The sequence below is a fragment of the Crocuta crocuta genome, unplaced genomic scaffold (genome assembly GCF_008692635.1).
Source record: "Crocuta crocuta isolate KB4526 unplaced genomic scaffold, BGI_CrCroc_1.0 scaffold67, whole genome shotgun sequence".
Taxonomy (NCBI): Eukaryota; Metazoa; Chordata; class Mammalia; order Carnivora; family Hyaenidae; genus Crocuta; species Crocuta crocuta.
The window spans coordinates 2,625,024-2,679,241 of NW_027531896.1; the positions used below are offsets into that span (position 1 = coordinate 2,625,024).

The 54,218-nt window shown below is 43.4% G+C and overlaps 3 protein-coding genes across 11 annotated transcripts; all 3 read left to right on the forward strand.

Moving 5' to 3' along the window:
- The first annotated feature begins 310 nt into the window (after window positions 1-310).
- LOC144239453 (uncharacterized) lies at window positions 311-17,256 on the forward strand. Of its 5 annotated transcripts, none has more exons than XM_077773510.1 (5): window positions 337-377; window positions 10,159-10,230; window positions 11,626-11,752; window positions 14,475-14,588; window positions 15,118-17,256. In XM_077773510.1, exons 2-5 carry the CDS (start codon window positions 10,198-10,200, stop codon window positions 16,122-16,124), a joined length of 1,281 nt encoding a protein of 426 aa, XP_077629636.1. In that variant the 5' UTR covers window positions 337-377; window positions 10,159-10,197; the 3' UTR covers window positions 16,125-17,256. The 5 variants fall into 5 exon arrangements, with proteins under 5 accessions (XP_077629638.1, XP_077629636.1, XP_077629634.1 ...); XM_077773508.1 differs by lacking the exon at window positions 337-377 and adding an exon at window positions 385-542; XM_077773512.1 differs by lacking the exon at window positions 10,159-10,230 and having other exon boundaries at window positions 311-377.
- A 2,878-nt stretch (window positions 17,257-20,134) lies between these two features.
- LOC144239455 (uncharacterized) lies at window positions 20,135-34,540 on the forward strand. Of its 4 annotated transcripts, none has more exons than XR_013337434.1 (7): window positions 20,135-20,184; window positions 22,923-23,340; window positions 24,826-24,910; window positions 25,694-25,820; window positions 28,271-28,384; window positions 29,675-30,936; window positions 34,460-34,514. XR_013337434.1 is itself a non-coding variant. In XM_077773515.1 (7 exons), exons 3-6 carry the CDS (start codon window positions 24,878-24,880, stop codon window positions 30,733-30,735), a joined length of 1,335 nt encoding a protein of 444 aa, XP_077629641.1. In that variant the 5' UTR covers window positions 20,135-20,184; window positions 22,923-23,340; window positions 24,826-24,877; the 3' UTR covers window positions 30,736-30,760; window positions 34,460-34,540. The 4 variants fall into 4 exon arrangements, 3 of the variants coding, with proteins under 3 accessions (XP_077629641.1, XP_077629639.1, XP_077629640.1); XM_077773515.1 differs by having other exon boundaries at window positions 29,675-30,760; window positions 34,460-34,540; XM_077773513.1 differs by lacking the exon at window positions 34,460-34,514 and having other exon boundaries at window positions 29,675-31,048.
- Window positions 34,541-38,452: 3,912 nt separating this feature from the next.
- Window positions 38,453-47,473, forward strand: ZNF892 (zinc finger protein 892). 2 transcript variants are annotated; one of them, XM_077773507.1, is made up of 5 exons: window positions 38,453-38,782; window positions 39,489-39,660; window positions 42,838-42,943; window positions 43,603-43,689; window positions 46,135-47,473. In XM_077773507.1, exons 2-5 carry the CDS (start codon window positions 39,628-39,630, stop codon window positions 47,403-47,405), a joined length of 1,497 nt encoding a protein of 498 aa, XP_077629633.1. In that variant the 5' UTR covers window positions 38,453-38,782; window positions 39,489-39,627; the 3' UTR covers window positions 47,406-47,473. The 2 variants fall into 2 exon arrangements, with proteins under 2 accessions (XP_077629633.1, XP_077629632.1); XM_077773506.1 differs by having other exon boundaries at window positions 39,572-39,660.
- The last annotated feature ends 6,745 nt before the right edge of the window (window positions 47,474-54,218 follow it).

Genomic DNA, 54,218 nt, shown 5'->3' on the forward strand with positions numbered 1-54,218 from the left:
CACACACACTTTCTTCAGACGGCCCTTCCATCGGAGGAATGTAGAGGCGTGACATCACACATAGGCAGTACTTCCAGGGTGACCATCAGCCTCCCTTATATCCACAACCGTTCCCTCTCCCGGCTACAGCTCCCGGATCGCTGTGACCTAGTTAGCCCCTTCAGCGCTGTCACCGTCTTTCCCAGAAGCACGCGCTTGCGCAGAATTTCATACGTCATATTGAAGCGCGCCGACCGCTGAGACTTCTGGGGAATGGAGTTTGTGAGAAGGCCGAACAGTGATTGGGAGCGCGGACGTCAGCGGTTTTGCGCAGGCGCATTGTTCTCCCGACCTGAAGAGGCGCCGTCTTCCTGGGTCCCGAGCACTCAGTGCCGGAGGTGAGGGCTGCGGGTGTTTGTCTTCGAGATGCCGAGTGAGCGCAGCGGCGGAGAGACGGGAACACTAAGAACTTGGGGGAGGTGCTGTGGGAATGGAGCGGGGTGACGCGGGCGGAGCCAACCTGCGGAATGTATATGTGTGTGTGGACGTCCCGGCTTGGAGAGGTGCGGACGGAAAGTTGCCCCTTGACCGCTGTGTTTGCATGCTTTCCGTGGGGGTGTGGGCACTGTTACTAGTGGTCTTTCAGCATAGGTCACTGTATGCCAGATCCCGACTTTCAGGTTGGAAGTTTGGAGCCTTCTTCCGCCCTTTTCGCTCTTTTTCCCATAATGGGTGTTTAATAAAATACGGGTGGAATGGACACTAAATCTATAGGGTCGTCCACTCCGCCCCCTCCCTCTTTCCCAGAAAGAGTCTCAGATTGTCTCGTTTAGCCCCCTGCCTTGGGCCTTCGTATGAGGCCACCATTTAAAGATAGATACGTCATTAGACTATATCATTGAACATTTTACTTGATTTTAACCATGGCAGTTGAAATTTTAAGCGGTTGAAGTCCATTATTGAAAACTATGGTTATTATTTAGTTTATTGACAAGTTCAGTTCTCGAAGTAAGTACATCTCGAAGATATCTATGATTTAAAAAAGTATATTAGTGAATCCAGGCTGAGATTCAGTCCTTAAAGCTCTTGGCTTGGCATATATGGTTATCCATTAAACCGATAATTAAAGCTACCTTAATGCCTAATGTGTCTGTTTCAGCTGACAACATCATGTACAAACTTTTCCTAGTTCAAAGGAATGAACGGTAAAATAAATGCTTTCCTATCATTCTTTAGTTGCTAGGGGCCTTGAAGAGAAGGGCTTTCATGCAGGAGGTAGGATTTGAGGTGAAAAAAACAGGGAATAAGTAGCAAAGCATTAGGCAGATTTGAGAAGGCACTGACTTTAGCTGGAGTGAAATGTCAAGGAATAACGGGAGACAAGGGTGGAGAAGAGTACACTGGTGTGAGGACATAGAGAATCAGAACAAAACACAGTACGCAGGGTGGATTCTATGGTTCTGGTCTGGGGACTGACAGGAATAAAGCTATTTGGGGACACTAATTCTAGAGGTCACATCTAGGACTAGAGAGAGGAAACGGACTAGTGGCAGGGAGCCGGCTAGGAATGCAAAGTAGTCCTGATACAAGTTGTTAGGGACCTGAATTGTGGTGTCAGTGGTGGGAAAGGATAAAAATAACAATGCAGAAGAAGGGTCAAAGGATCTGGTGACTAATTTGATTTGAAATCAAGGGAAGAGAGAAAGGTAAAAGTTTGAATTGGGGGCATCTAGGAAAATAATAAAACAATAGAGAGGGGTTGGTTGGGGAGTTGCATAGGGGAAGATGGTTTTGAGGTGCCGGTGGAATGCCCAATTCAACACTTGAGTCATTTGGAAATGCAAGTTAAGTTTGGAAGAGAGATTGGGACTAGATTGGGAACCATCTCTGTAGAGGTGGAAAATGGAGCACCAAGTGGGTGGACTTTCTGAGGGATAGCGAGAAGAACTTCGTACAAAGACTGAACACTGGGCGGTGTCTGTGTTTCCAGGGCAGGACTGGGAAAAAGTCACACAGAGATGCAGTTTTATTTGTAGGAAGAAAGTCAGGCTAGTGTAGGATCATAGCAATCACAGCAACCACTCGAAGAAGTGGCGACTTGTCAGAACAGTCAAAAGCTGCAGAGAATTAAAAAGGAGAAAAGGACTACAGGATTAGAGATCAGAAATGCACTAGTAATTTTTGAGCATGCAGTTTCAGGATGTGAGTAGTGGTAAGAGCAGAATAATGGATTCAAGAAGAGTAGGTAGAATTGATGGGTATGTGTTACCAAGAAGATTGATCATGAAAGGAAAACCCAAATGAGAACTCTTTGGCTAGAGAGAGGCCATGGGCTTTGGTGAAGATAGTTTCAGATAGATGAGGGGTGTACTGTTTGAAGATGTGGGAAAAGAAGCTGTTGGTGAGGTGAGAGATGGTGGAGAAACAAAGACTGGCTAATGCGGGAGCAGATTCTAAGAGGCAACAGTAGTGGAAAAGAAAGTAGGATACAGAGGACACGTAGGTAAAGTCCTGGAGACAGACATTTCTGTTTTGTTGTCCTCATACCTAATGCCACCTAGCACATAGCAGGTGCTTGGACATACTTGTTGAATAGTAGGATGAATGAGTGAATGAATGGGATGGTGTTGGGCAGTAGAAAGGAAAGCAACTTGCATTTATTGAACAGACAGAAAAATAAATGCTTTACATTAACTGTCTCATTCACTCTTTATAACTACTCTGTGAAGTAGGTATTAAAGAACTGGGGGTCAGCTTTTAGCTTAAGTAATATGGCCAAGCCTTCACAGTTCGTAATTAAAGGCCTGTGGATTGCTTTTTACCACACAGACCTGCCTCCTCTGGAACTCTCTTTTGTGAGTATTCTGCTGAAATTGAATGGTAGCCATGGAGGTTTGGAATAGCTACAGAGCAAGGATGGGAACACTAAAAACATTCCAGGCAGGGGCTTATTTGAAGATCGAGAATAAGAATTTGAAGAGTTTTGTCTCCAAAACTATTCTGAGAACTGGGAATAGGACAAGAGAGAACAGAAGTAATTCCCTGTCAATTTGGTGGATTTAAAGAGCCTTGAATTTCACCGAGAACCTACTGAAGCGACTGCCCAGGAGGGAAGTCAGGCTGGCAGGGAGCCCACAGATAATGAGCACCTTGGGAATATTGACTGGTTACTTAATGGCTGGGGAGCTTTGATACTCACCATCATTTGTAATTTTTCAGTGCTCACTTTATGAAAGCCATAATATAATAAACGAAACTTTGAAAATTATCTTTATGCATTTAAACACTGAGCTGGTTTTCAGCTACAATTTCAGATGTGGTTCAGCTGATCTGTTTAATCAAATGTGGATCAAATGCTTTGGAAACATACTCAAATACTTTGATTCCAAAGTTGTTACTACACTTAAACCTTAAACTCAAAAACATTGTAATTGTAATTTCATGTAATTAGTATTTAAATGATTTCTACCTTCCTAGGATTATAACATAGCTTTTAGCTAATGCTAACACTTAGCACATTATTCTAAATGCTTTATATATATTATTATATTTAAGCATCACAATAACTGTATTAGACAGATCCCTTCATCATTCTAATTTTACAGATGGGTAAACTGAGACAGAGGTTGAGAAAGTTGCCTAAGGTCATACAGGTAGCAGGACACAGCTGGAATTTTATCTCAGGCAGTCTGCCAGAGTCTGTACACCTAATGAGTATACTGTCCTGTATCTCTAAATACTAATTTTGACCTCTTACTAGGGCCCTAGGGCCCAAGGGTAATATTTTAAGACCGTCCTGGAAATGGAGGAATCTTAACAAAGAAAAGAATACGGTTTAAACAGTTCACCTTGCAGGCTACTGATGATGCCTGTTCCCATTCGTGTGTGTATCTCTCTGCCTCCTCCTAACAAGAGTCAAACCCCAATCGCTCCCCAGGTCCAATTCTTTTTTTATAGTTCTACTAAACTTGTTTTTCTAGTAAGGTTTTTTCTTTTAAGTTTTTACCTTTTGCATAAGTTTTAAGCATTTTTCCAAACTGGTGTTCACCCCAAGGTAATACTCTTCAAGTTTTGCTTAGCCAGCGTTCAATAACCCCTTGTAAAATATATTGATCTGGTCTTTCAGTGTTTTTGAAAACTTACCTTATTAGTATCTCATAATTAATAAGGCAAGATGGAGGGTTCACTGCCTGGGGAAGGAAGGATTAAGTCTGCATGGTTACTTTGCCTCTTTAGAATCTGAAGTGGATTCATTATTAGGGGCACGTGCCCTTCTGTCTTCTGTCCTCAGTACTGATTAGTCTGTTTAGGGTTTGTAGGTCCTCTTTCTGGGATTACTTGGTTTACCCCTATTCCTAGGTTTCTTTTTTCATGCTTATATGAATGAACACAAGTATATATCCTAAGGATATATCTGTACTTGGTGAATAGTCATACAATTAATAGAAAAAAAAAAACCCCACAAAGTACTTATTTATATAACTAAAGGCTTAATCATTGCCCTGTTTATATTATGACCAGTTTTTAATACTTTATATTCATTTTTCTATTTTGAGTATTTAACTCATGGTCTTTGAAAATCCACACAATTCAAAATCCACACAATTTCATTTAGCGATAATAATTTTTACAACTTGGCCGGGGAATCCAGAGTCATCTGATTTTTCCTATCCAAAGATGTGGGAACAGCTCAAATTCTAAATATTCCCAACTGCACTCATTAGCTTTTCTGCCAAACCTTCTTTTCCATTGCACATCTCCACCAATGGTACCATTATGCACACCATTGTGCAAACGAGTGACCTGGAAGTCATCCTTACCTCTCCCATCACCTTCAGCCTCCTCTTCCAGTCAGTCTGTTGTCTGTTCTTCATGTCTTGACAGTAGTTCCCCTTCTCTCATTTCCGCTGCCACTACTTTTGTTCAGTTTCTCTCCATTTTTACTTAATTGTGAGATTGTTCCTTGGTCCTTCCTAACTCCCCTCCCCCCTTGCCCTCCTCTAGTCCCATTCTGCTGCAGCTTCCAGAGTGGCATGGCTGCTCCAGGTTCACCGCACATTCAAGGATTTGCTGGAAGGATGTGGAACGCAGCCTATAGTTGCACTCATAGCTAAGATGATGACTGATCTTGCAAGGATCCACAACTCAGTCATGAGGGGAAAAGACAGGTAGAATCTGGAGGAATTCATGGGTGGGCCAGGAGGGGTCACACAGAACACATCCTCTCCAGCAATGAAAATGCAGCAATATGTGTGTGATGTTCCAGCCCAAAAAGCTCATTAGAGACTCAGAGCCCAGGTTATTTTTTATTGAGGGCAGGTCAGGTAGGCACCCTCTGCCTAACACATACCAAAATTCCAGACCATCTAGAAGGAAAGCAAGTGTCCAGCATAAAACACATTCTTTGCACATCATTTAGGCATAATGGACCACCCTTCTCTTTAGGGAACCCTCCCAAAATCGAAGTTCCCAGACCCCAGCCAAGGGCCAACCTCACAAGTAGACCTTTCTAAGAGTAGCAGTCTCGGGTAACTTTTCTGTACACTACCTTTCCTTCCTGCTCTTTTTCCTGTACACAAAAGTAATTACGCACTGTTGTAAAAACAAATCAGAATATAAAGAATTGTAGGAAATAGAATAAAGTCACTTGTAATGCCACCAGTCAAATTCCATTTACATTTTAGTATATATTGTTTCAGTCTTTTTCCTATAGGCCTGGACATACACAAATAAGTAATTTTTAGTGTGCATTCTTTCTTTTTAAGTAAACTGATTTTTGAGTGAGAGTACAAGTAGGGGAGGGCAGAGAGAGACGGGGGAGAGAGAGAATCCAAAGCAGGCTCTGCTCTGTCAGTGCAGATCCCAATGTAGGGCTCAGTTCCACAAACTGAGATCATGACCTGAGCTGAAATCAAGAATCGGACATATAACTGACTGAGCCACCCAGGCACCCCTAAGTGTACATTCTTAATATTTGTGAATTTTTTTTTAATTTAAAAACAAATGTAATGTTTACTTTTGAGACAGAGTGTGAGCAGGGGAGGGGCAGATAGAAAGGGAGACACAGAACCTGAAACAGGCACCAGGCTCTGAGCTGGAATCACAGAACCCAACATGGTGCTTGAACTCACAAATGGCGAGATCATGACCTGAGCCGAGGTCGAATACTTAACCGACTGAGTCACCCAGGCGACCCTAAAGTTTTTTTTTTAACAAACAAAACATCACAAAGTTGAAGTCTCTTGGTTATCGGTACCAATCCCGTATCCCTCCCTCTCCAGATATAACTCACAAAAAAAATCATATAGATTTTTTTTTTAATATTTAAGGATTATTTCCTTTTCAAATGTTTATTCATGAGAGAGAGCGAGAGAGCGAGAGCATGCACAAGCACAGGAAGGGCAGAGAGAGAAAGGGAGACACAGAATCCAAAGCAGGCTCCAGGCTCTGTGCCGACCGCACAGGGGCCTGACANTCACAAAGTTGAAGTCTCTTGGTTATCGGTACCAATCCCATATCCCTCCCTCTCCAGATATAACTCACAAAAAAATCATATAGATTTTTTTTTTAATGTTTAAGGATTATTTCCTTTTCAAATGTTTATTCATGAGAGAGAGCGAGAGAGCGAGAGCACGCACAAGCACAGGAAGGGCAGAGAGAGAAAGGGAGACACAGAATCCAAAGCAGGCTCCAGGCTCTGTGCCGACCGCACAGGGGCCTGACATTGGGCTCCCAACTCCTGAGCTGTGAGATCATGACCTGAGTTGAGTTGGGCACTCAACTGACAACTCAACTGGCCACCCGTGCACCCTCCATATAGATTTTTGTAGATATTATTTACCTGTTTTTAAGTTTTGTATAAATATTACACAGTAATTCTAAAGCTTTCTTATTTTTCGCTCAGTAATTCTATTTTTGTGATTTGTCTCTATCATTAACTTACAGCTCTATTTCATCTTAATGTATAATATTCCTATACACATAAACTCACACACATAAAATCACACTTTATCCTACTGATGAACATTTAAGTCATTTGCAGTTTATCACTAGTGATCTTTTCCTTGGTGATTTCTTTCTTTTTCTTTTTCTTTTTTTTAAATAGCTCCATGCCCAATGTGGGGCTTGAACTCACAACCCTGAGATCAAGAGTTGCATGCTCTACTGACTGAGCCAGCCAGGCACCCCTTCCTTGGTGATTTGTAATGCCACCTCAGTTGTATATCAAACTTCTCTACGTGTTTGGATATGCTAGCAGGTTGTATTCTAGTCTATTGGTCTGTTATCTATGTGGTTATTTTGGCATGAAAATAAAAATCACATTATAGCATAGAGGTTAAAAACTGACAGACATGGGTTCAAATTCTACTTCAGCCTTTTACAAAGCCTTAACTTTCCTAATCTGTAATATAGTACCTACCTTATTGATTTATGAGTAGGGAATTAAATTATCCTTAGAAAGACTGCTTAGCAGGGGCACCTGGGTGGCTCAGTCGGTTAAGTGTCTGACTTTTTTTTTAATGTTTATTTTATTTTTGAGAGAGACAGAGTGTGAGTGAGGGAGGGGTAGAGGGAAAGGGAGGTACGGAATCTGAAGCAGGCTCCAGGCTCCATCAGCACAGAGCCCAATGTGGGGCTCGAACTCATGAACCATGAGATCATGACCTGAGCCAAAGTCGGTCACTCAACCAGTTGAGCCACACAGGCACCCCAAGCATCTGGCCCTTGATTTCAGCTCAGGTCATGATCTCATGGTTCCTGGGTTTGAGCCTTGCATCGGGCTCAGCACTGACAGCATAGAGCCTGTTTGGGATTCACTCTCCCTTTCTCTCTTGTGCCCTCTCTCTCTGCGCCTCCGTCACATAAGCCTGGTATGGCTTAGCACTGGCATTAGCACAGTGCCTGGTAAATAGCAAATGCTAAATAATAAATGCTAGTTATTATGATGATGTTAAATGAAATTACAGTGTATGAATGAGCTGGATCACAAATTATTTAATCATATCTTCTGTGATAGAAACATAAGAGATTTCAAATTTTTCCTGTATTTTAAGGATTAAATGAGATAAAACACGAAAATGGTTAAATGTTACCACATGTAGCACTCGATAAAGGTTAGTATTAATGATGACTAAGAAAAAGCTTTGCATATATTCTCACTTATTTCCTTAGGACAAACTCGTAGGAGAGGTTTGCTGAGCCAGAGAGCATGTATATTCCAAGGCCTATGATACAAATTGCAATGATCTTTCTATTTTTGAAAAATTTTTAATGTTTTTATTTATTTCTGAGAGAGAGAGAGAGAGGCTGTTTGAGCAGGGGAGGGTCAGAGAGAGGGAGACACAGAATCCAAAGCAGGCTCCAGGCTCTGAGCTAGCTGTCAGCACAGAGCCCAGTGCAGGGCTTGAACCCGCGAACCATGAGATTATGACCTGAGCTGAAGTCGGACGCTCAACCGACTGAGCCACCCTGGCTCCCCTGCAATGATCTTTCTAACACAAATCTGATGATGACACTTCGGCGTTTAAATCCTTCAGTGATCTCCATGCCTGTGGTTCGTCTTCTGTGTATGGGACCATGCAAAGCTGTCCTTGATCAGGCTGGCCTCTGCCTAACTTCTCCAGCCTCATCTTTCCTCACAGCACCACTCACCCAGCCTAGACTTCTGCTGTTCTAAACTACTTAGAATTGCTAATCTTTTCCATGTAAGGACCCATCTCCTTGTTTTTAAAAAACTTGTTATTTTTCTTACCTAGAATGTTCCACCTCCTCCCCCAGATCAGAACTTAAATGTTAGATCCTGCTTCTGCCAAGCAACCTACAGCCTCCTACCTGGGTTAGGCAAGCCCCTGATGGGCACTCATCAGGGTATCTCTTTATAGTACATATCCATCCGGTAGCAACATATTATTTGGGATACTTGTTTGTCCTATGTTCTAGACTATAAGCTTTTGGAGGACAGGGACAGTGTCCTATAGTTTTTGTGTTTGGTATAAAAAGTTGGTACTAAATAAGTGTTGGTTAGTTGATGAATAAATAAATAGCAAGGATCAGAACATACATCCCCTTGACTGCAGGAGAATAGTCTGCAAGCCATCTCTTTTCCTCCTTCCTGGGACCACACTTCCCATTCCGCTCACAAATCCCAGGAATGTCTGATTCAACTATGTTTAATTAGACTCCTCCTGACTGTGGGGAACTGAGACCTACTCAGCAAACTCCAGTAAAGGGAGTTGACTGATAAGGATTCACACAAAGCCCAAGAGGTTTAGAGTCTTATGTAAATCCAAGAATAAATAAGGCTGTTCTCAATGCAAACTGGAGCTCAGTGGTGGTCCTGCATGAACTGAAGGACTTCAAGGCCAGTAAAAACTCTTAGGTCTTTGTACCACTGCTGGTGTGAGTAGGCTGTTCTTCCCCCGGCCGTGTCTGGTCTTACTGTACCATGCCTCCTATGTACTCACTGGTTCTGCTTCCTGGTAACTTGGGCTCCCCTGATCCTCATGGCTACTTCCGTCCCTCATGACATCCTTTTAGCTCCTCGCCCACCTGTCATCCTGACATTTCTTAGTTCACGTTCCTGAAGAAAGATGTCACCTTTTCAAGCTAGATCGCATCTCAGTCTCCTAGCCAGCCTGCACATTGTCCACCTGAGGCCTAAATCATTGTGGCTCCCGGAGTGAGACGCAGCATCGTGCAGAAGAAAACATGGCTGTCCAAGCGCTGCTCCTGGAGCCCAGGGATGTGAATGGGGTATTTTTCCCTTAAAGAGACTATGGGCGTTCACTTGACACATCTTATCCATATAATCATTTATAACATTTCTTAGACTTTTTATCTGGTAACAGGGCAGTAGTGAATGTGAACTTGTAAATACAGTACAAGCTTAATATGTTCTTGGTTCCCAGGAACAGAACTGCTCCTGCGGGATCATAGTAAAACATGTACTGCATTGTGTCCTGAATAGGAATATCCGCAGTCTTTCACTCCACTTCTGGGGTGGCGTGGAGTTGCTCCTGGCCTTGCTTTGCTTTGCCTTCCCTTTTTGGTAGGGTATTAGGAATGAGAATGGGGATGTGACTCACTGGGATTTGGAGATTTCCTGCTTTATGGGTCAGAAAACTGCAAGACTGGCCTCTCTCATACCGTCTTTCTCATCCCACGCCTGTTCCTCATTAGGACTCTGCCCTTTTCTACCAAGAGAGCATACAGGAGGGAATGGCCGCTGGGTCTCCAACTGACAGATGCCAGGTGAGGTGGACTCTGTGTTTCTGGAATACCCCATTAGTCTCCAGAATGTAACCCCTTTTCTGTGCCTACCTGAAGCATCTGCAATCAAACCGAACCAGGTGAATGAAGGACTCCACAGGGGATGCGCCTTTCCCATTGGGTTTGCGGTATCCTTCAGTGACCTTTTCTTGCCTTGAACGTGTGCCCATTAGCCTGTCACCAGGCATACTGTGACCTTTCCCCTGAGTGATTTTGACCAGAAAGTGTTGGTACAGGTCTGCTTGGATGGTTTGGGGGACCATTCTCGTCTTGACTTCCCTTTAGTGCAGCTGTGTATGTACTGAGAGCAGACCCCAAGTATTCTAGGAAGTGTTGGGTTAGGCCAGGGAATACGACACGTGTTGTAGAGCATCTCAGTGAGGTGGTAAGAACCTTAAAGAGAGATGAGTGTGGGTAGAGATGTGTGGCTTGCCTCATTCCTGACCAAGCACCCACCATCTTGAACTGTATGCTGTGACTTAGAATGTCTGAAAGCACACTGGAGACACATTGGAGTTTTAGGCCTGGAGGTAAGATTATAGAATCACAAAGCATTAGTGTGAAATGAGGGGATCCTAAGGCCAGTCTAATCAACATCATGATTTTACAGATTTGTAAAAAAATAGACAGTTGGTGGAATTTGAATAAGATTGTAGATTATAGTCTAATATCAATGCTATTTTCTTGACTTTCATAATTATACTGTGATTATGCAAGAGAATATCTTGTTTTCTTAAAATATGAGTAAAGAGGCCTCATGTTTGCAAGTTACATTCAGGAAAGGGGCACCTGGGTGGCTCAGGTGGTTAAGTGTCTGACTCTTGATTTCAGCTCAGATCATGATCTCACAGTCATGAGATCAAGCCCCATGTCAGGCCCTGCATCAGGCTCTGCATAGGGCATGGATCCTGCTTAAGATTTCTCTCTCTCTTTCTCTCTGTCTCTCTCTCTCTCCTCCTTCCCTGCATGCATGCACATGCTTTCTCTCAAAAAAAAAAAAAAAGTTCAGGAGGAAGATAGAATGTGTATGTACTGAGAAAGAAAGATAAAGCAAATGTGGAAAATGTTAACATTTGGGGAGGCTGGGTGAAGGGTACATAGGAAGTCTTTGTTCTTTTCTTACAAGTTTTCTGTAAGTTTGGAAAAAGAGTCCATGATATTCACAGGGTCAGCTGTGTATATAAGGGTTATAACCAAGAACTTTGTGCCTCAGGGAATTAGGCCACTTTCCCCAAGTGCTTCCAAGCCCTACTTTATCAGAACCATGTCCCTTACCCTCCCTCCACAACCTTAGGGCTGTCATCTTTATAGACTGTTTTGTCTGGTCCATGTAAAGAGAAGGGTTATGAATAAGGGAGAATGTGATTGTGTTTCCAGGAATCAGTGACATTCGAGGATGTGGCTGTGATTTTCACAGATGAAGAGTGGAGGCATCTAGCCCCTATTCAGAGGGACCTCTACAAGGAGGTGATGCTGGAAAACTATAAGAGCATTGTCTCATTGGGTAAGAAGAGCTTCCCACAAGAAGTCAGACTCTGTGCTGTGTTAATGGCGGGGCGGCGGGGGGGGAGGGTGGGGGGCTAAAAGATGATACCTCTTCTCCCACCTGAGTTCTGAAGCACTGAGAGACAACATGGAGGAGTAGAAGGCTATGGCTTAGATGTACAGCAACAGTGGACTTCTCAATCCTGAGCCCCAGCATTGGACAGACTTGCTCCCTGAGCCGTAGGCAAGTTGGACAACCCCAGCCTCCCTTGCTCAGCAGCCTGCCCATGCAAAACAAAGGGCCCACTCTCCAGACGGGGGGCAGACAGAAGAAGCTAAGTCACATATGCCCCATTCTTCCCCCAGCTTATCAGGCAGGTAACGTACTCCGCTCTGTCCAGAGGATTAAGGGGGGCCACAGGGGCCATTTTATTGAGGGAAAATTTATCCTTGGAGAAGCAGAGGAGGGGAGGAAGAAGTGTTTCCCTTTCTAAAAAGGGCAGTATGGGCATAGAGATGCAAGGCTGTGCCTCAGAGTAGGTCACGAGAAATGCATTTGATTTTGACTGTTTATCTTAAGGACAGTCTTAGAAGCCCACAAAACGCACTTTGCAATTATAGAGACTTGTGTGACAAAGGGACAATTAAGAATGACTGCTGATAGAGGCACCTGGCTGGCTCAGTCTGTCCAGCATGCAGCTCTTGATCTCAGGGTTGTTGAGTTCAAGCCCCATGTTGGGTGAAGAGCTTACTTTAAAAAAAAAAAAAAAAGAGGTTGATGTGTTATATTCGTGAGAAATAAAGTTGGGCTCCTGTAGGTAACGAGAATCTCTCAGAAGCTTCCAGAGGCTTAGAGGGTGTACAGATTCAGAAACAGGTGTCAAGTGGGGCGCCTGGGTGGCTTAGTCGGTTAAGCGTCCAACTTTCGCTCAGGTCATGATCTCAAGGTTCATGGGTTCGAGCCCCGCGTCGGGCTCTGTGCTGACTGCCAGCTCAGAGCCTGGAGCCTGTTTCCAATTCTGTGTCTCCCTCTCTCTCTGACCCTCCCCTGCTCATGCTGTCTCTCTCTCTCTCTCCCCTAGAAATAAAACATTTAAAAAAAAAAAAAAAAAGAAACAGGTGTCAAGTAAGTAGTAGGTGGCAGTCAACGGAGTCACATTGCAGATTTTATGCAAGGCACGTCAAGGATTTAAATTGGCCAAATAGGAAAACCAGATAAATGTTCAAGGGACACTACTGAGCCTTTGTCACAGGCTTTGGTGGGATGAAATATTGGAGAAAATGGAATTCTTGGCGAAGGTCAGAAATAGGATGCCACAGGGAGGCCATGCATGTGGCTGATTTGTCAGTGGAGAATCAGCATACAACCAGATAGGTGATCCTTGGGCCCAGTAAGAAAGTGTTTCTCTTTTCCAACTTGGGGATCCCAATGCAACAGAAGTTTAGACTTCGAGACTATTTTTAGGATGGGTTGTATTTCTTTAAATAACCAAAAATGGATAGATTCACTTATAGAAATTTGTCCCAGGAAATAATGGGATTAGCAGCCCCTGGTGTACAAAGATGTTCATCATATCAGTGTTTGTTAGTAGCAAAACATTAAAAACAGTCTGAATGTCTGTCAGCAGGAGATTAAAGAAATTAGATTATTCCATCCAGTGTACCCTCGTGTAGCCATTAGAGTGGTAAGGTGTTAATTGAAGGAAAATAATATTTAAGTTTATTATTACGTGAAAAAAATCAAGTTTATAAATAAGGATTGTTTTATAACCCAGTTTTTAACAGAATGTATCTATAGGTATCTTTCAGTTTCAAAATGAATACAAACTACAAACGATGAATTGTCTTTTTACTTCAGCTTACGCCTAATTTTCCTACAATGAGCATGACCCACTTGTTTAACTAAGAGCTTAGTACTAAAGGGTAAACAAACAGAATTACACGTTTTTACTCAAGCTGATCTGTTTTCATTCTCATCTTCCCTGAGCCAAGGACTCTTTGCCCCTCATCCTACCAGTGCTAAAACTGGGACATCCCATTCACTTCAGTGGGGAGAATTAAACACGTAATTCAAATGCACTTTATCACCTTTTTGACCAAGTGTCCCTTTTATTTTATTTATTTTTTATTTTTTTAATGTTTATTCATTTTTGAGAGAGACGCAGAGCACAAGCAGGAGGGGCAGAGAGAAAGGGAAACACAGAATCCGAAGCAGGCTCCAGGCTCTGAGCTGTCAGCACAGAGCCTGGTGTGGGACTCGAACTCACAAATGGTGAGATTATGACCTGAGCTGAAGTCAGACACTTAACCAACTGAGCCACCCAGGTGCCCCTGTTCCTTTTTATTTAAAATAATTTTTTTGATGTTTTTATTTATTTTTGAGACAGAAAGCATGAGCTGGGGGGTGCAGAGAGAAATGGAGACAGGAAATGAAGCAGGCACCGCGCTGATAGCACAGAGCCCAATTCAGGGCTCGAACTCACAAGCAATGAGATCATGACCTTAGCTGAAGTCAGACGCTAATTGATTGAGCCACCCAGGCGCCTCATCTGCTCATTCCCTTTTAGAACCTCTTTTCTGAGCTTCCTGCATTCTTTTGCAGTACTTTGCACCCTGCAATCCTAGGATGCGCCCTCTGCCTTTCGCATTTTCTCTCAGAAACGCTTAGAGGCTGGGATTACTCTTTCGGATAGTGGCATATTTTCATCATGTGTCTGGCCTGTTTCTTTTTCCATGAGTAGGACTTCCGGTTCCTCGAACTGATGTCATTTTTCAGTTGAAGAGAGGGGATGAGCCTTGGATAGTTGATCTTCATGGATCTGAGGAGAGAGAATGTCCAGAGAAGGTCTCTCTAGGTAATTGTGTATGGACAGGGCTGGGCAGAGTTTGGGCTTGTTTTGTGGTTGTTTTTTGGGTGTTGGGGAGGGAGGGTTGGGTATCACATTTTTCTCACATTCAAATCCTCTGCTTTAGTGTTTATTCTTTATCACCCACCAGCTTTGGTTTTTTTCTGTGCACCTTAAAGTGTTACTCATCTTTATTCACCAAATGTCGTTCTCTCAGATCTGTCACATTGCCCACTCACACTTCGATATTCCTATTCCCCACTGCCCCCTCCACTCAGCGTACTCTCCTCGTTATCCTGGCCGTGCTCCCAGTGGAAAGTCTTCTCTTTTCTGAGATGTCCACTGTCACTTCTATTCCCTGCCTTCTTCTCCCTTCTCAAGTCTCAGTCTTTCCCCAGCGTGGACAACTATCTGTGCGAGCGAATGAGGCAGTCACCATACACTACTTTTCAGATTTATGGTGGTGTCTCTTCTTTCTGATGTAGTATTTCTGATGATGCAGGAGACAAACTGCAGCTGTGTTTTCTGTCCATTCCAGACCGGGAGACCAAGCCTGCGACTCAAGGTGCATTGGAAGAGGAAGAATCAAAAGGAACAGTGAGGGAAAGGCTTGGAAGAAAAGTTCCTCTGTGTCCTAAATTTGAAGCCCATGCCCTGGAGGGTGAGTTAGCAACAGAGAAGAAAAGCCCCACAGTACAGACCTGCAAGAAGTCCCTTTCCCAGAAGGAAAATTTGCAGCAAGGGTCTACCCCTCTCAAGAAAATTCTCACTAAAGAGAGAGACCAGGAATGCAGCAACTGTGGGAAGACCTTTTTTGACCACTCATCCCTTATCCGCCACCAGAGGACTCACACTGGAGAGAAGCCCTATGACTGTCCCGAGTGCGGGAAAGCCTTCAGTCACAGAAGCAGCCTCAGCAGACATCTGATGTCTCACACGGGGGAGAGCCCCTACGAATGCAACGCATGTGGGAAGGCCTTTTTCGACAGGTCGTCGCTAACTGTCCATCAGCGAATTCATACTGGAGAGAAGCCCTTTAAATGCAGCGAGTGTGGAAAGGCCTTCTTTGACCGCTCGTCCCTTACTCGACACCAGAGAATTCATACTGGAGAAAGTCCTTATGAATGTACTCAGTGTGGGAAAGCCTTCAGCCAGAAAAGTATTCTGACTCGACATCAGCTCATCCACACCGGCCGGAAGCCTTATGAATGTAACGAGTGTGGGAAAGCCTTCTATGGCGTCTCATCACTGAACAGACATCAGAAGGCGCACACCGGAGAGCCTCGCTATCAGTGCAGCGAGTGTGGGAAAGCTTTCTTTGACCGCTCATCCCTCACTCAGCATCAGAAGATTCACACTGGAGACAAGCCCTACGAATGCACCGAATGTGGGAAAGCCTTTAGCCAGAGATGCCGGCTTACGCGACATCAGAGAGTGCACACAGGAGAGAAACCCTTCGAATGCAGTGTGTGTGGGAAGGTGTTCAGTTCTAAATCGTCAGTCATTCAACATCAACGGCGTTATGCCAGACAAGGAATCGACTGAGGGGTGAAAGCTTCAGTCAGAGGACCCTCCTAGAAACTCAAGACTGGTCTTTCCCACAGTAGGTAAATCCACCATCGGAGCACTCTACACGTTCTGGCTGCTACGCTCCTTTCCCATCTCTGCTACCACAGTGTGAATAAACATTCACTACCCGCTGTGTTATGGAATTGAGGTGGGATGCCGGAAATGAGGATGTGACTAAAGAGTCGACGTTTTGCCGAAGTTTATCAGACAATAGGATACATGTTAGGAGATGACCCTCAGGCACGCCTCTTGTCTGGGGCGCCAGGTATCACTGCACTTTAATAACTGGAGGCCAGAACGGGAGGGATGGCAAAATTATATCAGAGCAGCACTGTTGTTTCCAGAGCAGTTCTTTTTATAGCTGGGTCCCTTTCCCCTGGGAGCTCTTTTGGGCATCGATCTTGTTCTTTGTCTCCTAGCTTTTAGGTCCCTTCTGCTGCTGCCACTGCCACTGTCCCACTACTGCTACTACTACTACTACTACTACTACTACTACTACTAGCTAAAACTTATTGAGCGCTTATTATGGGGTAAGCACTCAGTGGAGAGTTTGGCAAAGAGTAGATTATTTGGTCCTCTCACCGACCCTATGAAGTAGAAGTAGGTACTGTTACTATCCTCGTTTTACAGATGAACAAACTGAAATTTAGAGGTGTTAAATAATTTTCCGAAGGTGACACAGCTAGTAAAAGGTGAAGCCAAGTCTTGGATACAAGCCTACCTTCAAAGTCTGTTCTCTTAACCATTTTGCGATACAGTTTTTTTCATTATTTATGTACATGTAATATCTCCTCAACTAGATTGTAAACACTTGGAGGCATGACTTACGTGTCTTTGTATCTCACACAGTGCCTTGCACATAATAGGTGCTCAATAAATATTTATCTGAATTAGTGACTTTTCTGCTTACCCAGTTCTCTCTATGTAAAACATATCCTTGGATTCATATCCTTTCTCCGAATTTTCAGTCTAGCCTACACCTTTCTCATCTCAGGCTCCCATTACTGCAGTCGTCATTTCCCAATTTGAATTCTTCTCTCTTCACTACGGAACAGGAGAATGCTCTGCTATAGTGCCATAATCAGTAACCCCCCAAGTAAAGATTGATTTCTTGCATAAAATCTGATGTGAGTCAGTCTCTTACTCCATCCTCGTCATTTAGAACATGTTGCCTCTACAGTTATCATGAGAGAAAGCTGGAAAATATTTTAGAACATTTAAAAAAATTTTTAATGTTTGTTTATTTTTGAGAGAGAGAGAGAGAGAGACAGAGTGCAAGCAGGGGAGGGGCAGACAGAGGAGAAGACAGAATCTGAGGCAGACTCCTGGCTGTGAGCTGTCAGGACAGTGTCTGATGCAGGGCTCGAACCCATGAACCATAAGATCATGACCTGAGCCAAAGTTGGACACTTAACTGACTGAGCCACCCAGGCGCCCCAGGGATTATTTCAGTCATTGGAGATGTTTGAGGGATGCTTGCTTCTGGGCATGTGATAAGCACTCTGCACCTGCAGAAGGAAGTCTTTTGCTTCTGGTAGGTCAAGCATCTGGGTGAGGTCCAAGCCTGGGAAGCCTGTTATTACTATCCCTCAGACACATTTTTAAAAACAGATCTCAAAACAGCTGCTTTGATCTTTGTGTACCTGCCTCCTTTGCTCTGAGTTGGATCTTTTGTTATCTCAGGTTGGGAAGAGATGTTACTTAACGAACCTCTAAGGACCCAATCAGAATATGGAGGAGGAAACATCTAAGGCTGCCAGTTGTGAAAGATAAAAAGATACCTTGTGTGATCATTTCACCTCTTTCTGAGCAGGATGTTAGAATCCATTTATTAGGATTCTGGAGGGAGGGAGGATATTCTATTAGAACGGGCAAAGCATGAATGGGTGCTGGCAATGGATGTGCCCAGCGGAACTGCTGGAGCTCGGCCACCACTCCAAACCTGTCAGTATAAAACAGTGAGGAACATTACAGCCATGATGATAAAGTTGGAGGATCTGGGAGTGATTTGTCCCACTGTTTCCTTTCTTATTCCTTCATTTGTCTGGTCAAAGAGCTAGATCCTAGAAGTTAACTATCTCTGATATTATAAAAAAGCTAAGGAGGTGGAGGCAACTGTAGCTAGTTCTGTGCTTCACCGTAGTTCTATATTGGAAGGTGGCTGTCAGTTGCCTCTTGACTGATATGTAGCCATTGATCTAGTTAACGCATTCTTTTCTATACCCATTAAATTGATCCTCTAATAGCAGTGTAAACTTAACTTCACTTTACACACTAGCAATTTGCTTTTATTGTCTTGCCACTGATTTTTTTTTTTGCATCAAACCATAATCTGATAGAGCAGGGTTTAAATAATTAAAATACTGATGTTAGTCATTACACTAATGACAGTATCTATTAAAAAGAGGAGAAAAGGCCAATAAACAGTATGTAATCAAGTTGGTCACTGCTGCGGGCAACTAAGGTTCAGTCCCACTGGGACCTGGGGAGTCGTGTTGAATGAACCTCAAAATTATCTGCCCTTGAAGTGGGGAGCATTTATATACTGGCTCCCATCCATCATTGGTTAAGTGTTGCCGCATGGACATCAAGGCTTGCTGTAGTCATCCCCTGTGGCAGAGTCAGAGACTAACTCCAGGGAGGAAAGTGAAAAAAATGGATTACGACTGAGGCAAGGGGTTATCTGATTATGTTGGTGCAAATGTGGCTGCTGCAGCATGGCTGGGGTAAAATTGGGGCCAAGAGACTAGGAGGTAGTGCACCCAAGGTGTTTGGTATAAGGGTAGAGAGTGAGCTCATTTAAATATATTGAACTTGAGATGTTTGTGAAATATCCAGACATGTGGCAATGTTCTGCAGGCAAACTGAAGCTGAAAAGAGTGATCTCAGATATATGTATGATACCTGAAACCATATGAGTGGTGGGAAATAGAGACTAGGATCTAGTATAGGTCCTTGAAGAACACTGAGATACAGGCATAAAAAGAGGAAGAGTCCATAAAAGGATAGTGAATAGAAGAGACCAGGGAGGTAAGAGGGGCACTAGGTGAGAGCAGGGTCACAGGAAAGTCTTTGAAGAAAGGGAGTAGTCAAAAAGTATTCAAAGTTGCCAGGTGGTCAAGAAAACCAAAGCATTACCCATTTCCCCCCCTCCCCCCCACCCCCAACANGGTGGCGCCACAGCCATATTGCAATGAATTTGGTTAAGGAATGAGTAGGGCGGGGGCGCCTGGGTGGCTCAGTCGGTTCATGATCTCACGGTTCGTGGTTTCGAGCTCCGGGTCGTCTCTGTGCTGACAGCTCAGAGCCTGGAGGCTGTTTCAGAGTCTGTGTCTCCCTCTCTCTTTGACCCTCCCCTGCTCACGCTGTCTCTCTTTCTCTCTCTCTCAGAAATAAATAAAAGATTTAAAAAAAAAATGTGAACAGGTAAAAGGATGCCTTCAGGTACAGCAGACAGAAAATGCTTCAACTTCTTCAACTTACTTAAGCCTAAAGGGGCTTTATTAACTAATATAATTGCAAAGCCCAGATGTATCTCTCTTTATTGTTCTAATTGGAGAGGACAGTAGAATGAACATGAAGAAAGGAGAATTTGTATGTCTGATTACAGGCAAATACGGGAATTCTCTCTCACGCTTTCTCCCCTCCAGCGACACTCGGAAAGTGAGGGAGATGAAGTAGCAGGTGCCTGAGTTGAGTAGAGGTTGCAAATATTCTCCTGGAGGATAGAAAGTTGTTTCTGAAAATAGAAGCATCCGCGGTAGGGGTCCACCTGGGGCAGGCGAACAGGGCCAGGAAACAGGTTCTTCACTCATCAGGTCCCCTTCATTTTTACTACAAATGTCGCCTTTTGAATGACGTGCACGACTACCTCGCCAGTACCTTAGGGGGCGGAGCCTCCGAAAACAGGAGGGCCTCGAGTTTCCACTAGCCCTGAGAGGCCTTCTGGGAATCGTAGTTTTCCGAGGGCACTTCGCGCAGGCGCCCTAGGGTCCTCGCGCCTAGTGGGGCCGCCGGGAGCCGGTTGGCGCCCAAGGTGAGGACCAGGGGTTGGGTGCGGTGGGAGCGGTGGTGCCGAGAAGAAGGTGTGGAAGGAAGGGCTGGGAAGGAAGTTGGGCTGCGAGGAGCAGTGACGTGAGGGTGGAACCGAAATAGGGTGTTTGGAACTATCGTTGGCCGCTGCTCCCACGCTGACCTTGATCCGACCTGCAGCGGAGAAGGGGAGGAGTCTCCAGCTGCAGGCCCGACGCGACTCAGGGTGATGACATGGGTCGAGGTGAAGTGAGATGTGGGTAGCCCGGCCCCGCAGTGTGAGATGTGCACTGGGGTGCGCTCGGCCGCGCTCCGCAGTGCGTATCTGCCGTGTAGAATGGCGCGTTTCCTCCCGAGGCGGTCCTTGCCCTGCTCACCCGTGCTAGGGGCTCCGTACACCAGGATTGAACTGACTCTGCTGAATCCCGCTGGTCCATCTTTCGCGGAAATCACCTCAATTACTCATTGCTCTCGGTTCCCTGGGCTAGGGCCAGGGTTTCAACCCCTTCACCGCGCTTCTTGGAGCTGTCCAGTGGCGCTCCCTCTTCTGAGAGCTGCTTTCCGACACCAACTGGACTTTCTTCCAAAACTTCGTATTTCAATTAGTCTGCAAATATTTCTTGAGTACTGAATATGTGGAAATAGCCTTCTTAGTGTGAGGAAAGGAAGATTTGACTCTCAAGATTTACCACCTACTTGGAAAGATAAAGATACAAGTAACTGTAGTATAAGGTAGTATATACTGTGTGATTGAATCAGAAATCAGCGTTCAAAGAAGGTGATGACCCCGAGCCTTTGTTTTGTGTTGTGGATTCATTTGGTTATGGATTGGAAAAGAGTTTATGGACTTGGCTGGAAAGATCCATAGCTTATTTTAATGACACTGGCGGGCATCTTAAGATTAATGCCATCTTTTGGTTCTGTGAGCCACACTGGATGCTGTGTCCTCTCTGTACCCCCAGGACTCAAAAGAGCTCTTTTTTTTTTTTAATGTTTTATTTATTTCTAGGAGAGAGAGAGACAGCGCGAGCAGGGGAGGGTCAGAGAGAGAGGGAGTCACAGACTGAAACAGGCTCCAGGCTCTGAGCTGGCAGTCAGCACAGAGCCTGACGCGGGGCTCGAACCCACGAACCGCGAGATCATGACCTAAGCGAAAGTCGGACGCTTAACCGACTAAGCCACCCAGGCGCCCCTCAAAAGAGCTCTTAAGAGGAGAGGTCTGGTAGCAGAACATGAACAACCTGTCTTAGGTCTCTTTGGGTTGCAAATTGCAGAAGCCCAGCTCCAACTAGTATGAGGGGGATTTATTTTGAGGATACTTCGTTAGGTTACAGAACCCCAGGAAAAGACTGCAGTGTGCCTGTAAACTGGAAGCGGGGACAGAACAAATTCAGGACCCTGTCTTAACACCTTGCCTCTACTTCTGTATGTACTCATGTTTCATATTTCCCTGTCACTGCTGACTGGCTTTTTCTGTTCTCAGATGGCATGACAAAATGTGACTGCCAAGGGCTCCCAAGTTTTCATGCCCTCAAGTGGAGCCTCAGGGGAAGAGACTGACCACTTTTTCTTGATTCCACTTCCAGATTCCAGGGCAAGAACTAATTGGTTCAGATGCCAGTCAGCTTTGGCCAGGAAATAGAGTCAGGTTTTATTAATGAATGGATGTGAATAAAGATACTGCCTTGAAAAGTGGGAAGTGTTAGCAGAGCTCCAGAGACAGAACAGTAGCTGCTCATTGGTGCCTGTCACTCACCTTGAAACATGACTACTAAGAAAATTATATAGAGTTGTAGGCCTGTCCTGGCCGTAGTCCATTTCTCTGAGAACTGCTCTTCCTTGCGGTCCTGGGCAATGGCTGAGTGGGCAAAAGGTGGAAACATGATCTAAGGCTCAATTAGGCTCAATGGCTAACAACCAAGAGGGTCTTGAGAATTCTAAGTAGGAGACACAGAGACCATGGCCAGTTAATTGTGGGTGTTAGATCGGTAAGCTCAGGAGGGTTGGGAGTTAAAGACCTCATTGAACCTTCTCTGTACAGAGGAGAATATTCTGAGAACATTCCTCTGAGAGCTCAGAGAACATTCTCTTGGGAGGTGAAGAGGTACAAGACCCATGTAGCCCCTGATGGCTTTGTTCCAGCACCGTTCTCATTTGTGGTCACCTCCAGGCACATGTCAGATGGCCTGCATACACAGAAATTATAAATATAATCTTGCTGTTGACCATTCTAAATGTCCAAGGTATCTAGGTTCTCTATCAAGATACATTGCTCTATCTTGATCTCAAGAACAAGGGATAAAGATGTGTAGCACCATCATTATCCTTCAGTATCCAGCAGTGTACACAAGTCTATTAATTAAAAATAAAAATAAAAGCTGATTGGTAGTAGATCGCCATCATAACTGGAATCCAGAAGATGGTGCCAAATGTGACTTATCCTACTGGTTTGTATGGATTGTATTGCATAGAGTCAGCCTTGGATGAGCACTATTGGGTCCCTGTACCCTCTTTCTTTTTCTACTCTTTTGCCCTCCCTATTGCATCCTGACTACATTTTGCAACAGCCTTTGTAAGAAATCCCTGAGAGAATATTATTCTGGCATTCCCTGTGGGCAAGTTTGAGAAGATCATTGTTCCTGGCTCTACTCCAGGAAGGATTTTTCAGATTCTCTGACTAATACTTCTATTAGATAAATGAATCTTTCTCTTGAGAATAGTATTACCACTTATGTCTTCCAGGTACCACTTATGTCTCTTCCAATCTGTTATGTCACAGATTGTCTCGATATCAGGCCCAAAGATCAGTAGACCTGGAGAGAAGAAGACAGAGATTCTTCTTGTTCCGGATGTAGAGTTACTCCGTGTGATCTGTCTTCACTTTTTGATGTTTGATTGCTGAGCTTTTAAGACTCACCCCTCCTTCTTGCCCTTGTGTTTCACACCTGGACCATCTGATAAGGAAGTCTGAATGCTCTCTCCTTGGGCATCGGCGGGAGATTCCAGTCACCCGAGCCCCTTCCTGTGGGCATGTGGGAACGCTCACCCTGGCCCTCCCCACTAACCACAATAACGACCAGGCTGTTCTTTCCTTGGTCTCTTAAGCTATTTTGGACCTGCTTGAGAGACCTGCCCTGCTCTCTCCAGAGCCCTCAATTATGTAAGTAATAAGCCTTTTTATATACTTGGTCTGTGTTTCTGCGTATGGCATCCTCATTCTCAATATTGAAACCAAACTTCAGGTGGGGTCTGTGTGTGTCTGCAGGTGACCATTGCACTCTGGACACCCTAGCTCTCTAGCTAATCCTTTATTTCCCATGGTCTTCTGTGAAGCCAGCCAGTGCTGTAAGGGCAGTGGTCAGTCAGTCCATCCTGGTTGGTCCTGCTGCCCTTTTTCTCTTGCTGGAAAAGCAACTATATTCAGTCCTGGACTGAATTGAATAGCTGGGTGTCATTTCACATATAGCCTCCTAGTTCTGTGGAAACTTTATAAATGACTCTAACAGGGGCCTCTGGCTGGTTCAGTCAGGAGCTAGCGACTCTTGATCTCGGGGTCATGAGTTTAAGCCTCACATTGGGTAGAGAGATTACTAAAAAAATGATAATAAACTTAAAAAAAAAATGACTCTAACCAAAAAAGATGACCCTAAAGGAAACTGGAATTTCTAGCATGTGGTGGTTTTGACTCTGTTTCTTTCTTTTTTTTTTTTTTAAGTTTGTTTATTTTTGAGAGAGAAAAAGAGTGCAAGCATATACATGTTAATGGGGGAGGAACAGAGAGAGGGGGAGAGAGAGAATCCCAAGCAGGCTCTGCACTGTCAGAGCCGAGCCCGAGTCAGGGCTCAATCTCAGAAACCGTGAGATCATGACCTGAGCTGAAATCAAGAGCCAGATGCTTAACCAACTGAGTCACCTAGGTGCTCCTGACTCAGTTTCTTGATTGGATGGGACCCAGTCACTTCTTGAACCTGTACTTGGGACCTTTGACAGTAAGGATGGAATTAGGACAGGAAGCCCTTGATATTCATCCCAGTAGGGGCCACAAATGTCATGAGGCCTAGATGCTGTTTTATTACAGAATCTTTATAATGCCTATTGTATCCTAAAAATAACGCCTTAGTTTGGTTGAACATATTTCTGGTCCTTAGAACTAAACAAAACTTGACTAATACACTAATACACGAATTTGCTTTTACTTTCTTATCCTTGACCATATAGGCTACAGATAAGCTTTTTAAAAAATGCTAGTGTAAGCATCCTCCTGGTCATCTTCAATTTAAAAGTCAAATTGAGTTATTCATTAAGTTGCTTGTTTATGTCAAAATACTACAGAGCATGATGCTTATTATAAATTTATAAAATGGAGTAAAAATCAACTTCAGTGTTAATGATTTGATTTTTAATAGTTTTCTGATACGGGAACAGAGCTCTGTTCCCAGGAAGCTGCTAACTCAGGAACAGAGTTGTGGCAATCTCCCTAATTTCCATCTCCTGGGAAAAGGTGAATTTACTTCCGGGCTTGCCTTGGTCTTAGTAGGGTATTGAGCATAAGGGCTGTTTCACACCTAATGGATATGTAGAGATTTTTAGTCTGAGTCAGACAACTACAAAATGAGAGTGGTCTCTTTTCTTGTTCCTTCTCTAGCTCTGCCAACTCTGGCCTGGGCCTTTTCCAAGAGGTCATAGAAGAGGAGAGAATGGCAGCTGTACCCCTAACAGCCAGATGCCAGGTGAGTTGGTCCTTCTTCAGTCCAGAGCTTCCTTGCCAGCCTTGGAGATTGGTCCCATTTTGGCAGAAGTGGGGCTCTGTAGAGAACACTAGTACCCTTTCTGGCTTCAGATTCTCTCCTGTCTGACCATACAACAAAGCCGTAGGGATCTTCTGTCTGAATGGCCCGTCATAAAGCCTTGGTGACCAGCCCCATCATGTGTTTTGTAATGGTCGGGGAGCAGAGGATTGAGGCAGCTCTGCCGTTAGCAATGAGCTCAGGGAGTGCTTAGAGAACTTTCATGAGAATATAAAAACTCTGAATCCTCTAGTCTGGAATGTTATCTTCCTATCAAAGGGACACCACACTTTTTATCCTTTTTCTTCAGTTTGAGTTCTTAAAAGTATCCTTTGTTCTTTGTACACTCATCATAGATCTCCCCTTGACTTGAGAACCAGTTGTTCAAGCAAGGACCTCATGGATCCATGAGTGTTAGAGCTGAAAAGGAATTTAAAGATCATCTAATCTAATTCCTTAACTTATAGTTTAAAAAATTGAGGTCAGTAACGTTGTCCCTGAAGTTCGGACGCTCTGTCATGGATGTGATGACATGAGGCCATCACCAAGAGTTTCATGCTTCAGGTCACAGACCTATACCTCTTACTTAAAATATCCAGGGCACTTACATCGTCAAAACTATTTCTTTTTTATTCCATATGTCTTCCAGTGCTGTAGTCTTTACTCTTCCTCAGTGAGACATAAAAGAAGGCACATAGATGAGTAAGAACATATTTGTCTTTTCAGAAGTCACTCAAGTTTAAGGATGTGGCTGTGAAGTTCTCAAAGGATGAGTGGAAGCAGCTGGTCCCTACTCAGAGGGCTCTTTACAGGGAGGTGATGCTGGAGAATTATCAAGGTTTTGTTTCTTTGGGTAAGCATGACTCTTCAATGACTGCCATTGGGTGTGTGTGTAAAGAATATGGTCCTTCTTTTTTTTTTTTTTTTTAAGTTTATTTATTTTTGAGAGAGAGAGAGAGAGAGAGAGCACAAGCAGGGGAGGGGGCAGAGAGAGAGGGAGAAAGCAGACTTCATGCTCAGTGTGGAGCCCAATGTGGGGCTTACTGCTGTTAAATCATGACCTGAACCAAAATCAAGAGTTGGACACTTAACCAACTGAGCCACCGAGGTGGCCCTTCTTTTCTTACTGGGGCAGAATTGTACATCTTCAGATAGATCCCTAACAAGGGTATGAGTGGTTTGTGAGTTTATTTGCCTTTTGTTGTTTGTATTTTACTAATGGCTGTCAGTACTGTCAGTAAATGGCCTTCTTGATATGGATAGAGTTTGAAGGATAAGTGAAGTTTGGTCTGAGACCCCAGCTTTAAGCAAAAAATTGTGTTATATAAAATGGAAGATGAGGGGCGCCAGGGTGGCTCCGTCAGTTGAGTGTCCGACTTCGGCTCAGGTCATGTTCTCAAGGTTCGTGGGTTCGAGCCCCGTGTCAGGCTCTATGGTGAAAACTAGCTCAGAGCCTGGAGCCTGTTTCAGATTCTGTATCTCCTTCTCTGAACCTCCCCTGTTCATGCTGTCTCTCTCACTTTCTGTCTCAGAAATAAATAACATTAAAAAAAATAAAATGGAAAATGGGTACCCCATTTCTGGGAATTGTCCCAAGGGGGGGATAATATCAGATAAATGTTTATCCCTGTTTTGCTTAAAATTGTGAAACAATGGAAACAACACAGTTACTTGATAGTAGAGATTTAGGTAAATAAATCATTGTATATCCATAATGGACACCAGTATAGTATGGGCCTTGACCGTGAATGATGTTTATAGAGTTAGAAAGATATTAATGTTATATTGTTAAATAATAAAAGCAGGATGCAAAATGATTGGAACCTGAGTACATTTACAACATATATCTATATGCATAGAAAAAGTCTGGAAGAATCTACACCAAAATTTTACCCCTAATTGTCTTTGACTAATAGACTCACAAGTGACTTTTTCTCTTTTTTATATTTCTTAATTGTCTATAATGAACATTTCATATTTTTTAATGTTTATTCATTTTGAGAGAGAGAGCATGAGCAGGGGAGGGACAGAGAGAGAGGGAGAGAGAATCCCAAGCAGGCTTTGTGCTGTCAGCAAACAGCCCATCATGGGGCTTGATCCTACAAACCATGAAATCATGACCTGAGCCAAAATCAAGAGTCAGACACTTAACCAACTAAGTCACCCAGGCACCCCAAACATAACGTATTTTTAAAACTATAAAGATGAGGAAACATTTTTAAATGCATAAAGTGATTAACATCGTATTTAGTATGGCAGGTACCTCAGTAGGGGAAGGGAGAGGGGATGAGGGAGTGGCTTCCATTTTAGTGGGGGTTTTTTAATATTTTTTATTTATTTCCGAGAGAGAGAGAGACAGCGTGAGCAGGGGAGGGTCAGAGAGAGAAGGACACATAGAATCTGAAGCAGGCTCCAGGCCCTGAGCTAGCTGTCAGCACAGAGCCCAATGCAGGTCTCAAACCCACGAACCATGAGATCATGACCTGAGTTGAAGTCGGATGCTTAACCAACTGAGCCACGCAGGTGCCCCCAATTTTAGTGTTAAGTTAGATGGTAGGTTCATAGCTTTTCGTTTTAGTCTTTATACTTTTTGTATGTCTTAAACATTTAGTAATGCCTTTTAAAACATAAATATAGAAAATTTATGTATGTCACTATATAAATGTTTTATATATATATGACATAATGTTTTATATATATATAACATTTATAAATGTCATTACTTTAAATCATTGAAAGCCAAAGACATTTAAGTCATTTTTTAAGGATTTATAAAAAATTGTTCACTGATATTTTTAGTTTTAAGTGTTTAATATTAACTGCACATAAGTTGAGTAACATTTCTTAAACTATTCCAGTTTGATTTGTAGTTGCATCAAATTCAGTATAATTGCACAGAAGTATAATTAAAGGATACAAATCTATTATTTAAAAAACTACAAAAGAAGATGAGGTAGCTTCTTCACCTTAGTTCCTTAAGGTACAGAACCTTCTCCATATTCCACTTCTCTAAGCTAAGAATTTTCCCTCAACTCTTATGAATACTAGTTCCATCTTGGGGAGGTTCCTACAGCCGAGAAAAATTAGTGAACTACTTCAATAGATCTAATTCAGGTTTTCTAGAAAGTCAGTACTGACTTCCCTTCAGAGCAGAAGAATTAGTATCTTATTTCCGAAAGTGGCATATGATTTTTGGATACTGCCATTTTCCTCTCTAGAGATTAAGCGGATTTTATTAAACCCTGGGATGGTTGTGAATTTCTATCCCAAACAGCCATTTCTTATTTTGTCCTTTGTGAGCAGGACTTCTTGTTCCTAAACCTGATGTGATTTTCCAGTTGAAGAGAGGTGAAGAGCCGTGGAAACTTGATTTTCAGGAAGACGAAGAAAGAGAAGTCCCAGGAAGTACTTTCTTAGGTATGTGTGAACTAGGCAGATAGGATTTCGATAGAGCATTCATTCACTTGCAGAGACCACTCCTCGGATCTCATAGGCCTGTGGAGATGTCCACTGCTGTTCTGAGCCTTTGTCTGGAACACTCATCCTCCAGATAGCCATGTGGCTTTCCTGTCACCTTTTTCACGGTTTTGCACAAATGTTCTGCCTTCTCAGTCAGGCCTGCCCCGATGACCATATCTTTCATTGAAATCGCTCCATCACATTCCTCCTCCCCTGCCCCTGTACTACCTAACTCTCTTCCCAGGTCAGTCTTCCTAACATTACTATATTTTTAATTCTTTATTTTGTTTAGTGTCTGTCCATACCTACCTTCTGATTAAAATGTAAACTCCATCCGAGGTTTTATGTTGTTCACTACTGCATCCCCAGTGTTTAGAATAGTACCTGGTATGTAGCACACACTCAGGTATTTATCAGATGAATGAACAGGTAGCAAGGTCCTACCTGTTGAGTTTTGGGGGAGGGGGTCGGGGGAAGGTTGAGATCTATTTATATTTAACTCTGATAACACTTATTTTGTCTTTCCTACTTAGCCTTTACCATATCTCCTTCCTCTTCCTTTAAAAACCATTCAGTAGTCACTGACAAGCTCACTTTCTCAGGTCCTAGCTGGTCTTTTTACTGATTGTCTACCATTTGAACTCATTGACATGTAATAAACCGCCTAGTCATTTCCATGCTTCTTTGTGTATTGCCTATTTTTCTGCATGTATGTCTCCCTGAAATGATCTTTTGGCTGTTCACATGGTTAATGTATCTTTCAGAGCTCAGCTTAACTGTCACTTGTCGATGACCATTCTTAAGTTTTCCCTCTAAAGAAGACCCCACTCCAACTTCCATTCATTAGTTTCTTCACTGGACTTACCACCATCTGTTGTATTTTATTTATTTTTTCTTTGTTTCCTGTCGTGTAGAATATAAGCATCATGAGGGCAGGGACCATGTCTGTCTTGTTCATTAGAGTCCCAATGACTTCTGTGCCTAGCATTTTGTGGACACCTGGAAAGTAGCTAACGAATGAATAACTGAAACTTGTTTAGTGGGCTAAATGCCCACCTTCCACTTCTCCTCTCTGTTCCTCTGTTTTTCTCTGCCATTTTTCAGCCTCTCTGTGATGCTTTTCTTTTTTGGAGGAGACACCAGTAAACCAGGATGTATTTTGTATTCATTCTTTTCTTAACAGTGATAATGTTCTCTTTCTCACTAGCACTAGGACCCAGTTATATCTATATTTTCTATTTGTTTTAGTCCAGAATGCTAGACTTGAGAGCTGGGACTCAACTCAAAGCCAGGATATATCTAAGAAAGGAACGTTGCAAAAGACATTAATGAAAAAACTCAGAAAAGATGGTCCTCTGGGTCCTGTATTTGGCTCAGAAAACCTCAGGGGCACAAAGAGAGAACATTTATCAGGGGAGACTTGGAAGGAATCCTCCTCCAAAGAGAAGGACTCCAGGAAAAGATCCACTCCTGCCAAGAAAACCAACAGCAAGGGGAGAAACTTTGAATGCGGCATATGCGGGAAGACCTTATATAACCACTTATCCCTCACTCGCCATCAAAGGACTCACACCGGAGAGAAGCCCTATAACTGTAAAGAATGTGGGAAAGCCTTCAGCTATAGAAGTAGTCTTAAGAAACATCTGATGTCTCACACTGGGAAGAGCCCCTTTGAATGCAACGAATGTGGGAAAACTTTCTATGACCGATTAAGCCTTACTGAACATCAGCGAACTCATACCGGGGAGAAGCCCTTTACATGTAACGAATGTGGCAAGGCCTTCTTTGTCCGCTCCTCTTTTACTCGCCATCAGAGAATTCATACTGGAGAAAGTCCATATGAGTGTACAGAATGTGGGAAATCCTTCAGCCAGAGAAGCATCCTGGCTCGCCACAGGCTCACTCACACTGGAGAGCGGCCTTATGAATGCAAGGGCTGTGGCAAAGCCCTGTTTGACCGCTCCTCCCTCATTCGCCACCGGAGGGCACACACTGGAGAGACTCCTTTTGAATGTAAGGAGTGTGGGAAAGTTTTCTTTGACCGCTCGTCCCTTAACCAGCATCAGAAAATTCATAGTGGAGACAAGCCCTATAAATGCACTGAATGTGGGAAAGCCTTCCTCCAGAAAAGACGACTTACTCAGCATCAGAGAGTGCACACTGGAGAGAAGCCCTACGAGTGCAGCGTGTGTGGGAAGGTGTTCAGCTGCAAGTCATCCATCATCCAGCATCAGCGACGCTATGCCAGGCAGGCCTCAGGATATCATAGAGGGGCTCCCGCCCGGCAAGGGGCCCCCATAGAGACTTAAGCTGCTTGTATTCAAGATAATGAAGGTTTGTGTTTGAGCACCTTCTAACTACTGCTTATTCTCATGTCTCTATTTGGTACTAGAAGCTCCGTAAATCGTCTTAATGGGCCATGCCATGGACTTCCACTGGGGTGCCTCATACGCTATATAATACTCCAAAGATCCCCACATTGGTCAGAAGCTCTCCAATTGAGATGTTTTGTAAGTGTTTGAAGGGGACCCAAAGATAAGCATCATATGTTTATATTTATTTATTTATAATTATTATTTTTTTAAATTCTAGACCACTCCATAAGAACAGGAACTATTTCATATCTGTGTGCTGCCATGACTCCGGTGTGATGTCTGCCACTTATTACATATTTTCTCAATGAATGAATACCTGTCTACTCATGAGAACTTGAGTCCTCAACCAAAAGCACTTTCTAGAACTAGAAACTTAAGAAAATTAACATGAAGCTAATACATATGTAGGACTGTAAATACCTTCATGATGATTGTGCTCTTAATCTACTCTTTGAGGTTCCTGGAGCCCCGGTTTGGGTATGTCCTTGTTCTTCACGCAGGACCCTTAATTTCCCCAAACTTTGGCTCTTCTGCCCTCTAATCTGACCTTTGGTCTCTAGTAGACTAACTCATCACCCTGGTTTCTAGGTTAGTGGTTGCTTTTTTTGTGTTATATCTGTTTAGTCTCGTTGATAACTAAAATTCCTTAGTGTGGCTCTGCCATTCCATTCGTACTCTGAATATAATACCTCCCCTTTCTCATAATGTATTCAGGTATAAATGGTGAAGGGAAACATATTTATGCCAAAAATTCTCAGTCTATTCGCAAGCCAGCTGTGGCAGCTGGGTGGGGTTCCAGGCTGAAGAAGTCAGCCACAGTGAACCAGGATATGGTGCTATGTCTCATCTCTAAGAATATCACAAAGCAAAGTTAACTCCAGGCATAGCTCATCCGTGAGTACTCATCCTTTAGTACTAAAGCAGCAGACATGAGGATGTACCTGAGAGCCAGGCCACCAGGTCCTATTAGACATGATGTCTTTCTTGCCCTCAACATCAGCATCTTTCCCTCAAAATGCAATATCCACACCTACACAGTGGAGACATAGATTTGCTTCCTCACACCTACATCTTGAGAATTCCTGCTTAGTAATAAAGCAGTAATTCCATAGAGCAGCTGAGAGAACATGAGCACCAAGATGAGGAGGACAGGTTCTCATGTCTAGGTGGTTTTTTTTTTTTTAAAAAAGCACAGTTATTTTCTCCCCCCCCCCCTTTTTTTTAAGTAGGCTACACACCCAGTGTTGGGCTTGAACTCACAACCCTGAGATTAAGAGTTGCACACTTGGGGCACCTGGGTGGCTCAGTCAGTTAAGTGTCTAACTCTTGGTTTTGGCTTAGGTTTGTGATCTCCCAGTTCGTGAGTTTGAGCCCTGCATCAGGCTCCATGCTGATAGTGTAGAGCCTGCTTGGGTCTCTCTCTCTCTCTCTCTCTCTCAAAATAAATAAACTTAAAAAAAAAAAAAGAGTNGAATACCTGTCTACTCATGAGAACTTGAGTCCTCAACCAAAAGCACTTTCTAGAACTAGAAACTTAAGAAAATTAACATGAAGCTAATACATATGTAGGACTGTAAATACCTTCATGATGATTGTGCTCTTAATCTACTCTTTGAGGTTCCTGGAGCCCCGGTTTGGGTATGTCCTTGTTCTTCACGCAGGACCCTTAATTTCCCCAAACTTTGGCTCTTCTGCCCTCTAATCTGACCTTTGGTCTCTAGTAGACTAACTCATCACCCTGGTTTCTAGGTTAGTGGTTGCTTTTTTTGTGTTATATCTGTTTAGTCTCGTTGATAACTAAAATTCCTTAGTGTGGCTCTGCCATTCCATTCGTACTCTGAATATAATACCTCCCCTTTCTCATAATGTATTCAGGTATAAATGGTGAAGGGAAACATATTTATGCCAAAAATTCTCAGTCTATTCGCAAGCCAGCTGTGGCAGCTGGGTGGGGTTCCAGGCTGAAGAAGTCAGCCACAGTGAACCAGGATATGGTGCTATGTCTCATCTCTAAGAATATCACAAAGCAAAGTTAACTCCAGGCATAGCTCATCCGTGAGTACTCATCCTTTAGTACTAAAGCAGCAGACATGAGGATGTACCTGAGAGCCAGGCCACCAGGTCCTATTAGACATGATGTCTTTCTTGCCCTCAACATCAGCATCTTTCCCTCAAAATGCAATATCCACACCTACACAGTGGAGACATAGATTTGCTTCCTCACACCTACATCTTGAGAATTCCTGCTTAGTAATAAAGCAGTAATTCCATAGAGCAGCTGAGAGAACATGAGCACCAAGATGAGGAGGACAGGTTCTCATGTCTAGGTGGTTTTTTTTTTTTTAAAAAAGCACAGTTATTTTCTCCCCCCCCCCCCTTTTTTTTTATTAGGATANAACCCTGAGATTAAGAGTTGCACACTTGGGGCACCTGGGTGGCTCAGTCAGTTAAGTGTCTAACTCTTGGTTTTGGCTTAGGTTTGTGATCTCCCAGTTCGTGAGTTTGAGCCCTGCATCAGGCTCCATGCTGATAGTGTAGAGCCTGCTTGGGTCTCTCTCTCTCTCTCTCTCTCTCAAAATAAATAAACTTAAAAAAAAAAAAGAGTCACATGCTCTAAGAGTCACACCAACTAAGCCAGCTAGGCACTCCTGCTTTAATTTCTTGTACCATATTGGCCTTACAATGGATGAAGGATAGAGAATGAGCATGGCACTCTCTTCTTTAGTCTTGTTAATGGGCCGGAATCTGGAACCTTAGAAAGGACAAATGGAGTTAATAGTGAAGCCCAGTAGCAGAGGCCACAAAACAATCTGTCCCCATGATGACCAAAGATCTGATGTCCAACCTGTTAAACATGCTATAGGTATCTTGTAGAGATGTGGATTCCTTTCCTTCACACATGTGTATAAAACATATGCGAAGTATGCAGAAGAGACAATTGACCAAATAGCCTAGGATCACCTTATTGAGCCACTTTCTAGAACCTCATGATTAAGGAACCTTGCAATAGCTAAAGTGTTGATAATAAGCATTGACTACTGCTTACTGTGGCAGAAGCTGTTAGTTGCCTAAATTGTAGTCCTACTTTTCTTCATCCTTAACAATAGGAAATCCAAGTCTCTTCTGAGCACAGTAGAGCGCCCAGCTTTATTTCTCAGCCTGTCTTGTAGTGAGGTATGACTAGTCGGGCCAATGAAATAGTGATATATCAAATGTGAGGCCAATAGTATATTGATGTATCAAATATCAAGCAAATGATATGTTAACATAATTGGAATTTGTTGGAAAGGACTTTTGGAAAGGCATGTTGAAAGGGAGGGGCAGCTAAGAAACCTTCTTTTGCCTTTGCCCTTCCCTTCTTTTCTACCTGGAATGTGGATTTAGTGGCTGGAGTTTCAGCAGCCATCTTGTGACTTTGAGGATATGAGCCATTCCTGAAGGATAGGAAAGGAGAAAAACAGAAGCCATCTGGTTCCTTGATGATCTTATGGGGACTCCATACCAGCTCTGGACTGCCTACTCCTAATCTTAGATGAGAGAAAATAAACCCTTATGTATTTAACCATTACATTCACAGCCAAAGGAAATTTCTGTTAGAAGTTTATGGGCAGAAGGAATTTAACTGATCAGATTCCTCCCGTTTACCTCACGTTTTCAGGTTGCTTCATCCAGCCACCCCTAGGGAGGCCAGATCCCCAGCCCTTATGTGGCACTTCAGCAAGCCTGGAAGAGGTGCAAGGAACCAGAAGCTTGAGCTGTGCAGTTGTTTGGCCTATGGCAAGGGGGAGAGACTGGCACTCCCAGGCAGCTAACCGTCCAGCTGAAGGTGGTGCCATCAAATGTCTGAGGGAGGTCACAGGCTCTGGCAGCCGAGCTGGAGCAGAGAGCTGAGGGTATGTGCCCAAAGGTGACATGTCACATAACGAGGTACATGACTCAGGCCTGATTTATTGCCTTTGCTATTTCACTCCCAAGCTTGATTGCCTGTCTCATATCTGCCTTCTTCTCTCAGTACCCGAGACCTTGAGCACATCTCTCTTCTGTTGAATCTCATGTCCCTGAAACCTCCTTCTGTTTGCCACCCAAATTCTACCTTTACATTTCCAGTTTTGCCCTCTTCCAAGGTCAGCTAAAGGATTTCTTTTGTATCCTCTGCGTATCCTTTGATATCTCTCTGCATATCAACTTTCACATCAAAATAAATGACCCTTAAAGGCACTGTAGCTTCTTAAGGAATGCGAAGATGCGTTCCTGGTGGGGTGTTGTGGCAAACTCAGACTAAAAGGAAACAGAAGCCCTCAGTAAATTTAGGAAAACTCAAGGACAATCCACCTTAAGAGACAACGGGGACTCATTGGGGATTTTTATCTTAAAGTGTTCCAACACCACTCTACTGTGGGACACCAGTTTATGTGCCTGGGCCAGCTGGTAGTGTCCAGGGCTACAATATTTCTAAAGTAGGGTCTCTCAGGGACCTGGGTGGTTCAGTCAGTTACGTGTCTGACTCTTCATTTCCGCGCAGGTCATATCTCATGGTTCGTGAGATCGAGCCCCACTTGGGGCTCCGTGCTGACAGCTCCTTGCTCCCCCCTCCCCCACTCTCTCTGCCTCCCCAATTCTAAACAAAAAAACAAGTAAACAAACAAAAACCCCAAACTTTAAAGTAGGGCCTCTGTAAATAAAAGGAGGGTTACAAAGGAAGTCCAAGTTTTCCAAAAGCACCCAAATGAAAGCCAAGAAAAGCAATGAGGACAGTATTAGTTTCAGGCATTTGTACCTTCTTGCAAGTACAGAGGATATACTCAGTTATTGTTTATCCAAGTAGCAGTAAATACTCTGGGATACTCCTCCCATGTTTAATCTGTGGTGTTGGAAGACCCCCAATAAACAAAACTATGTGTTTGAAATAGATAAATGCTATGGACAAAAATAAGCTATGGACAAAGATAAATAAGTGGTCAGAGAAGGCTTCACAAAGAAGGGGAACAAAGGCCTGGAGGTGAGAGACAAGCTCGGTGGATACCTGTATTTACCCAGGATGTCTGTCCAGGCAGAGAAACAGCACAAAGGCTTCACTCAATTGAAGAATGACAGGTCAGTATGGCTGTAGCAGAACAAATAAGGGGAGAGTGGTAGAAGATGAGATCAAAGAGTTCGTGTGGATGAGGCAGATTTTGAAGGGCTCTGTGGGCCATTGTAAGGACTTAGGCTTTGTTTGGAGATAGGAGAGCAAGTGTGTTGAGAAGAGTAGGAGTGAGGCCAGTTAGCAGACATTTGTAGTGATCCAGGCAACAGATGATGGGTGCTTAGACCAGGGTGGCAGCACTAGAGGCGGTGAGAAGTGGTCAGATTCTGTATGTATTTGCAGAGTACAGCCAACAGGATTTGCAGAGGAACTGGATGTGGATCGTGCGATAAAGAGAATGATGACTCCAAGGTGTTTGAACTGAGCAACCAGAAGGACGAGCTGCCGTTTACTGAAGTAGGGAAAACTGCAGGAGTAAGAGTTATGATACTGGGGAGGAAGGACATCAAAAGTTCAGTTTGAACATCCTATATTTGAGACATTTATTTAAAAAGTAAGGAGTTGAGGAGAGAGCTCAAGGTCAGAGAAACCCAAGCTAGACATATAAATTGGGAGTTGATCACATTTGGATGGGATTTAGAACATCTAGGCTGAACAAGATTACTAAAAAGTATTCACAGAAAAAGAAGAGTGGCCCAAGGATTGAGCTCTGGGACATTCCAGTATTTAGTTGGTTTCCAAATGAACAGCTTCAGCATCCCTTGGGAACTTGTTAGGAATGCAAATTCTCAGGTCCCACTCCAGAATCCTGAATAAGGGTTGAGGTCAGCACTGTTTTAACAAGCCTTCCAGGTGATTCTGATCATGGTACAGTTTGAGAACCACTGGTTTAGAGACTGGGGAGGAGTGTCTACTTAAAGACTGAGAAGGAGTGACCCGTCACGGAGGAAAACCAGAGAGTTTTTCCAGGAAGAGGGTGTAGTGAGTTTTATTTATTTTTTATTTATTTTTTTTACCTTTATGTATTTTTGAGAGACAGAGTGAGACAGAGTGTGAACAGGAGAGGGGCAGAGAGAGGAGACACAGAATCCAAAGCAGGCTCCAGGCTGTGAGCAAGCATTCAGCACAGAAACCGACGTGTGGGGCTCGAATCCACGAACTGTGAGATCATGACCTGAGCTGAAATCGGACACTTAACAGACCGAGCCACCCACACGCCCCTGTAGTGAGTTTTACCAAGTGTTGGTGATGGGTAAAGTGAGAGGAAAGCTGAGACCTGCCCATTGATTGGGTAACAAAAGGGGGATTTCTGTGATGTGGCTGGTTAACAAAAGGAGGGAAGGTATTCCCAGGTGTTCCAGACAAGTCAACTTGTGGTGCCTTGCACACACAATTTTTTGAAATAAAATGCTCGCGGTATATTTCTTGCTGATGGAGGGGGCCGGGGCTCCTTCCAGCTGTTTTGAGCTGGTAGGGCTGTGTTCTCTATCACATGCCCTCTCTCCTCAGTCCTCACTCATTGGACCAAAAGCAGCCAAACTTTTAAACCAGTTATGAGAGAAGCGTAGCTATCCATAAAGCAGAAACCTAGTGTAATAGTGGCTTATACAAAATGGAGTTTACATCTCACATTAAAGCCCAAGCTCTGTTCCACCAAATTGTCAGGGGCTCAATTCCTTGTATCCTGCTGGTTTACCATTTCTAGAGTGTTAACTTTGTTCACGTGGTCCATGATGACTTGTGTTCCAGCCAGCATGGAGGCGCTTTCCTCTTCCCTTTAAGAATCACTTTGCTCTCGTTTCCCTGGCAAGAGATAGGGATGATAAATATAATCTTAACTCTAGGAAGCGTTACGCCTACCTAAAAGCGAGGGGCTTTAGAGAAAGGGCAATTGGACATTTTGGGCTAATTAGCCTGTTAGGCTAACTGGATTTTCTTTTTTGGGAATTTGAACCAGAAAGAAAAGTGGCTACTTTATTGTGGGAAGATGCGTGTGAACATACACCATCCTGAGATACACCCAATCCCAGCTGGCAGCTCCTCGAACTTCTCTGTTCTTGAGACTTTCATGATCCAGTCACCTTGAGGTTAACGGTGCCAGTTATTAACTAATAACTTCTTGGGCTGAGGGGATTTCCAGCACTGAGATTCCACTTTTCCATATTCAGAGATGCAGTCTGGAATGCACACCCCCGGTTACTTGATATCAGCTGTCCCCGCCACAATGGGCGAATTAATACCATGAAGGCGCAGAAAGAAAGCGATGGATGCGGGCGCCTCCCTCCTGAGGAAGGACCACGGGTAAAGAGGGAATCCAGGATAGGTCGGGGGTGGTGCCCTTGGCTGGTCGCAGTTGCGGGGCAGTGAACGTCCTCTGCGAGGCGGGGGTTAGTGCGACCGAATACATCTGCCGGGGCCCAGAGTCCGCATCCAAGGAGCGGCCTAACACAGGTTTCTGAAGGGCCCGTCTTGGAGATCCGGTAACCGCACAACTTCGATGGAGCGCCAGCCCGGAGGGGGTAGGTCCGCCTGGCCCGCGTCCCGCAGAGTCCTCTGGGAAGCGGCTACCGGTGACGTGACCTCGCCCCGCGGAGGATTCTGGGAGTCGTAGTTCAGCCTCGAGATCAGGCCGGCGCAACTTGGCCCGGCCGGCTCCTAGATGCCTTTGTTGCTAGGCCGGGGCTGCTCCTGCGTGGTGCGGGAGGTCGATCCTGGGGTCTAGGAGGCCTAAGCGCTGGCCTTTCCCCGTCTGGGTGGCGGGAAGGAGGGCGGCGGGAGGGCCCCGGGGTGGCGCCAGGCTGCCCTGAGAGGGTCGCGCGCGCGTTCCCGGGCCTCTGAGTGCACCACAGCGGTGGACGCCCGGGGTCCCTCGCGCGTTCGCTGCGCCCTTCTCCCGCGGCAGTCGTCGCCCGCGCGGGCCAGGGGAGGGAGTCTCCATGGACCCTGGGGGCAGAGGTGAGAATTTCGGAGGGATGCAGCCGCAGAACCTGCTGGAGAGAAAAGAGGGGAAAGGCTGCCCTCTGGCTGGGGCTGGCTCTGGAAGAAGCATCACGTCTTCTCTGTGAGACGACCGCTCTTTCCAACTGGTTGGTTGCCCGTTGGGGTTTTGAGGAAGAGCCCGCGGCACCATTGCCCTGCTCGTCTTGGGGATGTTATGTGCCTCCCTTGTCCCCCAAATCACCAGATCTGACAATTTGGCTTTTGATAATGACTTCATTTTGTTCTCACAGGAACCCTATAAGGTGGTAGAAAGGAGATTGTTATCCCCATTTACAGATGGGAAGTGAGGATTCTAGAAGTCACGGGATTTGTTTAGAACACTGGATTTTTTTTTCTCCTTTGAGACCCATCGCTTTTCTAAGAATGCCAGTATTGTATCTGAAAAGCCAGTATTGTATCTGAATTTAACTAGTCTTCTTTCATCCTGTGATTCTGGAACAGAACAGGAATGAATCATTGAGGAACGGATGGACAGACAGACTTTGAGTATTACTTTGTCATTCAGTAGATGATAAATAGAAATATGTATTTAGTTTATGTGTCTAGATTTTCACCGCAGAGTTCTACTAGAATTTAAGGGCAGAGGTTAGGAGGTCATGTTTGTCTTGATTCAGGGATGTTGTGGGATTGTCCCATGATTTCCTGTGTTGACTTTTCTTAGGTGACAAGTAGCAGTGTATGGAAGTTTCTGCAAGTGTACTGCAAGGCAAGAGTAATCGTCACAGCTCCTATCTCCACTTGTAGGGTCACTTTCTGAGGACTTAGACCTTCCCCGTGCTGGAAACCCAAAAGGAAATGGCATGACCACTGTGCTGCTGACCCCTGCATCCCAGGTGGGTTTAGTTTTCTTTCTTTTTTTTTTTTTTCCTTTTGTTCTCAGAACAGGGATACAGTTTCTGCCATTGTTATGGAATTGCTCAGCTCTGATTCATAGACCACTGGGTTCATCCTGATAAAATGATGAGTGATGAGCCTGACAGTAAATGCTCCTTACTCATGCAGAACTTCCCCTCCAGCATTACTTCTCTCAACCCACTTTGTGCTTGATTCACTCTTACTAACTCTTCGGTACCTTCATTGGCCTCATGGTCAGATGCAAAGTAATAAAAGCCAGTCTTCCCTGCCTCATGAAATGTACTGAGAAAATACGATAGAGATAAGAAAAATAGTTAATCAGCAAAAAGATAATCAGCAAAAATGAAAGTCGTTTCATACAGAAATGACTGGTACAGACAAGTCATAAAAGGCCATAGAAGAGGTTTTCCTTTTTTTTTTTTCCATCCTCTAGAGTACTTGGGATAAAAATATGGGGTTAGAAGCTGCACTTTGGAAAAAATGAGAGTAGGTAATTGGAGAATAGAATACAGAATTATTCCAAGAGAGAGAACAGCTTAGGCTCAAAGCCTGTAAGTGAGTTGGAGGTCTTCAAAGGGTGTGTGTGTGTCACTGTAGAGTGAGCTGGAGTATGGTAAGGGAAGCTTAGGTTCGTTGTAGCCAGACTATAATAAGAAAACTTATACTGGGTCTTATTCCAAAGGTAAATAAAGCCCCATGAAAGTTTGTAGAGGCCTAAGATGAAACATTCCTCTCTCGGATTGAAGGGAAATTAATCTAGATGCTTCCGCAGGATCTGGCCTCAGATGACGGGAGAATGGCAGACTCTGTAGTGAAGGCATTGGGACTGTTTGACCACTTAAGACCTGCCTCATAGCGCACGGGGCTTAAATGCTGGGGACTCTGATCTGAATTTGTCGATCTCTTTCAGAGGAAAGGGGAGAAGGTGGCATCTGCTGGATGGTTTCTGGTTCATCTTCCTGTGTCTTCCCGCCCCAGCACATGCACACTGGGTAGCAACTCCATAAACAAGTTCGATTGCTGCGGTTTTCTCAGGGACCTAAGGTCTGCAAGGAACTTCCAGGCAAACTGTTTGCATTGTTTGTAAAGAGAGAAGACTATACAAATTGTATTGCTGTGTGAACACTCCTGAGGCATATGGTCTTAAGGGACCATAAGCTTAAATAGAGGTGCCTGGGTGGCTCAGTTAGTTAAGCTTCCGACTTTGGCTCAGGTCATGATTTTACAGTTCGTGAGTTCAAGGCTCGCATTGGGCTGTCCCCTGTCAGCACAGAGCCCGCTTCGGATCCTCTGACCCCTGTTTCTCTGCCCTTCTCCCTTCTCAAAAATAAATAAACATTTTTTTAAAAAGCCTAAAAAAAGGTGTAGTGATTTTATACTTCAAATATTAAAATAAAGAATTAAATTCTTTCCAGCAGGGGATTTTCAAGTAGGTAGTTCTTTTAACTTTATTTTATTACGTGAATTGTTTTTACCAGTTGTTTTTGGAGGGCTGTATCATAAATGTTAGAATGCTACTACAAGCAAAATTATCCCGTATTTTCATTTGTACGTTCAGGTACCCTTGGTAAAAAGTGGTGGTTCAAAGAGAGACAAGGCTGTTTCATTTGCTAGCATCACAAATACTGGTCTATTTTAACATACCACAAATTAAAGTTGTACAGAGATTTTTGTTGTATAGAATTAGAAAAATTATTAAGCATCTGACTTATAATTGATTCAGCTATATATTCAGAGGACCATTACCTACTCTGTTCCCTTTCCCTACATTTTAGTACAGTCTGAACTTTGTGCCTATCATCTAGATCAAGGTTAGGCTTGCACTCCTACAGTGTTTGCAATGTCTGATATGCTTCTCTTCTCCTCCCCACTTCTGTTCCCATACATACTTTTTTTGAGAACGAGCGAGTGGGAGAGGGACCGAGAGAGGGAGACAGAATCCCAAGCAGGCTCCACACTATCAGCATACAGCCTGATGTGGGGCTTAAACTCATGAACTGTGAGATCATGACCTGAGTTGAAATCAAGAGTCAGATGCTTAGCCAAGCCATCCAAGCACCCCCTCCCATGCACACATTTATAGTACATCCCGTTTAAACTTGTTTCTAGTAATTCTTCATGTGTTCCTTCCTTCAGCTATTTGACACATACTTAGTGTCCCTGCGCTATGCCAGATAATAGGGTAGCTTCAGTGAGTAAAATTAGACCCGGTCAGCCTCTGTTCTCGTGAAGCTTACGGTCTAACAGGAGACACAGACGTTAATCACAAAGTCCCCTCAGTGTGGGCAAAACCCAAGGAAAATGAAAGAACATGGTGCTACAACCCAGAGAGTCAGGGAAGGCTTCCCTTAGGAGGTAACACCTCAGTTGAGATCTTAAGTGTGAGTAGGATTAAAATAGCTGAAAGGAAGGGACAGAGGGAGAGCAGGAAGAACAGGAAGAGACGTGTATAACGGGGTAAAAGGGTATGTGGCACACATTTCAAGCAGCTGAAAGGCAGCCACCAACTGGAGCACAGGGAATGTGGGGGCAGTAGTGTAAGATACGGTAGAAGGTAGATGGGGCGGGGGTGGGGGTTTCCAGACTGATCTGGGCCATTATGAGAAATGGTGAGAGCACTTTGGAACTTTCATAATTTGGGCTTGTGACACTGTTTTACAAATAAGTATATATTCTGTGACGTGTAGCAAACATCTTAATTTTTAATAGGTATTGGACTGATTGTGTTCTCAAGGGAAAACTAGAGAGAAAAGTATTTCCTATTTCTTGAACACTTTATATTTTAAAACCATACCACAAAGGACATAGATAACTCATAATTATATTTTCTCCACTTTCCCATGTCTAAAAGGTAAGGATTTCTGTAGTTCTATAATTTAATTTATTAATACATAAACTAATAACTTGGCACCTTCAGATTTTACAATGAAGGTTCCATCCTTTCAGGTTACGTGGAATTCTGATGCACGGGGGCAGGGAATGAGTCTGTGGCTACAGATATACCAGAGAATCTTACTGCTGGAAGGGATGTTAGGGGTCATTTTGTCTAACCCGCCTGTCCTTCCTCTCTTCTTTCTCTTATGCTGTCAGCTTTAATGCTTCTCAGAAGCTTCTGGAAGATCCCCTGGTGAGCACTGGTGTGTTTGGTTTTTCAGGAGTCATTGGTGATCAGGGATATGGCCGAGGCTCTCACCCAGTGGGAGCAGCTGAATCCTCCTCGGGGAGATGTGCCTGAGAAGCACAGGAATCTGGTCTTGCTGGGTAAGGACACGCCCGCCCCCCAACTTTGAACTTACCCAGTGTAGCGTCTTTGCTTCCTTAGTTCCTAGGAACTCTGAGGTTCTTAGATTCAAGGATTCTTAATCGTTGTGCAAGTCCTGAGGCAGCCAATGTCTACTTTTGTTTCTGGATGTATGTTTAACCCTCCCAGAGTTAAGATGGACACCTTTTGATTGTACTTGCCTAGGTGGTAGCATCCTTCTCTATGCCATGACCAAGGATGTTGAGATGAAATTCTAATGAAGATACCTCTTAAGAAATGGGTGCTTAGGGGCCCCTGGGTGGCTCAGTCGGTTAAGTGTCTGACTTTGGCCCAGGTCTTGATCTCATGGTTTGTGGGTTCGAGCCCCATGTCAGGCTCTGTGCTGACAGCCAGTTCAGAGCCTTGAGCCGGCTTCAGATTCTGTGTCTCCCTCTCTCTCTGACCTTCCCCTGCTCACACTATCTGTATCAGAAATAAATAAAAAGAACATTAAAAAATTTCAAATAGACCTCATATACATCTTCCTGCCTTCTTCTGAGCACTGTTGAGGGAGAAATCTGGAACTGACCTCTCTCTTTCTCTTACGCTGTCTCCCCTAACAACCAAGGAAATAATACTGAACTCTTGACCAAACTAATTTTTCTTTTCCCATGAACAGGGCTTCCAATTTCTAAGCCTGATGCAATCTCTCAGTTGGAGTGTGGAAAGGAGCTGGAGAGAGAAGTCTCAAAAGCAACTCCTTCAGGTGAGTGATGACGTAAAACCCAGATGGTCAATGGGATCAAACCCAGACCAAAGCATCTTCAAAGCGCTTGTGGAGGAGCCTTTCCAGATTTTGTGAGACCCGTGGAAGAGTTGAAGTCTTTTCCCATACCGCACTCCAGCTCTGTGGATGGTCATATATTAAAATTCATAATTTAAAAAAAATGTTTTTTAGAAAGTAATACTTTCCACCCTTTCAAACCAATTCTTTTCCCCAAATAAGGTACAATGAAATCAACATTTTAATATTTGTTAATTATATGCTTAGGTGTTAGGCTTTAAACTAGGCTTTTTCATATACTTTTTATCTCTGCTGTATAAGGTGACTTCTTGTCTCAGACCGGATTGTCACAGATTGACTAAAAATCAATCTCTGAGTTTCCCCTTGCCTTTCTCTTTATGTAAATGGAGGCAGCAGAGTATCATGGGTGAGTGCAGATTTTGAAACCACTCTGTATTCAAAGCCGATCTCAACTACTTACTAGCCCTGTGACCTTTAACAAGTGAATTATCCTCTCTGTGACTCCAATTCCCCAACAGTAAAATGAGGATAATGATAGCACTTAACTCCTAGGGTTGTCATGAGGGCCAAATGAAATAATCCAAGAGAAATGCTTAGACTAGTACCTAGCCAAATGCTAAGCCAATGATAACTATTGATTAAGTCCTGGTAGCTTTTTTTGAAAGATACCATGAATTTGACCTGATCATTTCTGTCATACTAGATACTACAATAGACTGCCAGCTAATTATACTTTCTTTAGTCTTATCCTTCTCTAACTGAGGCAGCATATCACCTCTAGACTCCCCACTCTGCCAGTTCTGTATTCTTCTACCTGCTTCCAAAATTTCTGTTACTACCTGCCTAACCATTTTCTCTTCTTTTTTCTCCAGCTTGAACCCTTAACACCAGACAAGCAGTCTTTTATTTTCCCCCACTAACTGTGTGTTCTCCATGAATGTTTGGGGATTTAATTCCTTCATTCCCCTTAGCTGGAAGTCCATTTGCCTTTAGCCTATTTCTACCTATTTGCTTTTGAAAATCCCAGGCACTTCCCTGATTATGATATGTACCTGAGAACATTGTATTATATTGATTTATTTCATGTAGAGTCATGGTTGGGATGGCTATTAAAGACTGTTTAAGCCTGGAAATAAACATTTTTAGCATTTTTAGCTTTTCTCCCAAAACTCTTACTCGGAAGCCTAGGATTTGGAGCAGGTATCTTGACAAGTTGGGAACCAATCTGAGCATCTAGGGATTTGACCTTCTCCTCTCTACATGCTACTCATTTTTTTTAACATATTTTTTTAAGTTTATTTATTTATTTTGAGAGAGAGGGAGCATGCATGATCAGGGGATGGGTATATAGAGAGGGAGAGAGAATCCCAAGCAGGCTCTGCACTGTCAGTGCAGAGAGGCTCGAACTTACAAACCACAAGATCATGACCTGAGCCGAAATCAAGAGCTGGACGCTTAACTGACTGAGCCACCCAGGCGCTCCTCATTTTTTTTTAAACTTCATTCTGTTTAATTGTTTATAGTTTGTTGGGTATGGGGCAATCAGAGGTGATCAGTTACTTCTTAATCACTACGCTTTGTGATGTGTAAATTTGTTGACCTGGACCACTTTGAATGCTAGCTTAGAGAATCTGTGTCTCATCTTGAGGCAACAGAACCACCATAGATTTTTGTTTAACAGCGACAGTTTTGAAGGTTAGTCTGTTAGCAGTGGTTGGGAAATCTAGGATGGGGAAGGATCGGTAGCAAGGAGATCAGCTAATGGTGGTTATTCTCAAGGCCTGAAGTGCAGAAGCTCCAGTGAGGAGATAATAGTGGGCAGTCCCTGAGAGACTGTCTTTCTCTGTCTCTGCCACACCGTTTTTAAAACCTTATCTGCCATTTCCCCACATCACCTCTCTTTAATCTTGTTCTCTGTATTTCTTTCTCCTCTCCTCCCCTACAAGGTAGAGGAATTTTAAGTACCTGCTCACTCTCTTCCTCTTGTGCAACTGAACTTCTTTGTCCAGTCATCTTTCTTTTCTTGTGTTCTCTCAAGATTGCAAAGCTATTTTTTTTTAGTTTTTTAATGTTTACTTGTGAGAGAGACAGAGTGTGTTGGGGGAGGGGCAGGGAGAGAGGGAGACAGAGAATCTGAAGCAGGCTCCAGGCTCTGAGCTGTCAGCACAGAGCCCGACGTGGGGCTCGAACCCATAGACCACAAGATCATGACCTGCACCGAAGTCAGACGCTTAACTGACTGAGCCACTTTTGCAGGTGCCCCTGCAAAGCTATTTTTGAGAGCTTTCAAGTTCCTATGTTTCCTATAAGTGTTTTTTCATTTTGCCTTTCATTATTTTCCTACCACAGCAATTATTTTTCTTTCCTATGTAGGAAATGATACATGTGTAATTTTGTTTCTTTCAGACTGGGAGACAAGACCAGAGAGTAAGGACCTAACTCCAGAGCAGGATATTTCTGAAGAAGAATCAGCCCCTGCTGTGTTAATAGCAAGATTTCCAAAGGAAGGTTCCAATGACTATGAGGATTCGTCAGAGAGTCAGCAGGAAAACCATGAGAAACATTTAGTACAGGAGGTTGTCACTCAGAAGAAATCTTCTGGGGAGAGAAGCTACCAGTGTGATGAATTTGGGAGAAGTTTTAGTCGAAGGTCATTACTTGTTCAACAGCAAGGAGAGAGACTACATAACTGTGATTCATTTAAAAAGAACTTAAAACAAAATTCAGATCTAATGAGGCACGAGAAAATTTGTGCAGAAAAGAAACCTTGGAAGTGTAATGAGTGTGAGAAAGCCTTTAGTTACTACTCAGCTTTTGTCTTGCATCAGAGAATTCACACAGGAGAAAAACCCTACGAATGTAATGAATGTGGTAAAGCTTTTAGCCAGAGTATACACCTTACTCTACACCAGAGAATTCATACTGGAGAGAAACCCTACGAATGTAATGAATGTGGGAAAGCCTTCAGTCACCGCTCTGCCCTTATTCGGCACCATATAATTCATACTGGAGAGAAACCCTATGAATGCAATGAATGTGGGAAGGCCTTTAATCAGAGCTCATACCTCACTCAACATCAGCGAATTCATACTGGAGAGAAACCTTATGAGTGTAATGAATGTGGGAAGGCCTTTAGCCAAAGCACATTCCTTACCCAGCATCAGGTCATTCACACTGGAGAGAAACCCTATAAGTGTAATGAGTGTGGGAAAGCCTTTAGTGATCGATCAGGCCTTATTCAGCACCAGAGAACTCATACTGGGGAGAGGCCTTATGAGTGTAACGAGTGTGGCAAAGCCTTTGGCTACTGTTCAGCCCTGACTCAGCACCAGAGAACTCACACTGGGGAGAAACCCTATAAATGCAATGATTGTGCCAAAGCCTTCAGTGACCGCTCAGCCCTTATTCGTCATCAGAGAACACACACTGGAGAGAAACCTTACAAGTGTAAGGATTGTGGAAAAGCTTTCAGCCAGAGCTCATCTCTTACAAAACATCAGAAAACTCACACTGGAGAAAAACCCTATAAGTGTAAAGAATGTGGAAAAGCTTTTAGCCAGAGTTCATCCCTTTCTCAACATCAGAAAACTCATACTGGAGGGAAAACCAAAGAATATGGAAAAGCCTTTACTGAGCATTCAGCCTTTGGCCAGCAAAAGAGAATTCATACTGGATAAAGACTATTTAAAGGTGGTGCATTTGGAACATATTTATTGAACAATTACCAAACATGGTGTGAGGGCTACAAAGGCATATTNAATGTGAAGGAGGAGTTTTACATTTTTTTCAGTGCAACAGAGGACTTTGAATTTCCCTGGGGAAAGAGGGAGATTATTTCCAGCACCCTAAGGTGTATGTAAGCTTCCAAATCCTTGAGAGAGAAATAGGGTGTGCGATGATGGAAAGAAGACATCTTGTCTGGGCTGGGTAGTCTCTTAATGCTAAGGAGATGGAGTTTTAAAGAGATGTGTGGTTCTTGAGGGAAGTTGCAGAGGCAGAAATAAGAGATTGAGAATTCACAATGAGTTTGTCCAGGGTTGGGAGTGGAGGTGAAAAGGAAGTTGTCCTTAGGCTCAAGTACAGGGGCACTTAGAAGGTAGATGGGAAGGACAGAGAAAGAGAACCGGGGGAATGAACTCAAGAAATGGTGAGTAAGATAAGTGCTCAAATGAGTGCTCCCACCTGGGGAAATAGTCATCAGACTTGTTAGTTGGTCAGTTGCAGTTTCTTCCCTAAAGCCAAGGAACGTTTGGCCTGGCGGTCTGCTTCTACACTTTTTGTCTTTGACATCTTGCTTACTGATTTGCTGCCTACTAAGAATCATGTTAACTCCAAGGGTCAAGACTGACAGCCTAGAAAGTACAGAAGCGACCTTTGATGCTTTCAATCTATTTGAAGCTAAGTTACCTGAGAATGTGCTTATTTATAAAGATGTTACCTCAATTGTCTGTAGTTAGTACTTTAGGCTTATTCATACCATAGTAAAATTTAGTTGTAGACCAGAACTGACACTGCATCTTGGACTGTGAAAGACTTGAAAAGACTCCGGAATACTTACCTTTCACCATTTTACTCTTGCATAGAAGCAGGTGACGTCCTGTATATATATATTTTTTTCATTGAAACTTCGAAGGTTGTTACGGCACACATTTTGAGTATTGTGTTTTTAGTTTTCCCTAGTTTGCGTGTCTTAGTGTGGATTTCGAGTTTATCCTGTTTTCTGAACTTCTTCAATCTATAGGCATATGTTTTTTGCCATATTTGGGGAATATTTAGCCATCATTTCTTTGAATACATTTTTTGGCCCTCACTCCTTCTCTCCTTCCAGGCCCCCGATGGCATGACTGTTAGGTCTTTGATTGTAGTTCCGCAGATTCCTGAGGCTCTGTTTTTCTTCCTTCCCTCCCCCCTCCCCGCTCCCTCCCCAGTATATTTTATCTCACTCTGCTCAGGCTGCCATAACAAAACACCGTAGACTGGGTGGCTCAAACAACAGAATTTCTCAGTTTTGGAGGCCGGGAAGTCCCAGATCAAGGTGTTAGCTTTGGCCTCTGGTGAGGGCTCTCTTCCTGGATTGCAGAAGGCCATCTTGCTGTGTCCTCACACAGCATTTTTTTTTTTTTTTTTTTTTTTTTTTTTTTTTTGAATAAANTCTCTTTCTCTTCCTGTAAAGGTATAAGTCCTATCTGGTTAGGACTACAGCTTTATGACCTCATTTAATTTCAGTTACCTCTGAAAAGCTCCGTGTCCAAATATAACCACATAGAGAGTTAACACTTCAACATGACTTTGGGGGACACACAGTTCAGCCCACAGCACTCTGCCCATGGCTCCCCCAAATTCATATTCCTGCAAGATACCTTTGCTCCATCCTAGCAATCCCTCAGATCTTAACTCATTCCAGCATCATGTCTGAATTCTTACCTAAATATCACATAAATGTGTGAGGCTTGAAGTGCAATTTAACCTGAAGCAAAATTCTTGGCCAACTGTGAACCTGTGAAACCAGATAAGTTATGTGTTTCCAAAATATGATTGTGGGACAGGCATATGATAGTTATTCTCATTCCAAAAGGGAGAAATAGGAAAGGAGGAAAGGGTGAGAGGCCTCCAGTAAGTCCAAAACCTAGCAAGACAGACTCTCTGAACTCTTAAGTCTTGAGAACAATGTTCTTTGGCCTGATGCTCCACCTTACAGACCCACTGAGGCAATGACCCCACTTTCTTGGCCCATCAGTATAGCAGTCCCACCACGAAGCCCCTGCCAGGCAGCTCTGCCTCCAAAACTTTGACTGTTGAAATGGAGGCGATGTCCTCACCCTCTGAAACTGAGGAGGGGTTTCAAACTGATGATCCTGAAATTGACTTTTGAGTCATACTTTTTGTGAAGCATAGAGCATGTCTAGCTGAGTAGCCCTATTGTCTGGTCCTGTAGGACCTAAGAAGTCCGACAATCTTCCTCCATTTGTCTAGTTTTCCTGTCCCTTTAGTCCCAGCTGGTAGCGTTTCTGTTGATATAATCCCATTTTTATTCCTGGCTTCAGTGAAGAAGGCTAAACTTAATCACACCCATGATTTTTTTTTCTAGTGGTTGTTCAGCCATTAGTGTTCTCTTCGGAACAATCTTTCTAAGTTTTGCAATACGGGTGGACAGAATTTTCCAAATCTCCCAAGTTCTAGGGTTTTGTTTTGTTGCTTAACAATTCCTTCTTCAGTTCATCTCTCTCCTCTCATATTTTGTGATAAGCAGGAGGGAGGACCCAGGCTGCACATTCAATACTTTGCTTGGAAATCTGTGTTGAAATCTGTAGAGTCACAAGCTCTACCTTCCACAAAACACTAAAACACTGTTTGCCACTGTGTAACAAGGATTGCCTTCCTTCCAGTTTCCAATAATGTCATCCTCATTTCTGTCTGAGATCTTATCAGAATGGCTTTTAACATCCATTTATATCCATTACATACTACCATTTGAGGTAGTATGTACCTCAAAACTGCAAGACTCTACCTGTTACCCAGTTCCAAAGATACATCCACATTTTAAGGTTAGAGCAGCACCCCTCTCCTGGGTACCCAAATCTGTTTGGCGGTCCCATAACAAAATACCATAGGGGGGCTCACACAACAGAAATTAATTTCTCACAGTTTTAGAGGCCAGGAAGACCAAGATCAATGCGTCAGCTGATTTGGTTTCTGGTAAGAGGGTTCTCTTCCTCGCCTGTAGATGGCCTCCTTCTTGCTATGTCCTCACAGCCTTTCCTCAGTCCATGCATGTGGTGTGGAAAGAATTCTCTCTCTATTCTTACAAGGCTACCAATCCTATCAGCTTAAGACCCCATACTTATGACCTCATTTAATCTCAATTACTTTCTAAAAGCCCTTTAAATACAGTCACATCAGGGGTTAGGGCTTCAACATGAATTGGTGGTGGGTTTAGAGTGGTTGACATACAACTCAGCCCATAGTAATTTTCTCTCTGTTGTTCAGGTTGGGTATTTTATATTGTTCTATCCTCAACTTGGCTTATTCTTTCTCTGCCCCTTGCATTCTGATGTTGAGTCCAGCACTGGGTTTTATTTCAGTTATGTTTTTCAGTTCCATTTGATTCTCTGTATTTGGAGGGGGGGGGGTTGTTTGTTTGTTGTTGTTTTTACTGAGACTTTTTAAAATTATTGTCAAACGTGTTAGTAATTGATCATTGAGGCATTTTATGATGGCTGTTTTAAAATCTTTATCAGGTAATTCTAGCATCTGTGTCATTTCAGCGTGGGTGTCTGTGGCAGTCTTCGCATGCAAGTTCAGATTTTCATGGTTCTGTGTGTGATGGCGATTTTCAGTTGAAAACTGGACATTTTGAGTGTTATGTTATGAGACTCTGTATCCTGCTCAAAGCTTCTGTTTGGACAGGCTTCCTCTGACACTGCTCTGGTGGAGAAAGGGCTGAGGGGAGACCGTCTTATTACTATAAATTGGTGTTAGAAATGTAGGTTCAACATTGGCATTTACTAACACCTGGATGGGGTCCTCACGACTGCTGGGTAGGGGTCGGAGTTACAACTCCCCACCAGGCCTCTACTGACACCAAACCAGTAAGGAGGGGAAGAAATATCTGGTCTCTGGGTGGAATTGCAGGCCTATTCTCCCCACGTGGTCTGTGACACTGCCAGGGTGGAATGGGAAGGGGTTGGTTTTGAAAACTCTGTCCCTGACTCGCACCTCTCCGCCACCAGTGTGGCGTGGGGGTGAAGCATTGGGGAGCCTCATGACTGACTGGTGAGGGTAGAAGTGTAGGCTCCCAAGTTGGTCTTTGGTGTCTGCTGGAGTAGGATGGGGATTGTCTAAAAATTGTCTGTCTTACTAGGCTCCTTCTTTCCTCATCCTTTGTCTAGAAAGAAGACTTTCCTTGGGCCTTTTTTTGGCCTGTGCCCATTGACGTTTCTCATTTGCCAGCCTCATCAGAATCTGGTCTGGGATAGATGGAGAAAAAAAAAAAGACCCAAGGAACTTGGCACTGTGTTGTTCTTCAGGTCCTGAAGAAGGACCAATCTGTACTCTCTCCACCTTTCAGAACCATCTTATGCAGTTTTATACATAATGTCTATACTTTGGAGAAATAGGGAAAAATACTACTATATATGTCCCGTGACATCCTTTCATTTGACACCAAAATCACGGTCAAGTGGTCAAAGCCTTGTGGTGTATGTAGGTCATTTGCAGCCAGTTAGGATTAAGGACCAAGAGGAATGTTCATTTGTTCCTCAAATATAACTTGCCAGGTGGGTAGGTAGAAACTACCAGGCTGCAAGCTTCACCTAGCTTTTAACTCACTATAGTTTTTAAGTTGAGGAAACACTAGTATTTAATTGTAGATTACGAATTTCAGAAGGGAAGATAGATAGGATTAAGAATATAAACAACAGGGTTAATTTTTTTCAATTATATTCGTTCCAAGAGCATGTAAAAACCACTGGAGAATTTTAATTAAGAATTTTTGTGGGTATTTTCTATTATGTATTACCTATATGTAAATATTTGTTCATTTTATTTGATATATAACACAGGCTGTCATAGAGAACCTACAAAATAAAGAAGGAAAATAACAGGGATTTGGGACAAATCACTTCATCCTTTTAAATCTGTTTCCTCATTTATATGTTTTTGAAAATGTAATACCTCCTTCAGAGTGGCTAGATTATGTAGATAATGGATGCAAAGTGACTTGCAAGCTTTCAAGTGCTACATAACTGTTAGGTATTGTTGATATAATCATTTGTGACCTGTCCATCATGTATGCTTTATGATGGTGTAGTCCAATAAAAATGACGATGAATATAATGGAATGTGTCTTTTTCTCTTTTTTAAAAAATAAATTTTCGGGGTGCCTGGGTGGCTCAGTCGGTTAAGCGTCCAACTTCGGCTCAGGTCATGATTTCACAGTTCGTGATTTTGAGCCCTGTGTCAGGCTCTGTGCTGACAGCCAGCTCAGAGCCTAGAGCCTGTTTCGGATTCTGTGTCTCCCTCTCTTTCTGCCCCTCTCCTGCTCACGCTCTCTCTCTCTCTCTCTCTCTCTCTCAGAAATAAAAAAGTAAATATATAAATAAATTTTCTTGACCAGTAGTAAAATCTGCATCTTTTGAGATGATCATATGGTTTCCTTTAATCTGTTAATGTGGTAAATTACTTATTTACTTATTTATTTAATTTTTATTTATTTACTTTTTATTTTAAAGAGAGAGAGAGATCACTAGAAAGCAAAGGGGCAGAAGGAGAGAGAAAGAATCCCAAGCAGACTCTGATGCAGAGTGGAGCCCAAGATGGGGCTTGATCCCACAACCCTGGTATCATGACCTGAGCCAAACTCAAGAGTTGGATGCTCAACCAACTGAGCCACTCAGGTGATCCAATGTAGTAAATTGCAATGATGGATTTTCTAATGTCAAGGAATACTTGTATTTTGGGGATTATCCAATTTCTTGTTTTTTCCCACTTCTGGAAGAGTTTGTGCTCCTTGAATGTTTAGTTGCACTCACCTAGTTAACTGGATTTATTATGTGTGTAGTGTGTACCTTGATTGACTAGGGGCTATTCAGATCTTCTATTTTTTTTATTTAGATTCTTCTATTTCTGAAATTAAAAAAATTTTTTTAATGTTAATTTTTAAGAAAGAGAGAGAGAGAGTGCGAGCAAGGGAGGGACAGAGAGAGAGAGAGGGAGACAGAATCTGAAGCAGGCACCACACTCTGAGCTGTCAGCACAGAGCCCGACGTGGGGCTTGAACTCCCAAACCGTGAGATCATGACCTGAGCTGAAGTCAGACACTCAACCAACTGAGCCACCCATTGATTTTTTCTATTGTTTCTCTATTCTCAAGTCTGTTTATTTCTGTCTAATCTTTATAGGTCAGGGACAGAGAGACGGGGAGAGGATGCTGACCTGAGGCTCTGCCTTTATTGGGGTCTGTGGGTTGGGTGCTGAGGGTTTCTCAGGTTTACTCTTTGGTGAATTTGAAACCTAACAGCAGGACTTAGGGCACAGGATGGGGAAAGTGGAGTCACTCTAGCAGTCAGTTATGTAGGTTACCCAGGGCTTTCTAAAAGGAGGGCATGAGCCTCTTAGCCAGTTGTTGACACCATGTGTATTCGAGATGGAGGATTTCTGAAATAGATGCTTGGCTATCAAAAGCTTAGTGTGGGCACTTAGGAACGTTTCCAAAAATGTTCCTTCTAGCTCCTTGCTTCTTACAAATGGTGGGTTCAGAGTATCCCATGCAGATATTTTGCATATCTCTATTGCCAGATCATGTCAGGGACTATCAGCTCTCTCTTTACTCCTGGAAATAGAGTCATTAGTGTCTTTTTATTTTATTTTATTTTATTTTAAAAGTTTATTTATTTATTTTGAGACAGCACAAGTAGAGGAGGGGCAGAGAGAGAGAGAGAGAGAGAGAGAGAGAGAGAGAGAACTCCCAGCAGGCTCCAGGCTGCCAGTGC

Coding starts and splice junctions, on each gene's coding strand:
- LOC144239453 (XM_077773508.1), top strand. CDS start 507: ATGTATATGTGTGTGTGGACGTCCCGGCTTGGAGAG. Junction 543..10,158: donor GGACGTCCCGGCTTGGAGAG/GTGCGGACGGAA, acceptor GTTCCTCATTAG/GACTCTGCCCTTTTCTACCA. Junction 11,753..14,474: donor TAAGAGCATTGTCTCATTGG/GTAAGAAGAGCT, acceptor TTCCATGAGTAG/GACTTCCGGTTCCTCGAACT.
- LOC144239455 (XM_077773515.1), top strand. CDS start 24,878: ATGGCAGCTGTACCCCTAACAGCCAGATGCCAG. Junction 24,911..25,693: donor CCCTAACAGCCAGATGCCAG/GTGAGTTGGTCC, acceptor TTGTCTTTTCAG/AAGTCACTCAAGTTTAAGGA. Junction 25,821..28,270: donor TCAAGGTTTTGTTTCTTTGG/GTAAGCATGACT, acceptor CTTTGTGAGCAG/GACTTCTTGTTCCTAAACCT.
- ZNF892 (XM_077773506.1), top strand. Junction 39,661..42,837: donor TGCTGACCCCTGCATCCCAG/GTGGGTTTAGTT, acceptor TTGGTTTTTCAG/GAGTCATTGGTGATCAGGGA. Junction 42,944..43,602: donor CAGGAATCTGGTCTTGCTGG/GTAAGGACACGC, acceptor TCCCATGAACAG/GGCTTCCAATTTCTAAGCCT.